At 35.6% G+C, this 72,089-nt stretch overlaps 5 protein-coding genes and 1 pseudogene across 6 annotated transcripts in view; 3 read left to right on the plus strand and 3 right to left on the minus strand.

The window, feature by feature from the left end:
- The first annotated feature begins 6,913 nt into the window (after nt 1-6,913).
- Nucleotides 6,914-12,857, plus strand: LOC131168005 (formate dehydrogenase, mitochondrial). 2 transcript variants are annotated; one of them, XM_058127137.1, is made up of 6 exons: nt 6,914-7,393; nt 8,353-8,524; nt 10,103-10,643; nt 11,845-11,969; nt 12,329-12,441; nt 12,556-12,857. In XM_058127137.1, the coding sequence occupies exons 1-6, from the start codon at nt 7,301-7,303 to the stop codon at nt 12,667-12,669; spliced, it is 1,158 nt and encodes a 385-aa protein (XP_057983120.1). In that variant the 5' UTR covers nt 6,914-7,300; the 3' UTR covers nt 12,670-12,857. The 2 variants fall into 2 exon arrangements, with proteins under 2 accessions (XP_057983120.1, XP_057983119.1); XM_058127136.1 differs by having other exon boundaries at nt 7,147-7,393; nt 12,329-12,857.
- Nucleotides 12,858-26,334: 13,477 nt separating this feature from the next.
- On the plus strand, nt 26,335-34,082 carry LOC131168635 (uncharacterized protein At4g28440-like). Its single transcript, XM_058128229.1, has 3 exons — nt 26,335-26,660; nt 28,909-29,142; nt 33,513-34,082. Exons 2-3 carry the CDS (start codon nt 28,920-28,922, stop codon nt 33,701-33,703), a joined length of 414 nt encoding a protein of 137 aa, XP_057984212.1. The 5' UTR covers nt 26,335-26,660; nt 28,909-28,919; the 3' UTR covers nt 33,704-34,082.
- Nucleotides 34,083-35,691: 1,609 nt separating this feature from the next.
- On the minus strand, nt 35,692-37,538 carry LOC131167560 (desiccation-related protein PCC13-62-like; annotated as a pseudogene).
- A 21,587-nt stretch (nt 37,539-59,125) lies between these two features.
- On the minus strand, nt 59,126-61,088 carry LOC131167561 (desiccation-related protein PCC13-62-like). Its single transcript, XM_058126362.1, has 3 exons — nt 60,769-61,088; nt 59,803-60,028; nt 59,126-59,619 (listed from the first exon to the last, which is right to left on the minus strand). The coding sequence occupies exons 1-3, from the start codon at nt 61,086-61,088 to the stop codon at nt 59,242-59,244; spliced, it is 924 nt and encodes a 307-aa protein (XP_057982345.1). The 3' UTR covers nt 59,126-59,241.
- A 5,327-nt stretch (nt 61,089-66,415) lies between these two features.
- Nucleotides 66,416-67,094, plus strand: LOC131167562 (uncharacterized). The gene is made up of 2 exons (XM_058126364.1): nt 66,416-66,835; nt 66,924-67,094. The coding sequence occupies exons 1-2, from the start codon at nt 66,416-66,418 to the stop codon at nt 67,092-67,094; spliced, it is 591 nt and encodes a 196-aa protein (XP_057982347.1).
- Nucleotides 67,095-71,315: 4,221 nt separating this feature from the next.
- The window catches only part of LOC131167563 (desiccation-related protein PCC13-62-like), a 1,808-nt gene continuing 1,034 nt past the window's right edge, over nt 71,316-72,089 (minus strand). Inside the window, exons 2-3 of the mRNA XM_058126365.1 lie at nt 71,880-72,089; nt 71,316-71,694 (exon numbers count right to left, since the gene is read on the minus strand). The exon at nt 71,880-72,089 is cut by the window's right edge and continues 15 nt beyond it. Of these exons, the coding sequence (XP_057982348.1) occupies nt 71,316-71,694; nt 71,880-72,089 (589 nt within the window). The remainder of the gene's footprint in view (nt 71,695-71,879) is intronic.

The following is a 72,089-nucleotide window of genomic DNA, read 5'->3' on the forward strand; positions in this document are numbered from 1 at the left end:
ATTTGGGGACCACCATTCCCTCTTTCATCAGCACCTTTGACAAATTTTGGCGTTGACATTTCCTATATTTCAAAAAAAATTTAAAAAAAATGTTGCAACTCTGTTGACCTTATAAGTCATACACTATTTTGATTATGACAAATACTCTAGTATTTAATGTCTGTCAAGTTTGTGTGCATGTTCATATTAGTAAGATCATAAGATGGCAAAAAGTAACTTGAAGAATAAAGATCCAGAATAGTCCTTTATTGTATTTTATATTAAGTTTAATTCGGTTCTGTAATAGTAAAGTAGGAATGATTTATAATAGTTAGTGCATATCATGCATGTAGGATTTGTAAGCTCAATAATGTCATAGACAGACTGTAGGTTAATCAAATGACTTTAGAGCTGATTTCGGTCGACCTTCGGTCGATCGACGTCAGGTTTTTAGGCGTACTTAAAAAGGCCTTAGAATGACCCTAAGTCTTTGCACTTACATGTAAGATTGTCCCCAAAATCACATATAATATCAAGGGAATCAATTGAATTAAAACAGGACTTAAAGTGTTAAATGAATAGGGCTTCAGGTGACCAAACCTTGGTGTTCAAAACACCTCAGTCAACCAAACCGTTGAAAGGTAAAATAGTTAACTTGACTTCGGGCGACCGAACCAAAAAGGACTTCACCGTCCTCAGTCAACCGAACTCGCACGCTTACCCTTTCACCGACTCGGTAGCCCGAGCTTTCACTTTCAAAACTGCCTCAGGTGACCGAATGTTCAAGTTCGGTTTACCGAACTTGATATTGAGCGACCGAATCACAAACTTTTGGAAAATCACCTCAGTTCAACAAACCGTCCTTTTCTTAGGGCACTAGAACATGAAGTGTAACGACCCGAATAATAATGAGATTTAAATAATAAAGAGGAAGGGAAATGGAGACAGTAACAGAAGGAGGAAGTCGACTTCGTTGACGACATTGCACTTTAAAAGGAATAACCAAGGGGAATCATCAGGGCATCGTCGACGAATACAGGGGATTCGTTGACGAGGGTATAAGAGAATTCGTCGACGAATACAGGGGATTCGTCAACGAAGAAATACCGAGAGAGATTTGAGCCGACTGAATTTCATCGACGAATTTATTAAAGGATTCATCGACGAATGACGTGGCTCGTCAATGAATTCCCTGCTCTATAAATATCAGAAATTTGAGATTTAAATTCATAATTAAACAAAACCTCTCCACTCTCTCTCCCCTTCGGTTCTCTCTCTCTCTCTCTCTCTCTCTCTCTCTCTCTCTCTCTCTCTCTCTCTCTTTTCATTTTTGGACTAGATTTACGCCGAATTGACAATCCGAAGTCACCACAACGCTCCTGGGAAAGTTCTCTCCAAATCTACCGGAGGGGATCGTTGGTGAAAGCAAGTTGGAAATCATCCCTAAGTTGAAGTAAGACTTTTTAAGCCGAATTTGGTCTTGTGGTAGTTATAGGAAATGATATTCACGTGAAAATACTGAGGTTTAATACGGGAAATTTTCAATTTTAGGGTATTGATCAGGAAGTTCTACGGGGGTTAGACCAGGATATTTTAGGGGCTTTCTCAGTAGTTAGGTAAGGGAATAAACTAAAGCAGTTACTTTTCACGCAAATTATTATTATTTATGAGTAACTTGATTTCCTGAAAGTATTTACGATATTTGAATATTATGGAATAAATGTACGTTTGAGAAAAATACTGCTAATGTGATGAAACGTGTGTGTATATATATATATATATATGTATGAGATTCCAGAAATTATGATTTTTAGAATATAATGTATGGTTTATATAGCAAATATGTGGCATGAATATTATTTTCATGAAATGTATGATGTTACGACAATTTTACAAATAAGCATGTTTTCAGGAATTATGTAATAATGCAGTATATAATGATTTTGAAATATATGATAATTGATTTATTTTCAAAATGATATGTATGATATGTTCGGTACGAGGCCGTAATTATGATATGTTCAGCGCGAGGCCGTAATTATGATATGTTTGGCACGAGGCTGTAATTATGAAATGTTTGGCACGAAGCCGTAATTATGAAACGTTTTGCACGAGGTCGCTATATTATCATGTACTATATGTTATCAGAACCGGAATATTAGTTTAGTTCAGTTCAGGAGCATAGTACCGTAGCTATATAGATCAGATATCTTTGTTCAAATTAGTGCTAACCACCCCACGAGGGGGTGGGAGATGGATAGTCGATGTAGCTTTCAATAGAGTGTGGACATCCACCTGACAGTCTAGAGCAGGGTGTGGCGGACCCATCGTACTTACAGACATATTTGACTCGGTAGTGGTCGGCCAGCCATTGTCGGGTCCCGCCTTCGGGCTGCACAACCCATCATGGGGGATATAATACATGACATCAGTTAGCTATTCATCCTGGGTATGTTTTTAAGTATTATCGGATATAACAGACGATTTATGAATGATATGAGTTACTAGAAAAATATGAAAGTATATGATGATTCTGTATGTTTTAACGTATGTTCATTGATATATGAAATGTATTATATACGTATGACTACATTATATATATTTATGTTGTCACATAACTGTATTTAGTTTATTTCCCCTTACTGAGAAGTGTCTCACCCCCGAACATTAAATGATTTTCAGGAAATCCAGAGATATCGGCGGGTCAGGGCCGCCGTTGAGTGATTGGAGCTTCCTTACTAGAAGAGTAAGCTTGAACTAGAATTAGGAGATTTTTGTTCTATGATCCTAGTGTATTTTGACTTTTTGGAGGTTGTATATAGGAACAATATTTTGATGATATAGTAAACTCTGGTATTATGTTTTATGGTTGGATGTTTGAGATTTTTTTACTTACTGCTGCTTAGGTTTCCAATGTGATTGACAGGTGTCCCCGTCACCCACGGGTTCGAGTTGACTTTTCTATACATTGTGTTACGTTTTATGTTAAGAAATTAAGGTCGTTACATGAAGAACATACTTTTTCTTATGTGTCTGTTCGGGCGACCAAACCACAGGTCAGACACCTGAAACTCTCGGGTTGCACAATTTTTTATCGTGGTTAAAAGGGATTAAATAGGGTTAATTTTCCTAAATATTTTTTAAACAAATTTAATAATATCCTATGTATCCCCAATGATTATAAAATAGGGCAAATCTATATATAGGGGCTCATTTGCTTTGATTAGCACCTAATTAGAAAATTGATTATGCAAAAACTCTTTGAAATTTCTTAAGCCCTATTTCTTCATACAAACGCTATACACTCATATACTGTCATTCCTTTGAAAAATCAAACTTTGTGAGTGTTTTATTCATTGTTGGTTGTTGCTAAAACTCTCACTTGTTTATTGTATATTTGATTTTTGGATTGAGGGTTGAGCTTAGTTTTCCCCCCACATTTAATTTAATAAATCTTTTGCGTGAGAAAACTTAGAGTTTGTAGGTCTTAGCATTCATATTGCAAGACACCTTAGCTCACATTTTTGTGTGTGCAAAAATCCTTTTACAAGCTCATATTTGAATATTTCTTTGTGCTTTGATATTGAGAAAATATTTTTGAGATATTCTTCCTACTCTTGGTACAAATCTTTGAATCCCTAAATTGTAATTGAGATTTTTATTTATACATAATTTCAAAGATTAGCTTGTATATACACTCTTGTGCTTAAATTTGAGATAAACATTTCTTGAGTATTGATTGCACACATACACCATTGAACTTATAGTTTTTACATTATTGGTATGCATTGATTAATACTAGTACAAATCTGTTTGGTTGAGAAACATATATTTTGTACACATCTTGTATTGTGATTTGGTTGTATTCCAGACATAGGCCTGAAGAGGGAGACTTGCAGGAGCGGCCGTGCCTTTAGGCAATTGAGGCAGGCGCCTAGGGGCCCCAAATTTTTGGGGCCCCTCAATTTTTTTAATATAATAATATTATTTTTGAGTTCCAAAATTTTTTTTAATTAAATAATATTAATATTATTTATTATGTTCTATTCCCATAATTGACTTCCCAACTAATTAATAAATAATAAAATTATATTTTAAAATATAAAATAAATACAATTTAATTCTTTTTTTTTTCATGTCTTATATTTCTCAACTAACAATTTTATTGTATTTCAAATTATCTATTACTCCCATCTCTCTCTCTTAGTCTCTTTAAAAATTTTTTTTCATCTCTCACACTCTCATCTCTTGGTTTTTTTTATGATTTTTGTTCCAACTATTGTGTTCATCATTTTCGGGCCTCCGATTCTATGTAATTTTCATCAACTCTAATTTTTATTTTAATGTTTGTATATTATTTTCACTCTGAATTTTTTTTTTTCTTAGATTTTGGAAGCTTTGAGATTATAGCGTTGTATCCGGCAAGAATCCGATATCTCTAAAGTCTTGCTCGCCAATCGATTTGCAATAATAATAATAATCAGGTTATATTGTTTCAATCTACTATTTTTATAGATTTATTAAATTTATTTTTATTTGTTTACATAATTTGTCAATTTATAGTTAGTGTTAATTTTGAAATTTAATTATGTCAACGAGAAAATATGAACAAATAAAGAAAAAAAAGAAGAAAAATTAGTGTCATCTCAAAAGGGAGCTCTTGATAAATTTATTTTTAATTCTAAGCAAAATATAAATGAGTAAGATGAAAATCCTCCAAAAAACGAGCAATCAATTCCAGAGATGGAATTAGAATCTAATATAATAATAATAATAATAATAATAATAATAGTGATAAAGATAACATTGATATACAGGAAATGTTAACTAATGATATTTCTTTTGAAAGACATTTTAACAATATAGAAGAAAAAATAAATAAATAATGATGATAATATTTATGATTCAAAATATTGGGAAAATATAGATACTAAATTACGAAATTTACTAGTTGAAAAAGATCCTATTAGGGATAATGATTTAATTTTTCCAAAAGATGAAAATTCAAGACATTTTTCAAATATATATTATATTCAAAAATTATCAAATAAAGAGAAACATGATAGAAAATGGCTTATATATTCTAAAGATTTAGATAGAGTATTTTGTTTTTATTGTAAGTTATTTGACCAAAAATTAAATAACCAACTACTAGCTAATACTTGAAAATCCTGAATATAAAACTTTAATTAGTGATTTTGCATATCAAAAAGTTAGAAAAATTAATTTTAAATAAAAATAAAAATTAAACAAAATATTAAGGGTCCTTGAATAAATTATTTGCCTAGGGCCCCATATTATCAAGAGCCGGCCCTGGAGACTTGCCCTGTGAAATGTCCAGGATTGGCTTTGACTTGGTTAGGAAAGTTAGGTGCACCATCATGGTAAGGTGTTGTAATCGGTGCAGCTCCACCCGTTAAGTGAGGCATAGTGGAATCCTTATACTTGTGAGCCAAGACAGAGACGTAGATAGTATTGGCCAAACCCTGATAACATATTTTGTGTCAGCTCTCTGTTTAATTTCTGCACTTTCAATTCCCTACATTTATGCTAGTACTTCAATTGTTATGAATGTTTTAATTGCTTTAAATATTTGCATACATATTTGCTTGGGAAAATTGAGTTTATTTTACAAAGACCCTACGTTGTATAATACTGTTGCTAGATTAGTTGAACCTAGTGGAGGAATTTTTAAATCTTTAATTCACCCCCCAGATTGCACCAAAGTTAACAAGCTCCATGTTATATGTGTTTTACCTATTTTACCCCATCTTCTTCAATTCTTTTTATTTGGGGCAGTCTGAATAGAATCTGATGTTAACAATCTTATATTCATAGTGTTTTATTTATTTACTAATTTTTACTTTGTAAGGTCGCATGATATGATCTATCGTGACGTTGCTAAATTGTACTCTACATTTTACTCTTGAATATTTAATTTTTTTTAATTGGAAGCCAAAAGCTTGGGTTGTACATAACACTAATTTGACCACATTTTAAGGATTTATTATCATTTAAAAGCTAAAAAAACAAAATGGTAATTTGAATATATACCAAACATTTGTCCAAATTTAAAACGGTAAATTTATTATATGTGATAACAAATATTGTAATGAAATTCACATTCTAATATATCATTCCTTGTTTCAACCAGAGAATGTAATAACGCAAATTCCACTCTCGGATCGATTCCCCTCTTACATTTATTTGATTTTATTAATCCATAAGCTACTAAAGTATTTTCTAAATAAATCATTTATCATTATTAATTAGATACAATTTGAGTTTGTTGACAATACAATGACAAGTTTAAAAAAAAACTTTTAATAGCTAATGAATTCAAATCTTCGATCCTATTTATGTTTACATGTAATTAACATAGTCAAAATAAGAAAATTTAAAAAAATTTAAAAAAATTAAAATTATTATCTTCCCTTTTTTTAAAAATAATTTTATTTTTCTTATGCTAAGTCTCGTATGAAAAGAAAAAAAAAAGATTGAAACTTTGCCCCTTTAAACAAAATAAATATAGGTATAAAATTTATAACATTTAAATAAAAAATAATAATAACAACAATAATAATTTTCAAAATAATAATAATAGCACGAAAATACTTTTTTTTTAAATAAAAAGAAAACACACAAATTTTTTTAATTAATAAAAATGAAAGGGACCCGCTGCCCCATTATCATCACCCGCTCCCATACATTATCGATCCACTTAAATTTTATTATCATATCTTTGCTGGCTTGCACACGTCAATAATAAATTTAAAAACTCCCAATATCTGCTCGCCACGTAGGCGGCTACCCTCCCCAGGCAGCCACTACGCCGGGTGGGACCTTAGCAATTATTTTTGACACGTCCATGCCACGTCCGACATTCTACTGTATTCAAAGTCACCGTCAAAGCAGCACAGTTCCATTCGTCCATATCCTTCTACAGTTCTGCCAACTGTGCAAGGAACGAATTTACCAAAATACCCTTACCGTCGTCCCGTCAGCTGTCCGAATTCTATTAATAGCCGCCACGTCACGTCACGTGAATTAACGCAATTACAAACCGTTGGATTAGGTTTTTGTGGGGCCGTTTAATAACCAATCGGACGGTGCAGAGTGGAGGGGCGAGTGCACGTGGGGGGAAACGGACTAAGGGAGTGGAGAAAATAAAGAGGGATTTTGCTATTTGCCCATTTATAGCTGACCCCTGCGGGAGAAAGCACTCTGCCCCCCTTTCTTCTCCGATTCATAATCGGCTTGATTTTGCATTTGCTGGTCTCTTTTTTCTTTTTGCTGTTTGGAAGGCGAGAAAATAATCAAGATGGCGATGAAGCGTGCTGCTGCGTCTGCTGTCCGAACTTTTGCTTCCTCAGGCAATGCAGGTTCATCAGTTGTCCTCTCTAGGGACCTTCATGTAAGCACAATTTAATAAATACATCCTAATCCATCCACACACACAGAGCAAGTGATTAGTTGATTCTGCCTCTTTTTCTTGAATCAGTCACATATAATTTATGAAATTTTGTTTAACTAGTCTACGAAGTTCGTTGTCTTTGTTCCCCAATCTTTCTGTTTGTTTTTGTCTGATCTTCTCAAGTTTGAAGTTTTTGGTGTTTGGATGAAGTGCTTTTATGTTTGGACGGGTATGGAAACTGAGGAAAATTGGTGAGACTGAGTCGTGAGCATGCTGGGTGGGGGTGGAGTGGGTGTGTTTGGCAGCGTCGTCTTGTGAAAACTGAAAAGTTGATTTATATGGGGATTCTGTTGATAATATTGTGACACACACAAAGACCATATTTGGTATTTACAAATTGATGATTATTTTTTTTTTTTCCTTGAATTTTAGTGTATTTTGTTTTGGATTTTAAGTCAAATCCATCATGGTAGATGGTGAGTGTTCCCTCTATGAGCCCGTACATGATGAGATTTCTCTGTGATTCAGCAGAGATTGTGAATGGTAATAGAGATGGAGTCGAGTTGACCGAACGTTGAATTGATGTACAGAAGCTGTGTCCGCAGGCCTCGATGAGCAAGACCTGGGGACAGAGCATGCTAATTCGTAGATTTGGTGTTGCACTAGGGACCGATTGGAAGGGCTTTTTGGTGGTTAAAATTCCTATGTAATTAGAAAAAAAAAAAATCAGCAAAATTTCTTCTGAAAATCGATAAGAAGATTAAGCCATAATCAATGTACCAAATGTTCAGTAGAAGCACAACTAATCTAATTCTGCGGTTGATGTTTGAATGATTGCTTCTTTTTTCTTCCATAAAAGATGAACAATCGATCTGTTTCCTTCTGTAAATCCTTGCAGTTATTCTTGCTTGCACAGTTGAAGCGATCACATTTTCTCACTGATCACTGTGATGAAACAGGCGTCTCCAGGAAGCAAAAAGATAGTTGGGGTTTTCTACAAGGCCAATGAGTATGCAGCCATGAATCCCAATTTTGTGGGGTGTGTGGAGGGGGCCTTGGGCATCCGTGAGTGGCTGGAATCACAAGGTCATCAATACATTGTCACCGATGACAAAGAAGGACCAGACTGTGGTTAGTAAAACTAATTATACATATTTTATATTAAACATTTAGAAATAAAAATGTGTACAATTAATAATTAAATATATTTCGTATATTTTTTTATTTTTTATTTTTATTTGTATACTTAACTTCTTTCCTTTTTAAAAATAATCACTCCACCAAGATACGACCACCCCTTGCTTCTAACCAAAATCCCTTTTTCCTTTTAAAAGTCAAAATGAAAGATAAGGCATTAAAAGAAAATCTCATTTCCCTATTTAATTAAAATGTTTAAAAGGGGATAATTTTGTTGAATCATAATTTTTCGAGCATAATCCCCCTCTCCATTTCATTTCAATAGTGTCTCTCTCCCTCCCATTGAGTGCTTTAATGCTTTGTGGGAATTGTCTCTCTCTCTCTCTCTGTGAAAAAAAAAGTCAACCCAGAACCGACCCTGGTTATAGCAGGTTGTCTGGTTTTCAACCGGGTCAGCAGTCACCTGAACTGGACAGGCTGATTTTGGTTGAACCTGATTGGATTGGCCAATCTGGTCCAGGTTTTATTCTTACTCCATTTGGGAGATCGGAGTTGGGGATCTTGGACAAAACTTAGAACAAATTTGCATTTTCATGAATCAAAACAAATACAAATCCAGTGTCAAAAATCTATGCTCCCAAGCACAATCTTAGTTATAGACTAGTTTGTGAAGAATGCTGGAAAAATACAGGGGAATGGAATTTGGAACTAGTACATAATTGGCGCTCAATATTTGTTACAAATGATTAAAACTAATATTTGTTCTTCAGGAATGTTAAAGGGTCTGAATAGATTACAAGGAACCATGATTTAGAGAGCTCCCTGTCAACAACATTATGTCATTAATTTAACATTTCAAATAACTTAAAATACTACATAACTTTCCATAATATTGGTTCTTTGATCTTTATTAATGCCCCAATATTATAGTTCTTGGTTCTGATATTGAGAATAATTATCATATGGCCAGATTCTCCACTTCACATAAGTTGGTAGACTGCTTTATTAGAACTGTAACTCTTGTGATACGGTAATTGTAATTGTTGTTTGGAATGTCCATGCAAGCCTGTACATGATTCCTAAGTTTTCTAAAATCTAAAATGTGATCTTCTTGCACTTGTATGTCCCTGTTGCAGAGCTTGAAAAACATATTCCTTAGGCGCTCAATATTTGTTACAAATGATTAAAACTAATATTTGTTCTTCAGGAATATTAAAGTGTCTGAATAGATTACAAGGAACCATGATTTAGAGAGCTCCCTGTCAACAACATTATGTCATTAATTTAACATTTCAAATAACTTAAAATACTACATAACTTTCCATAATATTGGTTCTTTGATCTTTATTAATGCCCCAATATTATAGTTCTTGGTTCTGATATTGAGAATAATTATCATATGGCCAGATTCTCCACTTCACATAAGTTGGTAGACTGCTTTGTTAAACTGTAACTCTTGTGATACGGTAATTGTAATTGTTGTTTGGAATGTCCATGCAAGCCTGTACATGATTCCTAAGTTTTCTAAAATCTAAAATGTGATCTTCTTACGCTTGTATGTCCCTGTTGCAGAGCTTGAAAAACATATTCCTGATCTGCATGTTCTTATAACTACTCCCTTCCATCCGGCATATGTTACTGCTGAAAGGATTAAGAAGGCCAAAAATTTGCAACTGCTTCTCACGGCTGGAATTGGCTCCGATCATATTGATCTGAATGCTGCAGCTGCTGCTGGGTTAACAGTTGCAGAAGTCACAGGAAGCAATGTTGTCTCAGTTGCTGAAGACGAGCTCATGAGAATCCTTATTCTAGTCCGGAATTTCTTACCTGGATACCATCAGGTTATCAAAGGTGAATGGAATGTTGCAGGTATTGCTCACAAGGCTTATGATCTTGAGGGAAAGACAGTGGGAACTGTAGGTGCTGGTCGTATTGGAAGACTTTTACTCCAGAGATTGAAACCTTTTAACTGTAATCTCCTCTATCATGACCGTATCAAGATGGACCCAGAGCTGGAGAATCAGACTGGCGCAAAGTTTGAGGAGGATCTTGATGCTATGCTTCCGAAATGTGACATAATTGTCATAAACACACCCCTTACAGAGAAAACAAAGTAAGGATTTCGCTCGTGCCTAGTGCCTAGCGTTATTTGTTGATAATTCGCTTTGTTTTTATATATGCACTTACCTGTGGCACACAGACTAATTTTCTGCTTTGTGATAGATATGTTTCCCGTAGTATTTAAGAAATATGAAATTTATCTCATCTCCTGATACCTGCAATTGGCGTTGGCATTAGATAAATTTAGGGGCATCTAGTTGATGGTCATGTTAGGGTGTAGCTCCTAATGGAGTAGGCAATACACCAACCCACCTCCACCCACCGCCCACCCCATTTTACTCTCATCTCCACCTACGGTCCTTCCCACCTACCATTGATGACTATATAAGTGTGTGTATGTGAGTAGTGTATGGTGTGGTAAGACAAACAAGCGTGAAGAGAGTTGTGAAGAGTGCAACAAGTGTGGTTGCAAGTGTGAGGCAAATCTTGTGTTAGAGAGGGTGTTTGGGCTAGGGTTGTGCTAGCCATTGTTGTAATCCAATTTGTATTTGCCATAAGTGGATGAGTGTATGCATTCCGTGGATGTAGGCTATTGATGTGCCGAACCACGTTAAATCTTGTCTCGTTTGTGATTGCTCTTCCTATTTTTGGCGCGTGTGTTGTTTGAATTGGGCCGATCCCCCAACAGGTCATAACTTCTTTATTGGCAACGAATAAAAAACTCATGATGATGCTAACTTGAGTGAGGAGCCATTAATGGTGTGAGCAACCGATAAATCATATAGATTGGTGAGCCCCTCCACCACGTTTTTGTGTTTTATAGGAATTTCTAAATTTAAAGTGCCAAATTTTAGAGCAAAGTTTTTCTCGCTCAATTAGCATCTATTTGATATTGATTAAAGAATTTCAAGAAGTTAGTTCCGTTTTTTAGTTCCATTTTTCCATTTTTTAGTTCCATTTTCCTGTGTTTAATCCAAGTATTATTGCAATATAGAGAGGCAACTGATCCATTCACCTCGGCTTGTTGAAAAAGCAAAAAAATCCATTGGGTTGCAAGATATGGTGTTCTAATACTATGGTTTTGTGACAAAAGCCATTGCTGAAGATTTGCTATATTATGTAATATTTCAACCTTCCCTGTATTCTACCATATTGTGTATATTACACATTACGGAGTAACCTTTTGTCATCATTTTATTGTCATGGACTAGCATGTGAGCTAAATATAACTGAATATCAAACCTTTTGTTCAGAGGGATGTTCAACAAGGAAAAGATTGCAAAACTGAAGAAGGGAGTTTTAATTGTTAACAATGCTCGAGGAGCAATAATGGATACACAAGCAGTTGCTGATGCGTGTGCCAGTGGACACATTGCAGGTAACTTTGTTCTGAAATCCTTGGATTGTTTTGAAGACATTTATTTTTTTAAGGCATATTAAATAAAGTGGACTGCAACAAATATGGTGGTTATACTGATCACGGTTCCAGGTTCCAACCTGACCTTAAAAAATTACATCCATTTTTTAAAAATTTGAAAACCAATCACAGGATTCAACATACCCCAAAAAAACAAAAATTGTTATTTGGGGTCTGAGGGACTTGACTTCCATCAACCACTAAAATATATATAAAGGCATATCTTTATTGGTACCAGAGCCACTAGAAAACTGTCCTCTTCATTCTCCCATCTTGATTAATATGTTCTCTGGTGTTCCCTTGAACTTCACAATTCGCAGGTTACAGTGGAGATGTTTGGTTTCCGCAACCAGCTCCAAAGGACCATCCATGGCGAAGCATGCCAAACCAAGCTATGACCCCACATATTTCTGGTACCACCATTGATGCACAGGTATTCAAGTCATTTAATTTTCTCCTCTCCCTGCATTACTTCTATTTTTGCTCCTTCCATATTTTCTATATTTCATGCTTTAGCTCAAATGGTAAATGGATGTACATGGTGCAGTTGCGATATGCAGCAGGAGTTAAGGACATGCTGGAGAGGTACTTCAAGGGAGAAGACTTTCCTCCACAAAATTACATAGTGAAGGAGGGTAAACTAGCCAGCCAGTACCAATGAGGATCATGCTTTTTCCTGTAGCATTTGGAGAGTTTTGGCGAGATGCTTCTGAAATAATTTTCATGAATAAGTTGACATCCATAGTTATCTTCATCTTGGAACTGGTCACAGAGCTCTATGGAGAGAACTTGTAATGTTGTGAAACCATCTGCAACTTTTTAATATATATGCAAGCATTTTCATCTTCAGAGTGAATATTTTATTTTATTTTATATTGTAGTATTTAGCATGGTGTCAAGGAGAAAATTTTCTCTGCAACTCCCCAGAGTTTTCAGATAGTGGCAGGGAAACATTTGCCTTATAAATGATGGATTAATCACTCTAGCTGTTGTACCCAACCTGTCAAGAGTATAATTAAGCATTCCAAAAAAGGGATGATCTCTTGATTCCCTCTGCTGCTGGTGGCATAGAATGCATGCATTAGGAGACTATAGATTCCGTCTCCAGTCACCAAAAGGCTAATAAAACCATGTCATGTCAACAAGTGGCTTTTGGTAAACAAATCAAATGCCAGGAACTAATGAGCCAATTAAGTTATATGGTGACATTGTGAGTATGAGGTCTCTACAACAACATATAACTAGAACCAGAAGGCCAATGCATTCGCCATTGCGAGTATGAGGTCTCTACAACAACATATAAATTAGACCCAGAAAGCCAACATATGCATTAAGACCAGAAGGCCAATGTATAAAGTAGTATGAATGACAATTGCTGGAAACTAGAACAAAGAATAGATATGGTTTGACTAGCATCTTAGGCACACCTGTGGAAGCAATTGATGCATGATCAAATATTGGGCTTCTTCCTCTTGTGAAATAAAAAAGGCTCGAGTTACTGCTTCCTCTGCTTCACTACCTTTATAAAGAGTTACCCTTACCCTACCAATCTACCACATTCTAGCATAAGGTGATTAGTGCACCATTACTCAATAGACCATGATCATCACAATTCTTAATATTAAACAAATCAACATCCTATTTAAACTACCAATCGTTCCATTTTTCTAGAACCAAAACAATTATAATCAATATAAGCGCTCGAATATTGATTATAAACAAAACTTTTATTAACTCTTATGATTTTGTAAAAGATTCTCAAAATGAAGACTACTTGATGACACGATATAACTTAAAACAACAACATATTTCATGATTTAATTCATTAAGTCCCCTTACAATGAATTAGGGCAATCAGTGGATTACTTGGTCGTTAACAATGCTAGTATGCTTGTCAAATTGACAACCAAAAAAATGTGGCAACTGCAATTCAAGCAATTCATGCAACCAACAAAACATTTATGCCATATCATATTATATCTCACCTTTTGAGATAAACATCTAATATCTTAATCTTTTACAATACTTGTCAAAAAAATTGTTATGTACACAATCATATATATATATATATATGACATTTAAATGCATGAATGTTAGAAATAAACAAATATAATTAAAATGAATTTTATTTAATCAAGCACTTGTATCCAAAACCTATATTGTAACAACGCCAAAAATAATATGTGTAAATGTAATTCTAAAAAAAATAAAATAAAATAAAATAATAATATTATATTTATTTATTTAATTAAATAAACAAATAAAATGAATAGTATTATGATGATAACAAAAACTTATTGGAATAAGATATATATATATATATATATATAAGTAAACTTTTCCAAAGCTTCTGGCTTCAGGAAAGGAAATTTGGTTTCTTGAGAGACCCCCCCACTAGGCGGTGAAGCAATCTCTCTCTCTCTCTCTCTCTCTCTCTCTCTCTCTCTCTCTATATATATATATATATATATATATATATATAAAATTCTCGGCTATTTCCCGGCCAAATCGAAAAACAAACATCATATTCGGGTCCTAACTCTGCTCCTGAACATTTTAACCGGAGTGGATTCATCGTTTGAACGTCGTAAACACCACTCCAGTGCTAAGGAAAGGGGAATAGATTATGTTAGGTTTATTTTAAAAATATTCCCGATTAAATTTGAGTACGTGAATTGAATTACATTTGTGTTATTTAAAATATGCCAAATTTAAATTGAGTATGTGAAATTAATTATATTTACATTCAAATTTTATTTTAAAAATATTTTTGGGATTAAACTACTAGTATTTGATCAGATTGGGTTTTTGGGAATAATTTTGGGATTAAATTAAACTGCAGGGATTTGATAATAGGTGAAATTAATCATATCCTTGTTTTCAACGAAATATATTTCTCCTGGACAATTATTATATTATGATTTATCAGTCAAATCGTGTGGTATGAGAATAAAAATTGTTATTAAACTTGTTGGGATTTTTATGATGTTGTACTGGAAATGTTATGGTTTTATATTGTTTTCTGGAATGGATGAAAAGAAAGTATATACTATGAATAGTTACGGTGGTGTACGAACCGCAAGTATTACGTATATGGTGTTCTGTTGAGCCACAATCTTGGATACGTACATGGTGCTCTATTGAGCTGCGGTCTTGATTACGTATATGATGCTCTGTTGAGCCGCGATCTTGGATACATATATGGTGCTCTATTGAGCCGCGATCTTGATTACGTATATGGTGCTTTGTTGAGCCGCGATCTTGGATACGTACATGGTGCTCTGTTGAGCCGTAATCTTGGATACGTACATAGTGCTCTATTGATTCGCGGTCTTGGTTATGAATATGGTGCTCTATTGAGCCGTGATCCATATGATATGGAGCTTTCAATCAAGAGCTTTCGATATTGGTGTTCTGCTTGGAGTTAACTCTATAGCGAACTCCACCTCACGATTAGGAGGCAATCTCGGCAAGTCCTCTGTGAACACATATGGGAACTCACTTACCATGAGAATCTCCTCCAGCTTAAGTTCTTCTCTCGACGTTTCTTTTTCAAATGCCAGATACCTCCGGCATCCCTCCAGCAGTAACCTTCTAGTCGGAATAGCTGAAAGGATAGGTGGTGCAAAGCGCACACACGACCCTACAAACTTGAATTCCTACTCCTTGGGAGGTCTGAATACTACTTCTCTCCTGTGGCAATCGATGTTGGCATAACTGGCTGCTAGCCAGTCCATCCCTAGAATGATATGGAAGTCATGCATATCAAACACAATCAAACTGACTGGTAGTACTCTCCCCTGAATCTCTACGGGAAAATCCTGAATCACCCTAATACATATGACTATTAACCCTGACGGTGTAGCCACTACTAATTCTACATCTAACAGTTGTGCCTTTAACCCACATAATTTAACAAATTATACCACATCTTTATTTAAAAACATATAAATATTACATGTCACACGTCTCCTGTGTCCTCTGCATCACCAGGAGTTAGGGAATACACCCTTACTTGGGTTGTACCTGTCTGATATCCGCCACGTGGTGCCTAAGCACCTACCTGAGATGGCTATTGTAGGGGTGCATTACTCCCCGACGTGCCGCACTCACACACCATATGCCCTGACTTACCACACCGATAGCAAACACCTGATCCCCACATGCACTTCCCCACATGTTGCTTGCCACATGTAGGACAAGTAAAGGAAGATGTAGTACCCTGAGACGTACCACCCCCAGTCTCTCGCTGCTGGCCTCCGTCACCTCTATATTTCTTCCAAGTGCCCTGCCTCGCACCTGAATAAGAACTGGAAGGCATCGGCCTCTTCTTCGGATTCTGGAGCTCTGAATCCCCCTGTAGGCTCTCCTCTGCCACAGTGGCTTTATCCACCAAAGTAGCAAAAGCCTGTATCTGCAGTATTGCTATCTACTTTCGAATCTCCTTCTTTAGACCCCTCTCAAACTTTCAAGCTTTCCTCGCCTCATCCAATACCATAAACGGAGCAAAGCGCAACAGCTCCATGAATTTGGTTGGATACTGCTGAGCTATCTGCTACCCCTATGTATTGACCCGAATAATAAAAATGGTATTTAAATAGAGAGGAAGGGAAATGGAAACGGAAACAGAAGGAGGCAGTAGACTTCTTCGCGTTCGTCGACAACATTGCATTTTTGGAGTAATAATTGAGGAAATTTATCAAGTCCTCGTCGATGAACACAGGAGATTCGTCGACGAGGATATAAGAGGGCCTCGTCGACGAAGCCAAGTTTTGTCAACGAGAAGATACCGAGAGAGGATTTTTTCAGAAGTCTGAAATTCATCGACGAGGGTTCAGGTTCGTCGATGAACTTTCTACAGGACTCGTTGACGAGGTGACGTGTCTCGTCAACAAATCCAGCCTTATAAATAGCTGAAAATCGAATTTTTAACATAGAAAAATAGAAATCTCTCTCTCTCTCTCTCTCTCTCTCTCTCTCTCTCTCTCTCTCTCTCTCTCCCACTGTTTCTCTCTTTTTTCTCTTCGATTTCGGCTCCGTCATTCATGGATCGACGATTGGAGGCCACCACGACGCTCCTAGGGAAGCTCTCTCCATTTTTACTGGAGCGGATCATTGGTAGGAGCAAGTTGAAATTCATTCCCGAGTCAAGGTAAGGCTTTTTCACGTGAAAATACTGAAATTTAGTACTGAGAGTTTTCATTTTTAGGGTATTGATCAGGAAATCATACAGGTGTGAGGTGTGAGTCCAGGAATTCATAGGGGCTTTTTAGTTGTCAGGTGAGAGAATAAACTAAAGCAGTTATTTTCCACGCAAATTATTATTATTTATCGGTAAATTAATTTTTAGGAAAGCATGCATGATATCTGAATATTATTGAGAAAATGTATGTTATTGGGAAAATACTGCTATTATAAGGAAAATGTGATTTTAGAATGAAATGTACAGAATTATTCAACTTGTGTGGCATGGATGTTATTTTTCATGAAAAGTAATGATATGACAAATTTTACGAATAAAGCATGTTTTCAGGAGTTATGAAAAGATACAGTATATTATGATGATTTTGATAAGTACATGATAATTGATTATTTTCAAAATGATATGTATGAAATGATTTCAGCACGAGGCCGTATTTATGAAATGTTTGGCATGAGGCCGTATTTATGAAATATTCGGCGCGAGGCCGTATTTATGAAATGATGTTTGGTGCAAAGCCGTATTTATGAAATGATTTTCGGCACGAGGCCGTATTATGCAATTATGAAAATGCTATAATATCATGTATTATATGTTATCAGAACCCAGATGTTAGTTTAGTTCAGTTTTTGGAGCTCGGTACCGTAGCTTATAGATCAGATATCTATTATCAGATTGGTGTTAACCACCCCACAAGGGGGCGAGAGATGGATAGTCGATGTGGCTTTCAGTATAGAGTGTAGACGTCCACCTGGCAGTTCGGACCAGGGTGTGGCGGGCCTATCGTACTTACAGACATTTTTGACTTGGCAGTGGTCGGCCAGCCATTGTCGGGTCCTGCCTTCAAGCTGCACAACCCGTCATGGGGGGTAATATATGACACCAGTTAGCTATTCATCCTGGGTATGTTTTCAGTATTATCAGCTATAACAGACGTTTTATGAGTGATATGATTTATTAGCAAATATGAAAGTATATGATTATTCAGTACGATATGATGAATGTTTACAGATATATAAAATGTACTATATATGTATAATTGCATTAAATGTTCATGTTGCCACACAACTATATTTAGTTTATTTTCCCTTACTGAGAAGTGACTCACCCCCGAATTTAATTAATTTTTTAGGAGACCCTAAGAGACTAGCGGGTCGTGGCCACCGTTGAGTTTGTTAAGTTACCCTACTAGGAGGGTAAGATTTTGTACTAGGATCAGGATTATTTTATTGTGAGATCCTAGTTGTATTTGGAATGCTATGGGAGATTGAACATATATGTATGTTATTTTGGTGTAAGTAGACTCTGGTATTATGTTTTATGGTTGGATGGTTATAATTTTATACTTACTGCTGCTTAGGTTTTCACTGTTTATGACTGCTCTATCCCCATTTCCCACGGGTTGGATTGATCATATATTTAAATATGCTTATTATTTGATAGGTTAAGCAGGTCATTACACCCTAAGTCAGGACCATGAACTCCTCCATCTTAGCATTCTTGACAATGGCTGGAAAGTATCGCTCAAAGAACACCTCTCTGAAATGGTCCCATGTCATCGCCACCTATACTGGCCTCTGCTCCTCCAGCATCCTTACCGATTCCCACCATCTCTCCGCCTCGTCTGTCAACTTGAACATCGCATATAGCACCTTCTGCTCATCCGTGCAATGTAGAACAGCCAAGATTTTCTCAATTTCCTGAATCCAGTTCTCTGCTCGGATTGCGTCTATACTCCCCACAAAAGTAGGAGGCTTCAGTCTGGTGAACTAATCAATAGAACCTCCCAGTTCAGTCGTGGGACGATCCTGCCCCCTAGAAGTCCACATGATCTCCACCATAAATTGGTGGGCGAAGTCACGAAGTACCACTGTGGAGTCATTGCCAACCTCATGGCTAGCCCCCTCACTATTACGACCACTAACATTTGCAATATTATCCCTAGACTCCATCCTAAACAGACAATTAAGAAAATTGTTTAGAATCTTAGTACCCTACATACCTGCTACTACTACAATACCATAAGACTCGTCTCCATGACTTAACGTCCCTAATAACGACATACTCTACTAACTTGATGCTTTCATTCTAGCTCAAGTTCCACCCCTCCACTCGAAATGTAATGACCCTCAATTTCTTAATATAAAATGTAATATAATAAATGGAAATGTCTACCCGAACTCGTAGGTAACAAGGACACCTGTCAATCACAGCAGAAACCTAAGCAGCATCAAGCATAAAATCTAAATCATCCATCCATAAAGTATAATACCAGAGTTTACTACAACATCATGTAACTGTATTTATATACATCCTCATAAAACATCAAAATGACTTTAGGATCAAACACAAAATAATTTTGACCCTAGTACAAAATCTTACCCTCCTAACGGGGCAATATCCCTAACTCAACGGCGGTCATGACTCGCCGGTCACTCAGGGTTTCCTGAAAAGTTAATCAATGTTGGGGGTGATACACATCTCAGTAAGAGAAAATAAACTAAATACAGCTGTGTGGCAACATGAACATTTAATGCAATTATACATATACAGTACATGTCATATTTTAGTAAACGTTCATCATATCATATTAAGTAATCACATGCTTTCATATTTTCTAATAAGTCATATCGTACATAAAACATTTGTTATAACTGATAATACTGAAAACATACTTAGGATGAATAGCTAGCTAATGTCATGTATTACCCCCCATGACGGGTTGTGCAGCCCGAAGGCAGGACCCGACAATGGCTGACCGATTATTGCCGAGTCAAATATGTATGTAAGTACGATAGGTCCGCCACACCCTGGTTCGGACTGTCAGGTGGACGTCAACAACTCTACACTGAAAGCCACATCGACTATCCATCTCCCACCCCTCGTGGGGTGGTTAGCACAAGTCTGAACATAGATATCTTATCTATATAGCTACGGTACCGAGCTCCTGAAACTGAACTAAACTAACATTCGGGTTCTGATAACATATAGTACATGATAATATAGCATCTTTCATAATTACGACCTTCTGCTGAACATTTTGTAAATACGACTTTGCACCGAAATCATACATACATACGGCCTTACGACGATACGGCCTTGCACCAAAATCATACATATATACATGCGTCATTCTGAAAATAATCATTTAATCATATATTTGTCAGAATCATAATGTAATGTATACTTTCATAATTTCTCAAGTCATACCGCATTCATATCATCATCATATCATAATATTTTCCCACGTAAAATAATATTCACGCCACACATTTGCTCTATAAAACCATACATTGCATTTTAAAATCATACTTTCTAGCATCTCATACATATATATACACATTTCAACATATAGTAGAATTTTCTCAAACGTACATTTTCCTTCATAATCTGTAGTTATAATACATGCTTTCCCAAAAATAAATTTTCTCATAAGTAATAATAATTTGTATGAAAATGGCTGCTTTAGTTTATTCTCTTACCTGACTACTGAGAAAGCCCCTAAAATATCCTGGTCTAACTCTCGTAGGATTTCCTGATCAATACCCTGAAATTGAAAATTTCCAGTATTAAACTCTAGTATTTCTATGTGTATATCATTTCCTATAACTATCGTAAGACCAAATTTGACTTAAAAAGCCTTACCTCAACCCAGGGATGATTTCCAACTTACTTTCACTAACGATCTGCTCCAGCAGATTTGGAGAGAACTTCCCCAGGAGCGTCGTGGTGACTTCGGATTGTCGATCCGGCGTAAATCTGACCCAAAATTGATGAGAGAGAGAGGGCTGAAGGGGAGAGAGAGAGAGAAGAGAGTTTACTTAGTTATGAAGTTAAAAATCCAGATTTTTCTATTTATAGAACTGGATTCGTCGACGAGCTACGTCATTCATCGATGAATCCTTCATTAATTTCGTCGACGAAATTCAGTCCTTGTCGACGAATTTCAGTTGGCTCAAAACGCCTCTCGGTATTTCTTCGTCGACGAAATTCAGTCTTCGTCGACGAATTCTCTTAAGCCCTCATTGACGAATCCCCTATATTCGTCGACGAAGTTGACTTCCTCCTTCTGTTACTGGTTTCATTTCCCTTCATCTTTATTATCTAAATTCCATTTTTATTCGGGCTGTCACACAGAAACAAAACCGTCAATGGATTGCCATGATTTTCTGAACCCGTCGACCGATCCAGAAAAACATAGAACTCCACCAATGGATTTTTGTCTTTAGGCTTACGAAGTTAAACCTAAAAATTCTATCATATCCATTCCTATCCTTGCCTTACTTTTAACTCCTATACCCTAGTAAGATCTCTTAACCTCTTCTAACCAAGTCTACGAGACCTAACAACCTGGTTAGCTCCGATACCAACTGTAGCGCCCTGACCCTCTTGGTGGGCCTAGAGTGCCACTAAACATACATACATACATACATCTCTAATACCATACATATACATCCTGCCCTAATAAGGGAAAATCGGGTGTTTCATACTGAATTGCATACACATACACAGCGAAAAACATACATTTTCTAATAAAACTTACTAGAGTTTCTAACTATTTCCCACACATATCCATACATATTTGAAAACACATTCTGCTTTATATTACAATCCCCAAAAAGAGACAAACACTGTCTAGAATCTCACCAGCTTTGACAAAGACTGTCTACTATCTAACTCTGCCCGGTAACACGGTAGGCTCGATCCCTCGAAGGACCTGAAACAACATTTGTATGCTAGGGTGAGACACCTCTCAATAAGACAGGTTATATTATTATCAGTGTGTGGCTATCACAAGATTTCGTGTGTACATATACTATTAACATTTAAATACATTTGATTGACATTTTAAAATCTGTACTGCTCTGTAAACCTGAAAATACATATTACTGGCTCAATATAGCCCTTTCTATAGTAAATATGTCCATATATGCCTAGAAGATACAACCTGATCTGTAGGAATAGCGTCGTCATGCCATCATATACACATGCTGTAACAACCCGACCCTTTGTACAGACCAGCGCCGTTAACCCGAATACAAAATACCTGTACCTGTTCAAGATACGTAGACAACCCACCCTAAACAGGGACATATAGGTGTAAACCATCCAAAATTACAATGTAAATGTTGTGGAAAAACATAAACATTCATTGGGATTTCTGCTAGACTTATACCAGAGTTTACTATTACATCCTCAAGTACACAAAGTTAGACATAAAATATAACCAGTTATTACAACCCTCCAAAAAGGAACTTCATCTAAGTTTAATACATGATTTAAACGCTTACGTAAGCTAAACCAAAAAAACAATCTCCCCAGTCCCTCTAACTACTAGGACCGACGTACTGATGGACTTGAAAACAAAGGTTGTATAATAGGGTGAGACACCTCTCAGTAAGGAAGAAAGTGTTACAACAGTGTGTGACTACATATATGCATATTCTCATAAAAACTCATACATTTGGAACATTTGTTTATAACACTATAACATATAACATTTATCTGCACATCAAGTATTTAAATCATGCATATGAATATTATAACACCTCCAACTTGGTATGACAATTGCCTGTTTACCCCTGTGGCACGGGTTGTGCACTGATACCTCTAACAGTGTCCTATTCGTGCAGACAAAGCCGAGCATCTTTTATAGTCCGACCGTCCCTGGTTTATTTTTACCAACAACTTACTAACTCCTCACAGGTCGACCATCTAAAGTACCCATACTGATCTCTCATGTATGGTTGCACTGTACTACCAGCATCAGAACTGTGCTTATAATAGTTTAAAGTATTTTTCAACCCCATCACTAAAGTTTTTTTTCAACTTCTTTTGGTCCCAAGCTATGGTTTCAGTATTATATATACAATTTATAAAAATATAGTAACCTGTGCAATTTCAGTATTTTCACAAATTCAGATAATCACATCGGGTTCAAACCGGCGCCTATCCACTCAGTTTACCCCTTCTTGTTTCACTAATATAACTCGGTGTATAACTGGCCTCTATTTTCCACATTTTCAGTATAACAAGTTGGAACTCCAGTTCTCATATCTCATATACATAGTATAGAAAAATTTATACATTTCCATTTCAACATATATCACATGAGTTTAATTCAAAAGTCTGCTAAATGATAAAAATCCAGTAAACATCATTTAAATGAAAAAGTAAAGGATTCAAGTATCTTCTACTACAATATAAATGCAAATAAGTGTTTATCGTAAAAATTAGAAATCATACGCCAAAATCCTTGTTTTTACTAAAAATCATAAAATCCTAAAACTGGCATTTCTACTCAGTAGAATTTAGCAAATAAGCAGTTAAATCATACATATAAGTATAAACTAGCATTTTAGCGGTTTAGTTTTTCAAAAATGCTGTTGTAATCAAATTCTCCTTACCTTAAACCCGAAACGAAACTACATACGAACACGGTTCAAATCGACAACCCGGAATCCTCAAAACCTAAAAACCATAGAACATACTCTTACTATAATTTCGACTACTATCCAAATATCCAATCAAACTTGAGATCAGATCCTTACCTCGATTTTTGGGAAAACCCAAAAATCTTCATAACAACGATCTGATCTGCTAAAGTTGTAGAACTATCTCCTCTAATCCCCACAAGAACTTTCATTTTTAGAAACGGACGTTGAACGACGAAAAATCTTAGAAAGAGAGAGAGAGAGTTTCCGCTGGTTTAGAGAGAGAGAGAGTTTGGAGAGAAACTTAGCTTCTAAGCAACCAAAATGGATATTTATAGAGCCTTTGACCAAGTCAAACTCATTGACGAGACGGCATCTTCGTCAACTAATCCGCCACACAGCTTGTCGACGAAGCCATCCCTTCGTCGCCGAGCCCAAATTCCGGATATTTCTCTAACTCGCTCGATATTTGCTCGTCGACGAGGCCATGAATTTCGTCAACGAGACTTTGAAGGACTTGTCGACGAACGTGACTCCTTCGTCGATGAACCTAGCCTATTTTGGGTTTGGGTGTCTGCACGTGCAACATGCTTCCCCCCATGACATGTTGTGTGGCTCGAAGGCTGGACTTAGCAAATAGCCGGCCAACTAATGCCAAATCAAATATAAAGTAGTACGATGATGCCTACTCACTTTGTACCTGAAGGCTGAGTCATTCGGAATACTCCGTCGGATGGGGCCCCAAAATCACTCATTCAGGGAGTACTTTACACAGGCCACCAGTAGCCTTTCCCATCCACACACTATCTGAGTCATGTGGTTGCACCCTTACATACATATAGCTACGGTACTGTACTCTAACCATGAGATCATCATAACAGGGTTCTACTATCATATATGACAATTTACATAATATAAAATTGTAATCATCATTTATTTCATAAAATTGTAATATAACATACTCTGTACATAATTTTGTGAAAACATCTACTCGATACTGACTTGGTAAAAACCAGCGTATCATAAACTCGGCATTTAGCCATCACATCTCATCTCATCTCGTCTCTTGGCATACAACCATCGCATCTTATCTCTCAGCTTATAGTCGTTACATTTTAGTATTATAGAAATCCTGCTCATTCAATGTCAATTAAAACTATACTCATGCCACACAATTTTTATCTGGTAACTCTTATATAACTCATCTACTTGAAAACATAAATACTTCTGCTCAAATTGGGGTATGAATATCTCCAGGTCGTTATTTTACTAAATATAGATATATAGCTAAATACGGGAAAAATGGAGATAATCAACCCTACTGTCTTTGGTTGGTTTTTAAACAACTTTATGATTTGAAATAACAACTTTCCAACTATAGAAACGTTCATAAAGATCAATACTATATTTTAAAAATATCATACTTAAATTTAAACGGTTGGTTTCGAAAATAAAGTCGGTTAACCGAACCCTAGGCCTGGAAACCCTAGAAAAGTCGTAACTGTTTATTTAAAAACCATTTTAACATTTCATTCCATCAGAACTCATAAACATAATTGACATAATATAATCCCCTTACCTATTTCTTGAAAAACACTCGAGACACTAGAAAATCGAACCCTAACTTTTTCTCGAAATCAAGAATCCACTCTACTAGACTTGTAGATATTCGCTCCCTAATCCTCATGGTAACTTCCGATCATTGAAACGGGCAACGAACGAAGAAGGATCGAAGAGAGAGAGAGAGTGTGTGGGCATAGGTTCTAAAGAGAGAGAGGGAGATATTTTGATTTCTTAACCATGAAGCAATTGAAAATCTATTTATAGACCCCTTGACCTGGTCAAATTCGTCAACGAAATGATGTCTTCGTCAACGAACCCTAAACCTGATATTTTTCAGACGTTCAGGATCTTTTCGTCGATAAAACTCTGAATTTCGACAACGAACCTTAAAAGGACCTTCGTCGACGAGAACATGGAGTTCATCGACGAAGCCTGCTGAAATCCCCATTTTTATTTTTTTATTTAATTTCCTTATTTTCCTGATTCGGGTCTCTATAACTAATGAGGTTTTATTCTATCCCAACCTCCTTCAGCAAGGTTTTGAGACATTACCGAGCTTGCTTCTACTATACAAGAACTCCAATTTCTTTTCTCTTTCTAGAAAAAAACTGGAGGTGTGGCCTAATTCTACCTTGTTGGGGATCCATCTTTTGTTGTGAGATTTCTTTGAATGTTGGTTTGTGGAGGACACACCAATATGGGGTGTTGGTCCTCTCAAAATAATTGTGATGAGATTTGTTTGTGAAAAGTTGACATAATCAGATAACAGAATTAAAAGAAAATCCTCCACTTCCCTTACCTTGTACGTCAATCTGCCAATATAATACATTGAACTAAAAGTCTCCAAATTTGCAAGCTAAAAGAACAAGAAATTGAGGATCGCGGGTGTAGTTTAAGTAATCTCTCTAATTTTTAAGTCATAGAATAGACCAAAAAAAAAAAGTGAGTTTAGACATTAAAAATGTAGAAAAGTATATCCTACCCTTACCTTGTTCCCACATTACCTTTGGCATAAACACCTTTCTTTAAGCATTAGAGTCATTACCATAATTTATTATAAGGGAAGTACACCCTTCACTTGCACCCCTTTGCCTTTAAAATAACTTAGAGATCATAACTTAAAATCTTTATATTAAATAGTCATGCAAAAGCCCATAGGCGTTAAATAATTTAAATGCGGCATCCAAACACCGCGTAAGCTCTCCCAAGTCTCAACCAACAGATCATCACTATCCGTCCGGTAAATAAAACGTGTAGGGCTTGGATCTGTCCGTAAATTGTGGATGATCGACGGCCGAAAAAGCAGAAACCTTTCATTCAAAAGCCGAATTCGATGGTAGCCAATTTGCGACACCCAAACAAAGCCCTCCTTCTCCTCTTCCCCAATTCTCTAACCCACAGGCTCTCCATCTCTCTCTGCAATTCTGCCTTTGCACAACAGAAGGCATCAAAAAGGTATTTTCCAAACATGCTTTTGTTTTCTACATGTTGCGAAGCAACATTTCTGGATAATTTGCGCCGTGATCTGGAAATTAGGGTTCTGATCTCTTATTATTTGCCGAGGTCATTCATTTGTGAAATTTTGTTTATATTTTGCTGCTTTTCTATTGTTTTGTGGGAATGGCGTAGTATGATTCACTGTTTTGTTAACGAGGGTTTTTTTAGCTTGGTCTTGGGGATATGGGGTTGTTTCGTTTATTATCTGATGGAATAAGTCTTTTGCTATGTGAATTCCAGTTGCATGAGTGTACGACGTCCTTGTGATCATCAAGGATAGGAATGGGAATTAATTGTTTTCAATTATCGGGATGAGGCGATGTTAATCTATTAGTTTTTCGTGTGCATTACTTATTTTTTGCTGTGATCTGTGTTATTTTTGTTGTTCCTTAAATTACAGTTTTTGTGATTCGTCATTTATTTGTTTTTTATATATTACAGCTGTTTTGACCACCCTTTACGTGCTTTTTTTTTTTTTGTTTCGTCACGATTATGTTCAAGGTTGGCAATAATTTTAATACATGAAGTATAAATTTGTAGTTTTTATTGTTTATTTTATTCTTAAAATTAAAATGCTTTCTTGAAAATTTGTGTTGCTTCTTGTCTCAAATGTGTTTGTTGCGTGTAATTCCAGCTGATTGCTAATTCTATTTTCAGATTTTATTTAATTCCAAACCAGCCACAATAAACACCTAAACATAAACCTGTTTATTTTGATGCGTGTATGTGTGCTAAGTCTGATAAAAAAAAATATATGTTCACCAAACAATATTCAGCAAAGCATAAACATGTCAATCACACAGTCACAATCCACAAGAACGCATTTATGTGGTTCGGCCCAAAAATTGGCTTACATCCACGGCTGAAACTCACCTCTAGAGATACTATATTAAATCTGGTGGGAATAATATACATACACAGATTTACCCCTTCTTGGCTTTCCAATTTCCTCTAGAAATCAGCCCAAGAATAATCCAAGAAATCCCCTCTTCGCTCCTGCGAAGAACCCTAGATTTCTCCTTATATTCCTTCCTAAATTTCCCTACAAGAAATTCCTCCCAAGAAACTAGATCTGTGCATTACCTCCTTTACCTGCTCGCAAACCTCCGCTGGAGGTTGGAGATACCCAGCGCCGCACCTCCTCCTGCTGGTTCCTTCTCGCGTGCGGCCTCACTCTTCCGCCCGACAGCTGAAGGCTCTCGGTTCTGCAGGTGCTCTCTCGGCTGGGAAGTCTCCTGCTGCTAGGAAGAACTCGCGGCTGGCTGTGGAAGAAGATGGTGCGGCGTCTCTCTTGGTTCTGGAGCTGCAAACACAAGAAGAAGAAAACCTCTTCTGCGCTCCCGTGTCTCAAGCTGCAAAACAGAAAACCCAAAGTCCCGCCCATCTGCTGCTATGTTTTGTATTTACAAGTAATTGACAGGTAAAATTACAGCTATGCCCCCCATAACAAATGAAACAAAACTAGCCACTGGATCACTGCTTGATATGGACGGCTTGGATTCATTTTCTTAGCTTGACACTCCAACAGTGTGCAATAGTTTTTTAGGATGATTTTATGTAGGAAAGTATGGCTGTGTAATTGTTAATCCATGTGGGAAACTGCTGTGCTCCCATGATGAATCCCCACATTTGGTACAATAATTTGTTTGGAAAATTATGGAATTTTTTAGTGAGAGTGGAACTGTGGAACTAATTTGTGTTGGTATCTTGCGGAAAGTATGTATTGTGTACTTAGTCGATGAGGTGGTGAGTAAAAATGCAGCCATAATTTCAAGTGATTGTAACCAAGTGAAATTTGTCATTTTGGATATATTTAAACGGTCTCATATTGTCAGCTGCACTTATAGTTCCTATTTGTTTTACATATAAGTTATTTGAATCATCAATATGTACAGTCAAACACTAAGGAATGAACAGTGAGCCTGCTTTTATTTGTGTAATGTCCCAACACCTGTTATTAAATTCTTCATTGATAAGCGTCAACTTAGGCCTTTAGGTGGCATCAGTCTTATTCATCTTTCATTCAACTATTCTACAGCAATACAGACAATCATGCGCATGTGTCATAATTTTTCAAAAATTCCAGTTTAGCACTTGAAAAAGAAAATTAATTGCTAGCACATTGAAAATGGCTGATCTAATTTGACAATCTTAATGTCTATTTTTTTGGGAGGAAATTATTAACTTTTCCATTTTTATATTTAAGCTTTGTTACAAATGGCTGAAGCTAAACCAGCAATGAGGAAACCAGTTTTCATTAAGGTTGATCAGCTGCGACCAGGCACTAGTGGACACACTCTCACTGTTAAAGTTGTTAGTTCAAAAATGGTTGTGCAGAAGGGCCGTGCGGATGCTCCTCAAGTACGTCAAATGAGGATTGCTGAATGCTTAGTTGGAGATGAGACAGGAATGATTGTGTTTACGGCCAGGAATGACCAAGGTATTGTGTCTTATTTTATAGGCTCTTGTTGATGGTAAGAATTGTTAATTACATTTATGATTAAGTATGGCTATCTTTTATGGGTACCACATTCCTTGTGAAGGCTTTCAAATATCATGAACAGAGAACTCATTCATTCTGGTCATCACATGCCCCTAATTTCCTTCATCAACAAGCCTTCATTTTTTTGTACCACACTTGTTTTATCTTTAAAGGATCTTCATTGCATCATATTTTATTACGATTATAACTTATAAGAACACATCTGACCTTTATTTTTCCATTTTACCATTGTTAATAATTTGTCTACAGTTTCTGCAGAAATGCTAAATTACTGAAATTTCATGTACCTTGAGTTCTGCAGCTTGGTGTTCCTCTGCACTATTATATCATTGCTTAATGAAGTAGAACATTCTTGGTCCAACAGCTTTGGAAACTCCTTGAAAATTTTAATGTTGAATGCTGAGGAGAACCTTCATCAATTGACCTGCTAGGATGAGTGATTGGGGCAGATATTTTTTAACCCCCCTTCCACCTCCACTCATGCTCATGCATGGGTCAGGGCACTATTTTGATCTTGATTTTTGTTAAAACAAGCTTAGGTTAATGAAACCAGGATATGTTTAAACTTACTATTTATTAAAATGAACCTTGATTGCATCAAATGTGTGATATTACCTCCTTGCTGAGATATAGAAACTGTTGGAAGTAGGGAAACTGCTATTATTAATTGGTATTAAACCTTTAATATTACACCCACCACTGACTTAACTCTAGTTCATTGTGCATACTCTAAATTTTCATGAGTGGATTGCCCCAAGATGATTAGTGCCGGGTTGTTTATGCAACTTATAGTTGTTCCATTTGTTCATTTTACATGTACCACCCAAAAAAACGACCACCCATGTGATTCTCCATCCAAAAAGAAAATTGAGATGGTTTCAATGTCTAACAATACGCTAGAAAACTTGGTCTATAAAATCTGCATCTGCGAACCCTGAAAAATGAAGAATGTAAGACATTATTTTTATAGTTTAGACTTTAGATAATAACTGTATTCTGCCATTCTACATTCATTGGTTTTCTGTGATCAATTTTAAAAGTGTTTGTGTTGGATTGTTACCCAACTACTTATATTTAGCACAAAAAGTCTTAAAACAGTCACTACTTACAAGTTTGTCACCAAATTGGACGTAAATTAGCAGTTCTTACTATAGATGGCGGGAGATGGCGCAGCTGTTCTGGAAATATGGATGTGTTGCAAGGTCTGTGTTTGTTTGAGAAGATGAAATAGCAAGCATGTTAATCATTCAATATATTGGGGACACTTGGTGCTAACCATCAACGTTATGTTCACAAGATGGAAACAGTGACAGTAATAACATTTGAAAATTTAATGTCTTTTTCTCAGATAGGATTGAGAGCTCTCACTTATAATTTTACAAAATAACATGTTACTCGTGACTAGATTTGGTCACATCGGATAGATAAGTGGTTTTTGTTGGGAGGAACAGTTATTTATTTTATTTTCTTCATTGAACTACGAACATGTGTATAGGGAGCGCAGGAAGTATAACTTGTAGTGTGATTGTAATTACATATATATATATATGTAATTCATGTCTTAACTTTATTCTGTTATTAGCCTATTAGATAATTGTTGATTTTATAAGATTATTTGAATGTACTGATGGATAAATAATGATGCTTTAGGAGGAAAATTATTTGAATATTGTAATTAGGCCTTAAGGTTGTATAAACTATGTCTTGTCTCTTGCTTTGGCCAACTGGCTGGCAACCACAGGCCATGTTTCATGACATGGCAGTGGGTGTGTTTTCACTAAAAGGAAACTTTGGGTTGGGAAATTGTATCAAGGCTAATTAAAGTTGGCTTGTGACCTGATATTTTGTACTTATTGTTGGCCCAATCTCCAGGGTTTTAAATAATTATAAAAAAATAGAATAGTAAAGATTATAAATTTGTATGAGATGGAATTAAATCATTTAATAAATCAATTAAGAATACTTCGTATGCAAATATAACTAGTTTAGACATAAAAAAAAAGCAAATAATTTTTGTAGTTTATCTATAATGTCTATATTACATTAATTTTGGAATGCTTAATGCTATCATTTCACCTTGTAATACTATTTATGTTTTTTCATAAAAAGGAGATTTATCAATAAAAGTAAGTTGGTAATAAAAATTCACTTTTCAAATGCTAAAATGCTAATTTATAACACAATCCACGTAGTACTTCAATAAACATTTTAATATTTTTTTATATGTTTTTTTACTAGTATGATGCAATATTATTAATGATATCAAATGTGTATATATATTTTTTGTGCAACTGCAAGTAGAGATCAAAAGTATTAAATTATTTAATAAATAATAAGTTTAGTTACTTGTATTACACATTTTTGTATTAATATGAATATAATATGATATGAATAGTCAAAATAGAAATTATCGGTTGGAGAAGATATGTATGCTCAAGTTATTAAATAAAAGGTGAACTTCTTAAGTCAATATCAATAAGTTGTTAAATGAGAAAATTTCAAAGAGAAACTTAGGGGCCTGTTTCTTATCATTGTCAAAAATTATGAAAATGAAAAATAAAAAACGAAAACTGAATTTCAGAAATAGAAACTAAAAGCCAAAATCAGCAACTTGTTTCGCTAATAATATTTCTAAAACTAAAAAAATTTAAAATTTTGATAAAACAAATACTATTTTTTTGCCTTGAATCAACTAGTTTTTTTTTTTTAATTAAAATATGATTGAAATAATAAAAGTACAAATAATACATATAATGAAAATAAAAATTTTTATAATTATTTTGCTTAATAATATTTCAAAATTCCCTTTACTAGAACAATCTTATTGTGCATGAAAATTAAAAATAGTAAAAATATTTTTATAAATATATTTTATTATTTTTAGATTTTTTAAAAAAGTATGGACATGTTTATTTTTATTATATTTTAAATTGATCATTTAATTTAAATTTTAATTTAAAATTATGTATAAAATTAATGATGTAATCCAAAAAAAAGAAAAAGTTAATTCTAGACATTAAATACTCTAGCAAGAGGTTGCAAAAAAAATTAAAAACCATAAAATCTAGTTTTCAAATGTTTTGGCAAATAACTGAAAACTGACAACAGAAATAGAAGATTGGCAACGTGAACAAACTTGTTTTCATAATCTTTTCTTTTTCAATGTACAAAAGAAAAAACAAAAAACAAAAACTGAACAGAAATAATAGCAAATAGACCCTTGAAAAAGAAAGCCGTCCTTCTGTTCAGGATGTCTTGCAACACAGTTGAGGATTTATTGAATTCCTAATGCTCGTCCAAAGTTCAAACACTTAAAATTCCATTTAAATCAAGAGATTTGTTCAATGAAATCCTTTGAATTTGTTGAAATTTTGTATGAGAATTATCCCGCCTAAGCTTTAACTGTTCTACGGAAATGGTGTCTTATTGAATTTTTAGGAGGTTTTTGAAATTCTAGTTTTAGTTTCCTGGACATTTGTTATGTAACCAAAACTTTGGACAAATTTAGTCTACATTTTTAGATTTCAAGAAATTTTGGATGATTTGTGGAAATTTCAAGAAGAAATTCTGTCAGATGGAAATGAACCTCTTTTTTTATTTTAAAAATTGTGGAAAACAGAAATTTTGATGGCAGTTTTGACCATTTCTTCAAAATTTAAATCCATGCCAACCCTTCCTCTATTCTTCGGGCATGATTAAACATTCTTGCTCATCTGTAGTCATTGTCAGTAGTCCGACTACAATCTAATCAAACTGATTCTAAAATCAATTTATTAATTTATATTGAACTCTTATATGTTAAAAAGTGTGTAGGGTTGCTTTAAATTGTGTAGTATTATTATAATAACCATTATGAAAAGTAGAAAAAAAAAAGGTGTAAACTTTTTGCATGATACTATTGTATTAAAAAGATTGTTTTCTGGTGTTCGTTTTTCCTTTTTAATGATTATCAGTTTCTAGTGTTATTTCAGTACAACTGAAACTCAATTTCCTGTAGCTTTGTGCTTCCTATGGTTGTAGACTGCTCCCTTCAAATGGTGCAATTCCTGTGCTTCATCACCCATTGTCTTTATCATCGACATTATCTTTACTTCCTTGAAATTACCTCTGCTTTTGACTATTTGTGTCAAAGAATGCAATATTATACAAAGAGAATCCCTCAGAAACATGACAATTTGAATATTTTTATAAAGCCAAAACAGGCATATGGATTATGTAATAATTGTTGAGCATTTGAGGTGGGCCAAAATTGCCTCATCTTCTTCTGCTTTTGTTCTTATACTTGTCTTGATCTCTCTTTTTTACAGTGGATTTGATGAAGCCTGACACCACCATAATCCTGCGTAATGCAAAAATTGACATGTTTAAGGGTTCAATGAGGCTTGCTGTTGACAAGTGGGGTCGTGTTGAAGTAACTGAACCTGCCCCCTTTACGGTTAAAGAAGATAACAACCTGTCACTTGTAGAATATGAGTTGGTTAATGTTGTTGAAGAATGAGTAGTGAAAATGTGGTCACTCTCCCAGCATTGCGGGGACGAATTTGAATGAGGCAAGATGTGGATTTTATGGTTTTGAGATTGACAAAGTGGTATTTATGTTGTTCTTCTGGTCATCTTGTGTGCATGATGCCCATAAAAGTTCTTATTTAGGAAGAAAACTGAGGACTGCTACAAAAGAAAGTCTCAATTGTACTGTGGATGCAGATGGACCGGTTGTTGGAATCGTATCGGACTATAACACAGCTGGTGATTACAGTCGGATATAGATAAAAGAACTTGCTTTGGTCACATATTTGTGCTGGGACATAAAATTACTCCTGTTATGAGATACATTGATACTGTGCAATTTCAATTTCTCCAGAGCTGCTTTTGTTTCATTTGTGCTTCCTCGTGCACTTCTTTATTTTTCCCCCGACCCTTCTTCAAGGGTTTGGTTTTGTTTCATTTGGGTTTGCGGGGGATTGGTGAATTGTGGATGTCCTATATTTGATCAGATTTGCTGCCTAGTATACGGCTTGGAGTTGGTAACATTGAGTGTATAAATATGTTCTCACCAGGATAAAATCTCTGGGTAATTGGATTAATATGAATGCAGAAGGTTCGAGGTAAGGGCATGTCACCTTGGTGCAATAAGAATTGCAGGCTTGTGGGTTAAGCTCCAAAGCAAAAGCTTTCAAATTGGTTTGCTTTATCTAATTCCTCCTGCCACAAATTCAGCAGTCTCAACTTTAAATTTTTGTTTGGGGAGCATTTGGCTTATATCTTAGGTTCAGTTTGATTCACAGAATGTATGTTGATCATCCAACGGTAATAATATAAGAGTTTGATTTTTATCATTGATTACAAATCATCAATATACTGATGAAAATATCTTACAGACAATCATTTAATTACACCATTACAAATCATCAATATAAAAGCAACTTAACAAAATAGTTTTATGAAGTACATATCTAAACCCTCTATTATCTCCTTAACTTCCGTTCTTCCCTAAAAGAACAAAAAAATTTAGGACAAACACAGTGCGCATACTAATTAGAATCTAGAGGGGTTGTTTTGATGAATTGAACAACTCCCGCCTTGTTCCAAAAATAAGCAAAATTGGAGCTTTTGAACATCATTGCCCTTTTCTGCTTTGTACAACCATATACAGTACACAGGAACAAAGCTCCATTCACAAAAATTTAAAGATTATTAATTGTACAATATTAATTATTTTAATATTTAATTTTATTAAAATATTGTGAGAGTCATAAAGTTGAAATATGCTGAATCCATACCCTTCATTTATACAGGTTTAAGTACTACGTTACTAGTATAACATCATATAATTGATGAGTAAATATTTTCTTAACAAACTATATCCACGTCATTTAAAGATTTAACCCTAACTCGATCTTCCTACAAAACCACAAAATGGACCACGTCTACAAGGATTTGTATTTATAAAATTACTTAATTTATTTATCCAACAAGTATGTTGTTACCATTTTTGAACATGTAATAAAAAAAAGTCAGCAATTATTATTTATATGACCAAATGGCCGTGACCTTCAAATGATTCTAAGCAGATAGCAGCTGGAGAAGTTTCAATAATAATCAAGTTTTTTATGGTGATTTTTTCTTTTTGATGTATATCTGACTTATTTCCTTACTAAGAATAACAAAAAGGATTCTACCACTTAAAGGCCTTTAAAAAAAAAGTTTCGGGCCCAATGCAAGTGTGTTGATAATATGTTAATGAATATTGTGAACTGTCTTCCCATATAATTTCATAAAATAAGAAGCTAGCATAATATTTTCCCCCTAAAACAGTACTTAATTAAATAAAAGATCTATATGATAAATACGCAATATGAAATAAAAGACTTAAAACTAATTTTCAATTAATTTATTTTTATAATATTATTGCATAAGGTCCAATCCCAACACTATAAAAATAGATCTTGAGACTCCAGAACTTCGCAATATAATGTGGTTTCTCCCTTAAGATTTATGCAAGCTAGATTTGGCAATGTTGCCGTTTCCTCCCTTAGGGTAGAACCCCTCAGGGACATGTTCATCCCCGCTGCCATAGACAATTCTCAATATCGCTTCTGGAGTCCTCGCATATGCAACTGAGTACTCGTCTCCTGCTAAGACATTGCCTGAAATTTGTCCTTTCGCGCCTTCTGCTTTAGAGACTATAAGCCCTTCATCTTTCAAGCCCTCGTGCCCTAATTTGCCCCTTAGCTTAGAAATCCGATCGGTGAATTCTGCCACTGAGATTCCATAAGGATTGACCTTCTCTAGTGCATGTTGGTAAAGGAGTGTTCGAATGACAGCATCTTGACCCGACTCGACGCCAAAAAGGCCAACAACAAGCTGAAATATTCACATATACATGCATGAATTAAAATACAAATAAGAAGGTTTACATACATAACATAATGGGGGGGGGGGATTAGGGTTGGTTATTTTTGTGATTTTGGACTAGATTTTAAATTTTGAGTTTTAAACAAGAATTTCCATACATAATGTAATAGGGGGATTAGGGTTTGCATACTTACCCTTTTGGAAGTAGCACCTTTGAGTTTAGGATTTGCTCCAACATAGCCTGTGAGTCCAACATAAGGAATTGCATAAGATGCAATGAGATAGTTAATGGAGTTGGCATAAGGGTCAAAGGGTGGTTCCAATTATCGTCCAAAGGCACTATTTATCACTGTTGCAAACGAGTTCACACTCAAATCTAATAATCGTCTTGGAAATCCCTTTACTGTACTTTGAATTGCCCTGCGCATATATACATGCAGCAAATTAAAAATGCAACTTTAGAGATTGAACTATCTTATTTTTAATTTTCTTTCTCGAGCATTTGTGAAAAAAAAAAATAAAATTATTTTAAAATTAATTGAACGAAAGTAGATTATGTTTTAAAACATTGAAACGGTAGATGAAAGAATTTAAAATCCCCTGCTCATTGCCAATTCATACTACTTCATAAGCAATGAAGGACATTATTTTTCATAACGCATGTTAATTATTTATCAGTTCATAGATATTAAATGACATTATTTTTCATGAAATTTAAGATAATGCATGAAAAGGGACCATAAAACTTTAGAGTGAAGGTTACAATTATGATCCCTTATATATATATATATATGTGTGTGTGTGTGTGTGTGTGTAAACTTAAAAATAAAAAATGTTACATGACGGATTAGAAATTGATAATTAATAAGTTAATACTAAAGTAACTTAAGTAATAATTGAGACTTTGACTTTTCACAAGATCTAGGGTTTGAGTCTACTATAGGTGCACAAATTCTCCTAAGTTAAGGGGTAAACGGTCTAAAGGGTTCAGACACCCCAATTTTTCCTAAAGTCATTGAAAAAAAAAAAAAAACATGCATGTATGCTGGAAATATTAAATTCATGTATAAAACTCTTTCACAAAACCATATATATATATATATATATATATATATATATATATACATATATCAATATCATATATTTATGTAAGTATACCGTAAGTGCCCGATTTCTTGGTAGGCAAATTGGGCAATGATGTCTTGAATCAAAGGGTCGAGTTTGGCGACCCTAGCGCCGGTGGGGGAGGGACCTCCCTTTGTCAAATTAGGGGCAAGTTGGTCCAACCCACGTCCCAAAGCCCCCCATGAGAAGAACTCTACCTCAAAGTACTCTAGGTTTAGAGGGAACTCCAAAAGATCCATGTCCTCTTGTGGGACGTCATGGCCATAAATGCCCTCACTCAGTTTGGCACCGTAGGATAGTCCTAGGCACAAGAAGAAGATGAGGCTTAATAGCCCCACAACACTATTGGCCATAACCCTTATAGCTACAAGAACTAACTCTCTCTCTCTCTCTCTCTCTCTCTCTCTGGGTTTTTGGTTTATGGTCCGTGTATTTGTTCATTTATATATAGGGCTAGGAGGGAATGGCTTATAATTTTTTATTTAATGCAGAGTCAAATGCAGTTTTTAACCAGAAAAATTTAAAATTTAACGTGTATTTATGAATGGTATGTATATGTATGTTCTTCTGGTCCAAATACATATGGGTGTTTTTTTTTCTTTTTGGTTCATTTAAGATATTTTTTGAAACTGAAAAAATATTAAGGAAAGGTAAGGAAAATATCAAGGAATCTAGATTTTCATGTTTGATTATCAAGTAAAGTGAAAAAGAAAATAAAATTATGCCGAATTTATGAATAAAATTTTGATTTTACACATAAATAATATTTAGTTTTTCCTTATTTTTAATTGTATTAAAATAAATTCTCATTTTTTATAGCACTTGAAGGAGAAATAAAATATAAAGAAAATTAAATTTTCTACTTAATTTTCTTTCCTTTTATTTTCTCATACAAAACCCTTGATTAAAACATGTTCTAAATATATTCCAAATGGACCCTTGGTTTATTTTTCCTAAGATTTAAATTTGTGAGTTCTTAGGTGGATCCGACGTCTAGATTATGTTCAATTTTTATGTATATATTCATTCTTTTCAACCGTTTTAATGCTTCCATTATAAATATGAACATTTTTTTGGGTCTGAAACTTTACCCAATATGCATAACAAGAAATGACTCATCTATTGATAAATATATTACACTGACCATAACTCTCTCTCTCTCTCTCTCTCTCTCTCTCTCTCTCTCTCTCTCTCTCACACACACACACACACACACACACACACACACACATTAATGCTTATTATCTTTTTCAAAATCACTTTTAACCCAAAAATAAATTATTGTCCTATAGAAAAAAACGGTAGTCAATAAAATTAATATATAATTTATTTTTCTTGATTTATGATTTGGTCAAATGTATACTAATCTGTCATAAATAACATTGGCAGTGGTATGAGGAGGTCGTTATATCGTACCTGGTGTAACCGTCATATATCCTTGGCAGTGGAGTGAGGAGGTCGTTATATGGACGTTTATACTGGGAGGTAAACATTGGCAGTGGTATGATGAGATTGTTTACCTATTTATCATGAACGGGGTGTTTGTTTTGTAATCTGTGTAGTTGACCAGTCCTGTGTGGACATTGATGCTGTATGATTTGATTAGTCCTGTGTGGACCAGTCCTGTGTGGACATTGATGCTGTGTGATTTGATTAGTCATGTGTGGACCAGTCCTGTGCGGACATTGATGCTATGTGATCTGATTAGTCCTGTGTGGACATTGATGCTGTATGATTTGATTAGTCCTGTGTGGACATTGATGCTGTGTGATTTGATTAGTCATGTGTGGACCAGTCCTGTGTGGACATTGATGCTATGTGATCTGATTAGTCCTGTGTGGACATTGATGTTGTGTGATCTGATTAGTCCTGTGTGGACAGCTCTGTGTGGACATTGATGCTGTGTGATTTGATCCTGTGTGGATTGATTATGATAGGGGTGCATGCGTGAAATTCTATGAAGCGATTGTGTTGGTTGTGTACAACTATTTGATTAATTAAGTATTTAGGGTAAAGTAGATTACTCCACTCGAGGGTTGCTGAGAAAGGCGAGTACGCTGGTAATTAATTATGGGTATCGGAGTAGAGGAAAGTCACTTGTATGGGCGGGTGATCTTCCCTATTCTCGGTGACTTTACCTGAATACATAACCCGAGGGCTTATTGAGAAAGGTGAGTGCCCTGGTCTTAACACTAGAGCAAAGGGAACCTACTTGTATGGGTGGGTAGATTTTCTTATTCTCAGAAACTAACATTAAAATACTGATGATTAGGGGTATGCGATTGGATGATAAAGACGTTGATTTTGTGTGATTATGGGTATGTTATCTGGACTTCTGGTGAACTATGGGAGCACTTTAGATGGATATATTAATGATATTATAAACACTTCAGCCACACACTATTATAAACTATTTCTTCCTTACTGAGAGGTGTCTCACCCCGTCATATGCTAAATCTTTTCAGGTTATCTAGGTGATCGAGCTTAGATAGCTCCAGGGTGGGGTAGTTTTTGTGAGTTAAATAGAGCCGATCGGATATGTATTTGGTTTACGTTTTATATATATTGATTTTGGTTCTATAATATGAAGGATCAGATTGTAATTATTATGGATCAATGCATGTAAATATAGCATTATGGTATTTTCTGTTGAAGATATTTATTATTTCCGTTGTGTGAATGGTATCAGAGATGCGTTTCGGTCTCTTAACGCACCGGGCCCCGCGTGGCGGGTCTAGGGTGTTACAATTGGTATCAGAGCCATAACGGTCTTACGAACTTAGGAGGACTAATACCAGAGTATAGGTTGAGTTGAATGGGGGTAGGAATGGATAGATTAGGGTGTTGATAGGAGTTTGAGTTGTTTCCTAGCTTGAAGGCAGAAACCCCTTGACGAACTTCTGTGATTTTCTGAATCAGTTGATGGTTTCAGAAAACCACAGTAAATCCATTGACGGTGATGTTTTTGAGTTGTGGAACCAAGATTTGGAATCTAAATATTGGAAGTTCAGATGATTATAAATAAATGGATGTTGGATATTTAATTGGGGATATGGATATTAATTTGGTTTTCCATTGTGATATGTATGTTAAATATATAAAGATGTGGAGATTCTAAATTACTTTTGTTGTACATTTATATTTAGGGATGGATCCTAGAGGCAAGGACGTGGATGAAGGCGGAGGAAGCGAAATGGGAGTGTCCAGTGGAGACGAGATTGACACATCTCGGCTATTACGAGGAATAGCTCGCCAGGTCAGAGAAGAAATGAGGTGGGATTTTGGAGGAGCAGGCAATCCACCGGTGCATTAGGGTTGCACTATTGACCAGTTCACTCGTTTGAAACCCTCGTCTTTCGAGGGTGGCACTGATCCAATTAAGGCTGAGATGTGGATGTAGGAAATGGAAAAAATCCTAGTTGTGTTGAATTGTACTAAGGAGCAGAAGGTCTTTTTCACCACTTTCAAACTGGCCGGAGAAGCTGAATGGTGGTGGCATGCGATGAAATTGTTAGAGGAACAATGAGTGGTACCAATAGCGATGACCTGGGGTCGTTTTAAGAAGGTCTTCTATGACCAATAATTTTTTGCCACCACTAGAAATGCAAACGCAGAAGAATTTTTTAGCTTGACTCAGGGATGCCTCACTATTCAGCAGTATGCTGCTAGATTCCTACAGTTGTCTCGTTTTGCACCTTCTGTAGTTCTATATGAATATCAGAAGGCAAAGTGGTTTGAGAGGGGCCCGAATTAGAGGATCCATGAGCATATGGCGTGTCTGCAGATTTAGGAATTCACGAAATTGGTGGAGAAAGCTACGGTTGTAGAGTCGAGTTTGCAGAGGGGTGCAGAGGCTTTTGAGTGAAGGAAAAGGCCTGCATCTCCACGATCCCAATAAAATGTTAGGAAAGGGTCATGGAAGGGAGATAGAGATGTTTTGGGCCAAGGGTAAGAGAGAAAGGATCAGAGACGACAAGGTGATACGTCACGTCCCCACTGCCCTAAGTGTAATCAGCCTCATTGGGGGGAATGCCGAGGTAGGAGTGTTATATGCTATAGGTGTGGCAAATAGGGTCACATTGCTCAGGAATGTCAGGAATTTTCGAGTAATGCACCAACCCCGAATCAGAATCAAAACCAAAGAAACAACCTAGTGCCTCGTGGCGGAGAAGGCCCGGCGCGCGTCTATATGTTGGGTGCGCCTGAGGAAGGCAACACTAAAGGCTTAGGTAATGTGTTTATGTGTAATATGTCCACTATTGTTGTTTGACTTTGCATGATTTGATGTTGCATATGTTTGAATTTTTTGAAACCCGTAGATATGTGGTTAGTTAACTTTTTGATATGTAAATGGGTGACTAACAAATTTCGGGGACGAAACTTTTTTTTTAGAGGGGGAGAATGTAACAATCCGGAAAATTTTAAATAATTTAAAATTATAAGAAGATAAAAGGGGAGGAGAAATAAGTTGGAAAAGGGTGTGGCAGCAAGCATTCATTGACGAATGGATTGGTCTCGTCGACGAATGTTCTACTTAGTTCGTCAACGAGGTTACGTGTCTCATCGATGAGGAATTACCGAGAGGGAGTTTTTATAGACTAAAATTCATCGACGAGTTGGCTGTCTCGTCAAAGAACTGTGTACAGGACTCCTCGACGAATTGACGTGTCTCATCGACGAATTCTTGGGTATAAAAAGAACTTTTCTTTCATTTTAGCGTAGAATTCTTGCATGCTCACCTTATCTCTCTAGAAATTTGGCCATCCTCCATTCTCTCTTCGATTTTGGGCCAGATTTCCGCCGATTCGATAATTTGATGCCACTACCACACTCCTGGAAGAGTCATCTACAAATATGCTGGAGTGGATCGTCGGTGGGACTAGTTAGGAATTCATCCCAGATTTAAGGTAAGGCTTTTTATGTAAAATTTGGCTTTACCCTAGTTGTAGGAAATATTGCATGTGAAGAAATACCGAAGTTTAGTTCTGAGAGATGTGGTTTTCAGGGCGTTGAACGGGAAACCCTGCGAGTGCAGGACTGGTTATTTTAGGAGGCTTTTCAGGAATTAGGTAAGGGGAAATACTTTATAATAGTTTTTTTTTAGTAATTATTAAAATAACTAATTTTGAGTAAAAATCCTACATATATAGGTATAATTTTCTGAACCAAACTGATATTGAAAATACTGTTTTAATTATATAAGTATTAAATTGGGAAAAATGGTGTGGTTGAAACCATTTTGATCATTAAATGATTGTTGAGCTTAGTGGAATGAGGAAATTGTTGAGATTGTGAATGTCATTTGACTGAAATTCTTGTCTAGTGGAATACACTGATGGGATTGCGAACATTGTTTGGTTGAAAATATTGGATGATTGAATATACTATGGTATTTGTGTGGATATGGTTGATAGGCCAAGTTTGTGATTGATTTGTGGTGTGGTTCATGTGAATGACGATATAACGTTGGGAGTGGTATGAGGATGTCGTTATATTATACCTGGTATAACCATCATATAACGTTGGCAGTGGTACGGGGAGGTCGTTATATGGACGTTTATACTGGGAGGTAAACATTTGCAGTGGTATAAGGAGGTTGTTTACCTATTTATCATGAACGGGGTGCTTGTTTTGTAATCTGTGTAGATGACTAATCCTGTGTGGACATTGATGCTATATGATTTGATTAGTCCTGTGTGGACTAGTCCCGTGTGGACATTGATTCTGTGTGATTTGATTAGTCCTGTGTGGACCAGTCCTGTGTGGACATTGATGTTGTGTGATCTGTTTAGTCTTGTGTGGACCAGTCATGTGTGGACATTGATGCTGTGTGATCTGATTAGTCCTGTGTGGACCAGTCTTGTATGGACATTGATGCTGTGTGATTTGATCCTACGTAAATTGATTACAATAGGGGTGCATGCGTGAAATTCTATGAAGCGATTGTGTTGGTTGTGTACGACTATTTAATTAATTAAGTATTTAGGGTAAAGTAGATTACTCCACCCGAGGGCTTGCTGAGAAAGGCGAGTACGCTAGTAATTAATTATGGGTACCAGTGTAAAGGGAAGCCACTTATATGGGCGGGTGATCTTCCCTATTCTTGATGACTTTACCTGAATACATAACTCGAGGGCTTACTGAGAAAAGTAAGTGCCCTGGTGTTAGCACGAGAGCAGAGGGAACCTACTTGTATGGGCGGGTAGAATTCCTTATTCTCGGAAACTAACATTAAAATACTGATGATTAGGGGCATGTGATTATGATAAAGACGTTGATTTTGTGTGATTATGGGTATGTTATCTGGACGTCTAGTGAACTATGGGAACACTTTAGATGGACATATTAATGATATTATAAACACTTCAACCAAGCACTATTATAAACTATTTCTTCCTTACTGAGAGATGTCTCACCCCGTCATATGCTAAATCTTTTCAGGTTATTCAGGTGATTGAGCTTAGATAGCTCCAGGGCGGGGTAGTTTTTGTGAGTTAAATATAGCCGATCGGATATGTAATTAGTTTATGTTTTATATATATTCATTTTGGTTCTATAATATGAAGGATGAGATTGTAATTATTATGGATCAATGCATGTAAATATAGCATTCTGGTATTTTTTTTTTTTGAAGATATTCATTATTTCCGCTGTGTGAATGGTATCAGAGACGCGTGTTGGTCTCTTAACGCATCGGGCCCCGGGTGGCGGGTCTGGGGTGTTACAGGTATGTTGTTACAAAGTCTATAAAACACATGCTCAGTTGATCAGCGACTGCTAGTCCAATTAAGAATCTGAAAGTGGTTCCATACATTACGGTAGAATATGTCTGCTCATAATTAATTCTGGGTTTCTGCGAGAAACCTTGTGCCACAAGCCTTGCTTTATATTGATTAATTTCATTATTTCCATTTTTCTTGTGCATAAATACCCATTTGTGTCTAACGGGTTGGATATCTTCTCGTGCTTAGACTATAAGTCAAAAAAATTATTTTTTCAATAAAGAGTTTAATTTTGATGTGATAGTCTCTTTCCATTTTGGTCAATCACTTCTATATCGACATTCATTAATAGATTTAGGTCCAAGACCCTCTTTACTTCAGGTCATGTTAATTTGTAGCTACTGCATATGCAAATATGTTGTTGACAAAGACTTTACTTCTATCCCACATTTCTCCTGTGTAATGAATTGAGATCTCATTATTATTTCTAGGTACCTGTCCCTTTTCAAGGGATGTCTCTTTAGGAGTTTTCTCCTCAGGAGATTCCTCTTCAGGAGGTTCCATAATAGGGATTTCATTTTTCAGGTGAAACGGGTTTGAAAATATCGAATGAATTATCTGCTTCTGTAACTTTTTCTGGAGTGTTTATAGATTTCAATTTTCTCCTTCTCAGAGTTTTATGTTTTGCACCAACAAGCCTTCCACACTTAACTCTTGGTTTAGGTTAATTAGCTAGCTGTTGTCCTTCAATGGTTTCATACAGAATGAAAATTCATTTAGACATTGCTCCAAACCGTCGATGGTTATAGGGTTATTGTCAACGGTTTTCCCTGCTACACTTTGATTTCCTTTATGCTTTCCCTTTGTGCATGCTTTGTGACAACCCGAAAATTTCACTAGTCTGATACCACCTATAATAATTTTTTCATATAGAAATACAAATTACTAGAGTACTAATTATCCCAATATAATAATATCATTTCCAATAGCACAATTCATATCCCTAAAATTCTAGACTCGGAAAAACAAAATTTATTTAATATCTATTCTAAATAGAACCTTCTATCCCACCCACGCTTCTGCTGCACTACACTAATCACTATTATACTCCACATGGCATCTGAAAAATATTGGATAATCACGGCATGAGTGTAGTGATTCCAAAAAAAAAAAATTAAAATTAATATTAGTTAATTAATTAATAATATTTTATTATGAACTAAATAATACAATATAATATAATAATATATTATTATAATATATATATATATATATATTCATTAGGAAGCATCAGGATGCTTCCTAATGAATTAAATTCAAATTGAGTTAGGATTCAACCCCCCTCTGCTCTTGCCACACTCTCTCTCTCTCTCTCTCTCCCTCCTTAATTTTCTCGGCGAAACCTGTGCCGATTGAAGAATGGAAAATATCCCTAGTTCCAATTTCGGCCACCCACATTTTAATCGAGAAGATTTTGTTGTTTGAGCATCGTAGACACCACTCTTGGGATAAGGTAAGGATAATAGATTATGTCAGATTTTTCTAAAACTTCACCGGATTAAAATGAAGAATATAGTCATTGTGTATTATTTATGTGTTTTCTGAGTATTTAGGCTTGTGGAAATGGGAGTTTTGAATTATTATTATTATATGTATATTTTTTGGAAACAGGTATTTTGAGGTTGAGTAAAACCCTGGAGATGATTACACCTTTACTTTTCAGCAGAAAATATAGTTATCACAAGCATAATTTTATATTATGAGTTATTAACTCAAATTGTGTGGCATGAGATTAATACAGAATAATGATATGACAGTGTTTTTATACAGAATTATAGTATGATAGAATTTAACAAAGTTATAGAATGATCGTGTTTAATACAAAGTAATAGTATGACAATGTTTTTTATAGAGTTATCATATGACAAAGTTTTTATATAGAGTTACAGAATGACGGTGTTCTATATAAAACAGCAGTGTGAAAGCATTTTATACAGAGTTACAGAATGATAGTATTCTATACAAAACTACAGTGTAATAGTGTTTTATACTAAATTTCAGTATTATAGTATTTTATATACAAAATTAGAGTATGAACGTTTTATACCGAATTTTGAAAAAGAAATAATGTTATTATATTGCTTTATAAATTGCATTATATTGTTTAAGAACCCTGATGGACCTAAAAGTCAAGGAGTTGTCCCAAGAGGGGGGTGAATTGGATTATTAAAATTTATTTTACTTCTTTTTATGAATTCTTTGACCTCTTGTTAAATTATCAAATACACAAAAAAGAACTTAGTTTCTTAATCAATCCGCAATCCAACACTTCAAAACAACACAACAAAACTTAAACAAACATCCAACCAATCGATCAACTTTAAAGTAATCAACCACTCAATATAATCAGCAGGACTTTAGCAATTTTTTGCTCAAGGTATTTGATTGTAGCACTATGAATATATGTTTGATTTAATCCCTGTATTGTTGAATTTGATTTCTTAATATGAAATCCAACACTCCTTCCAAAAACTTAAACTTTAAATAAACTTTAAGTTAATAAGTCTTGGGTGTTAACCAATCAACATACTCCCTTACAGTTTCCGCAATTTATATTGATCAACCAACATACTTCCTTTTGGTTCCTGCAAATCCAAAAATCAAATTAATCTTTAGTTTATTTAATATACAATCCACGTAGTGTATATGATCAAAAATTAAAACACAACCGTGTAGTTAATATATGCTGGAATTTAAAGAGGGTAAAGAAAGAGAGTGACACCACGTTTTTTACGAGGTTCGGCTTATCCCCAGCCTACGTCCTCACCTTTATCCAGTACCACAAAAGGATTCCACTACACCATTCCTTTCTAGGCAGAGCAAACCTTTTACAAGCGATACCCCACACTTAAACACTCCTTAAGTAGCCTAGAGCAGTGCCTCTCCAAGTGACGCCCCACACTTGGTCACTCCTTCAATAGGCTAGAGCAATGCCTCTCCAAGTGATACCCCACACTCGGTCAATGATCCATCAACCTAGAATCGTCAAGAAACAAGAAACAATATCTGCATGCAATAATACTCCCCCAAAGAGCATATTAGTGCAAATTCAAGCACTAGATACTTCAATATTCAAATATCAAATTGAATTACTATCGAAGCTCAAATAAGAATTCACCAAGTTCTTTCTAAATGAGAATTAGCAAGTCAGAACTCAGTAGTAGAATGTTCAGCACTTCAGAAATTCAGCAATTCAGTTGTGCAAAGATTTGGGCAAGAGAGAGCAGCATGATAACAAGATGTTCTTTCAGCTATGCAACAGATTTTTCAAGTCTTTGTTCTTCTTCATATGATTTGATTAGAAAAACCATGTATTTAGGCTTCCAAAAGTGATTTCGTATTGCCCAAGATTACTTGGAGTATCTTTCGAGTTTTTAGAAAATTTGGGGCACAAGAAACAATTATTTGAATTTTAAAACATTTAAAATTTCTAACCGTTAATACTGTTCAAACGACTAAACTATCGGGTTCAGTCTTCTCATGTTCCTTAACACACTAAAAAATTTGAACTAGACACAGGGTCATACAACTGAACTGTAGGTTTAGACTTTTGAAGTCCCAACTCAGACGACTGAACTGAGGGTTCAGTCTTCTAAGGGCGTACTGCCTCATCACGATTTCTCCAGAAAATTGTTCAGTAGACCGAACTTATGCTTCAGTCTTCTGAAGTATTCCTTCAGTCTTCTGAGGGTACTCCTCAGTCATCTGGGCAGACCAAATTCAAAATTTTCATTTTTGTTTTCAAAAATCATTTTTGCTCTCTTACTTTGATTTCCTATAAAGCATTTTCCGGGGTTTTAAATATGGTCTCCAAGTCAATGAATACCCCTAAAGAGCTTTCAACATATTTCCATAAGATATTTAAACATGAAGTACTTAGATAAAGACTTCATAGGACTTTTGACATTCTAAGCACTTAAGTCTTCATGTTTTTTCTTTATTTGGGCTCTCTTGCTTTGTCTTTCTTTTGCTCCATCTTGTCCTCAAGCTTTAATATACTTTAAGGGTTTATCTACCTAGTATACGGCTTGGAGATGGTAACATTGATTGTATAAATATGTTCTCACCAGGATAAAATCTCTAGGTAATTGGATCAATATGAATGCAAAAGGTTCGAGGTAAGGGCATGTCACCTTGGTGCAATAAGAATTGCAGGCTTGCGGGTTAAGCTCCAAAGTAAAAGCTTTCAAATTGGTTTTCTTTATCTAATTCCTCCTGCCACAAATTCAGCAGTCCCAACTTTAAATTTTTGTTTGGGGAGCATTTGGTATATGTCTTAAGTTCAGTTTGATTCACAGAATGTATTTTGATCATCCAGCGGTAATAATATAAGAGTTTGATTTTTATCATTGATTACAAATCATCAATATACTGATGAAAATATCTTACAAGCAATCATTTAATTACACCATTACAAATCATCAATATAAAAGCAACTTAACAAAATAGTTTTAGGAAGTACATATCTAAACCCTCTATTATCTCGTTAACTTCCGTTCTTCCCTAGAGAACAAAAAATTTAGGACTAGTGGTACAAACATAGTGCGCATCCCCAGACAACTAATTAGAATCTAGAGGGGTTGTTTTGATGAATTGAACAACTCCTGCCTTGTTCCAAAAATAAGCAAAATAGGAGCTTTTGAACATCATTGCCCTTTTTTGCTTTGTACAACCATATACAGAACATAGGAACAAAGCTCCATTGACATTACTCATCAATCTAGACCGAATAGTGTTTTGCAAGTTACAAACTCACAATATGACAGTAGTGGTTAACTCTCAATATTTTGTCTGAGAAATTGGAGATCTTTAAGTTGCAACGGTACAGCTACTTTTGATAAAGATTCCGGGCCCAGAAAATTGTTCTCATCACCCCCGTCAGCCGCTTTTGTCACCTTTTCTTTGACAATCCTCTCTAACCACCTTGCCTTCTTATATTCATCTGGAACTACAAAAGGTGCAAAACGTGACAACTCTAGGAATCTAGCAGCATACTGCTGAACAGTGAGGCGTCCCTGAGTCAAGCTGAAAAATTCTTCTGCCTTTGCATTTCTAGTTGTGGCAAGAAAATATTGGTCGTAGAAGACATTCTTGAAATGACCATCGCTATTGGTACCACTCATTGTTCCTCTAACAATTTCATCGCATGCCACCACCGTTCAGCTTCTCCGGCTAGTTTGAAAGTGGTGAAAAGGACCTTCTGCTCCTCAACACAATTCAACACAGCCAGGATTTTTTCCATTTCCTGCATCCACATCTCAGCCTTAATTGGATCGGTGCCACCCTCGTCACAACTATATAATCAAATTTTGTATCCAAAGATCGCAAATTTTTTTCACATTGCAATCCTTCTTTCGATCGGCTCGCAAGATCATTCTTTGAGCGTCAAACATAATTGCTTTGGTTTCTTTTGATGGGCTTTCTCTGTACCCATCTTCAGCGATGTCCATGACATCCTGAGCACCTAGAAGGGCTCTCATTTGAATAGACTAGTTGTCATAATTCTCCCATGTCAACTTTGGAATGACTGCTTGGGTAGTACCATTCGCCATCGGGTTTAATATATCAAAAATAGAGTGATAGAGATTGATTTTGACAAATTTTTAGTCCATGTGGCGGTTTTTGGGCGTGCCACATGTTGGCGATTGCATGCGGGTCTGTCAGTCGGGTCGGGTCATCCAAGCGGGTCCAATTCCGTGTTGCTGGTTGCTAGGCCAAATCGCGGATAGGGTCTTTGGGTCAGATCTCACCATTCGGGAAAAGAAGACGTGTGTGGCCGCTTGTGGAGCGTGATGTCGGCGGTTAGTGTCCTAGCCGGCACGTGCTGCGCGTGTGGAGGACAATGTTTCGTCTATCGGTGCATGAGAGCACGTGTGGGGTCTTTCGGACTCCGTTTGAACTGGTATGCCTACTCCATGGGTGGATGTGATAAAAAACTTTGCTATCTCGGGGGGAATTACAAGATAATTTTGAACTGGTATTGTACAAAATATCTCTCATTCTTTCAATCTCTCCTTTTCTCTCATCCTTTCTATTCATATGCCTACTCCAAGCCTTATGTATGCATATAAAAATGAGAGGGGGAGAGAGCCCTTTTTAGAGGGCAATAAGGATAGTACATTATTTATGGTGGTGGAAGATGAAGGGGTGGAAGATGAAAGAGTGGAAGATGAAGCAGTTGAAGATAAAGGGGTGACAGTCATTTATATTTTTCACAACACTCCCCCTTGGATGCCACCTATATATAAATTCCTTCTACTAAGATCTTTAAGATGTCTCATTTTGATGAGATGAACCAATTTCTTGAACGTTGTAGTGGACAAAGTTTTGGTGAACAAATATGCTAGATTATCACTTGATCAGATCTGCTGAACATCTATATCACCATTCTTCCAAAGTTCATGTGTATAGATGAATTTGGGAGAGATATGCTTTGTTTTATCACCGTTTACGTATCCTCCTCTTAGTTGAGCTATGCATGCAACATTGTCTTCATATAAAACTGTTGGAATACCCTTGATTTATTGAAGACCACAATTTGCTTGGATATGTGAAATCATTGATTTGAGCCATATGCATTCTCTACTAGTTTCATGGATAGCTAGCATTTTAGAATGATTGGAGGATATTGCTGTAACTGTTTGTTTTATTGATTTCCAAGATATAATAGTTTTTCTGTAAAGAAGTACATATCCAGTTTGAGATCTAGTGTTAATAGGATCAGATAGATATACAACATCTGCATATCCTACTAGTTGAGATTTCGAATCAAGTGAGTAGAATATACCCAAATAAATTTACCTCTCAAATAGCATAGAATGTGCTTAATTCCATTCCAGTGTCGCCAAGTAGGAGTACAGTTATATCTTGCTAGTAGATTTACAACAAATGTAATGTTCGGTCTTGTACAATTGACCAGATATATCAAAGAGCCGATAACGCTTAAATATGGTACTTCAGAATTGAGTAATTTCCCCCCCTTATCTTGAGGTCGAAATGGATCATTCTGAATATCAAGTGATCGCACCATCATTGGAGATCCCAAAGGATGAACTTTATCCGTATATAATTGCCTTAATATATTTTGGTATATTTAGATTGATGAAAAATAATTACGCTATTTACATGTTCAATCTGTAGGCCAAGACAATATTTTGTCTTTCCAAAATCTTTCTTCTCAAATTTTACTATTAATAATTAGTAGTTTTAGTGAGCATTTCAGGAATCCCAACTAAATTCAAATCATCAACATAAACAACAATTATAGCAAATCTGAATTCTAATCTTTTAATAAAAACGCATGGACAAATTGAATCATTTATGAATCCTTCTTTCACAAGGTACATACTAACTTAATCGATTATACCACATGCGTCTAGACTACTTTAATCCATATAAAGAACGTTGGAGTTTAACTGAATAAAACTTTATGGATTTTGCTTAAGGCAATTTAAATTTTTTCAGGGATTTTCATATAAATTTCACTATGCATTGATTCATATAGGTATTGTAACAACCCGGAAAATTTTAAATAATCTAAAATTATAAGAAGATAAAAGGGGAGGAGAAATAAGTTGGAAAAGGGTGTGGCAGCAAGCATTCGTCGACGAATGGATTGGTATCGTCGACGAATATTCTACTTAGCTTGTCGACGAGGTTACGTGTCTTGTCGATGAGGAATTACTGAGAGGGGGTTTTTATAGACTAAAATTCATCGACGAGTTGGCTGTCTCGTCGAAGAACTGTGTACAGAACTCGTCGACGAATCAACGTGTCTCGTCGACGAATTCTTGGGTATAAAAAGAACTTTTCTTTCATTTTAGCGCAGAATTCTTGCATGCTCACCTTTTCTCTCTAGAAATTTGGCCATCCTCCCTTCTCTCTTCGATTTTGGGCTGGATTTCCGACGATTCAATAATCTGAGGTGAGTGGCACACTCCTGGAAGAGTTCTTTACAAATCTGGTGGGGTGGATCGTTGGTGGGACTAGTTAAGAATTCATCCCAGATTTAAGGTAAGGCTTTTTATGTAAAATTTGGCTTTACCCTAATTGTAGGAAATATTACATGCGAAGAAATACTGAAGTTTAGTTCTGGGAGATGTGGTTTTGAGGGCGTTGAACGGGGAACCCTGCGGGTGCAGGACTGGTTAATTTAGGAGGCTTTTCAAGAATTAGGTAAGGGGAAATACTTTATAATAGTTTTTTTTTAGTAATTATTAAAATGACTAATTTTGGGTAAAAATCCTACATATACAGGTATAATTTTCTGAACCAAATTTATATTGAAAATACTATTTTAATTATATAAGTATTAAATTGGGAAAAATGGTGTGGGTGAAACCATTTTGATCATTAAATGATTGTTGAGCTTAGTGGAATGAGGAAATTGTTGAGATTGTGAATGTCAATTGACTGAAATTCTTGTCTGGTGGAATACACTGATGGGATTGTGATCATTGTTTGGTTGAAACTATTAGATGATTGAATACACTGTGGTATTTCCGTGGACATGGTTGATCTGCCAGGTTTGTGATTGATCTGTGGTGTGGTTCATGTGAATGACGATATAACGTTAGCATTGGTATGAGGAGGTCATCATATCGTATCTGGTATAACAGTCATATATCGTTGGCAGTGGTGTGAGGAGGTCGGTATATGGACATTTATACTGGGAGATAAACATTGGCAGTGGTATGAGGAGGTTGTTTACCTATTTATCACGAATGGGGTGTTTTTTTTGTAATCTGTGTAGTTGACAAGTACTGTGTGGACATTGATGTTATATGATTTGATTAGTCCTGTGTGGACCAGTCCTGTGTAGACATTGATGCTGTGTGATTTGATTAGTCTTGTGTGGACAAGTCCTATGTGGACATTAATGTTATGTGATCTGATTAGTCTTGTGTGGACCAGTCCTTTGTGGACATTGATGTTGTGTGATCTGATTAGTCCTGTGTGGACCAGTTCTGTATGGACATTGATGTTGTGTGATTTGATCCTGTGTGGATTGATTATGATAGGGGTGCATGCGTGAAATTTTGTGAAGCGATTGTGTTGGTTGTGTACGACTATTTAATTAATTAAGTATTTAGGGTAAAGTAGATTACTCCACTCGAGGGCTTGCTGAGAAAGGCAAGTACGCTGGTAATTTATTATGGGTACCAAAGTAGAGGGAAGCTACTTGTATGGGCAGGTGATTTTCCTTATTCTCGGTGACTTTACCTGAATACATAACCCGAGGGCTTACTGAGAAAGGTGAGTGCCCTGGTGTTTGCACTAAAGCAGAGAGAACCTACTTGTACGGGCGAGTAGATTTCCCTATTCTCGGAAACTAACATTAAAATACTGATGATTAGGGGTATGTGATTGGATGATAATGACGTTGATTTTGTGTGATTATGGGTATGTTGTCTAGAATTCTTGTGAACTATGGGAACACTTTAGATTGATATATTAATGATATTATAAACACATCAACCACACACTATTATAAACTATTTCTTCCTTACTGAGAGGTGTCTCACCCTGTCATATGCTAAATCTTTTCAGGTTATCCAGGTGATTGAGCTTAGATAGCTCCATGACGGGGTAGTTTTTGTGAGTTAAATATAGCCGATCAAATATGTATTTAGTTTATGTTTTATATATATTGATTTTGGTTCTACAATATAAAGGATGAGATTGTAATTATTATGGATCCATGCATGTAAATATAGCATTCTGGTATTTTCTACTGAAGATATTTATTATTTCCACTGCGTGAATGGTATCAGAGACGCGGGTCGGTCTCTTAACGCATTGGGCCCCGCGTGGCAGGTCTGGGGTGTGTCGGGTATGTTGTTACAATGTCCATAAAACACATGCTCAGTTGATCAGCGACTGCTAGTCCAATTAAGAATCTGATAGTGGCTCCATCCATTACGGTAGAATATGTCTGCTCATAATTAATTCTGGGTTTCTGTGAGAAACCTTGTTCTACAAGCCTTGTTTTATATCAATTAATTTCATTATTTCCATTTTTCTTGTGAATAAATACCCATTTGTGTCTAACGGGTTGGATATCTTCTGGTGCTTAGACTATAAGTCGAAAAAATTATTTTTTCAATAGAGAGTTTAATTTTGATATGATAGTCTCCTTCCATTTTGGTCAATCACTTCTATATCGACATTCATTAATAGATTTAGGTCCAAGACCCTCTTTACTTCAGGTAATGTTAATTAGTAGCTACTGCATATGCAAGTATGTTGTTGACAAAGACTATACTTCTATCCCACATTTCTCCTTTGTAATGAATTAAGATCTCATTATTATTTCCAGGTACCTGTCCCTTTTCAAGGGATGTCTCTTTAGGAGTTTTCTTTTCAGGAGATTCCTCTTCAGGAGGTTCCATAATAGGGATTTCATTTTTTAGGTGAAACGGGTTTGAAAATATCGAATGAATTATATGCCTCTGTAACTTTTTCTAAAGTGTTTATAGATTTCAATTTTCTCCTTCTCGAAGTTTTATGTTTTGCACCAACAGGCCTTCCACGCTTAACTTGTGGTTTAGCTTAATTAGCCGGCTGTTGTCCTTCAATGGTTTCATACAGAATGAAAATTCATTTAGACATTGCTCCAAACCGTCGATGGTTATAGGGTTATTGTCAACGGTTTGCCCTGCTGCACTTTGATTGCCTTTATGCTTTGCCTTTGTGCATGCTTTGTGACAACCCGAAAATTTCACTACTTTGATACCACCTAAAATAATATTTTCATACAGTGAAAGACCTCAAATACAAATTACTAGAGTACTAATTATCCCAATATAATAATATCATTTCCAATAGCACAATTCATATCCCTAAAATTCTAGACTCGGAAAAAAAAAATTTATTTAATATCTATTCTAAATAGAACCTTCTATCCCACCCACGCTTCTGCTGCACTACTCTAATCATTGTTATACTCCACATGACATCTGAAAAATATTGGATAATCACGAGGTGAGTGTAGTGATTCCAAAATAAAAATAAAAATAAAAAATAATATTGGTTAATTAATTAATAATATTTATTATTAATTGAATAATATAATATATTATAATATAATAATATATTATTATAATATATATATATATACATCAGGATGCTTCCTGATGAATTAAATTCAAATTGAGTTAGGATTCAACCCCCCTCTGCTCTCGCCACTCTCTCTCTCTCCTTAATTTTCTCGGCGAAACTTGTGCCAGTTGAAGAATGAAAAATATCTCCGGTTCCAATTTTGGCCACCCACGTTTTAATTGGGGAGATTTCGTGGTTTGGGCATCGTAGGCACCACTCCTAGGATAAGGTAAGGAAAATAGATTATGTCAGATATTTTCTACAAATTCATGGGATTAAAATGAAGAGTATAGTCATAGTGTATTATATATGTGTTTTCTGAGTATTTAGGCTTGTGGAAACGGGAATTTTGAATTATTATTATTATTATATGTATATTTTTGGGAAACAGGTATTTTGAGGTTGAGTAAAACCCTAAAGATGATTACACCATTACTTTTCAGCAGAAAATATAGTTATCTCAGGCATAATTTTATATTATGAGTTATTAAGTCAAATTGTGTGGCATGAGATTAATACAGAATGATGATATGACAGTGTTTTCATACAAAATTATAGTATGATAGAATTTAATAGAGTTATAGAATGAACGTGTTTAATACAAAGTAATAGTATGACAACATTTTATATAGAGTTATGATATGAGAAAGTTTTTATACAGATTTACAGAATGACAGTGTTCTATATAAAACTACAGTATGAAAGCGTTTTATACAGAGTTACAGAATGATAGTATTCTATACAAAACTACAGTGTAATAGTGTTTTATACTAAGTTTTAGTGCTATAGTATTTTAAATACAAAATTATAGTACGACAGTTTTATATCGAATTTTGAAAAAGAAATCATGTTATTGTATTGCTTTATAAATCGCATTATATTGTTTAAGAACCCTGATGGACCTGAAAGTCAAGGAGTTGTCCCAAGAGGGGGGTGAATTGTATTATTAAAATTTATTTTAATTCTTTTTATGAATTCTTTGACCTCTTGTTAAATTATCAAATACACAGCAAAGAACTTAGTTTCTTAATCAATCCACATTCCAACACTTCAACACAACACAACAAAACTTAAACAAACATCCAACCAATCAATCAACTTTAAAGTAATCAACCACTCAATATAATCTGCAGGACTTTAGCAATTTTCGGCTCAAGGTATTTGATTGTAGCCCTATGAATATATGTTTGATTTAATCCCTATATTGATAAATTTGATTTCTTAATGTGAAACACAATATGAAATCCAACACTCTTTCCAAAAACTTAGACTTTAAATAAACTTTAAGTTAATAAGTCTTGGGTGTTAACCAATCAACGTACTCCTTACGGTTTTGGCAATTTATATTGATCGACCAACATACTTCCTTTTGGGTCCCGCAAATCCAAAAATCAAATTAATCTTTAGTTTATTTAATATACAATCCACGTAGTGTATATCATCAAAAATTAAAACACAACCACGCAGTTAATATATGATGGAATTTAAAGAGGGTAAGGAAAGAGAGTGACACCACGTTTTTTACGAGGTTCGGCTTATCCCCAGCCTACGTCCTCACCTTTATCCATTACCACAAAAGGATTCCACTACATCGTTCCTTTCCAAGCAAAGGAAACCTTTTACAAGCGATACCCCACACTTAAACACTCCTTAAGTAGGCTAGAGCAATGCCTCTCCAAGTGATACCCCACACTTGGTCACTCCTTCAATAGGCTAGTGCAATGCCTCTCCAAGTGATACCCCACACTCGGTCAATGATCCAAAAACCTAGAATCGTCAAGAAACAAGAAAATATATCTGCGTGCAATAATACTCTCACAAAGAGCAGATTAGTACAAATTCAAGCACTAGATACTTCAATATTCAAATATCAAATTGAATTACTATTGAAGCTCAAATAAGGATTCACCAAGTTCATTCTAGATGAGAATTAGCAACTCAGAACTCAATAGTAGGATGTTCAGCACTTCAAAAATTCAGCAATTCAATTGTGCAAAGATTTAGGCAAGAGAAAGCGGCATGATAGCAAGATGTTCTTTCAGCTATGCAACAGATTTTTCAATTCTTTGCTCTTCTTCATATGATTTGATTAGCAAAACCATGTATTTAGGCTTCCAAAACTAATTTCGTATTGCCCAAGATTACTTGGAGTATCTTCCAAGTTTTTAGAAAATTTGGGGCACAAGAAACCATTATTTGAATTTTAAAACATTTAAAAGTTCTAACTGTTAATAATGTTCAGACGACTAAACTATCGGGTTCGGTCTTCTAATGTTCCTTAACACACTAAAAAATTTGAACTAGACATAGGGTCATACAACTGAACTGTAGGTTTAGACTTCTGAAGTCCCAACTCAGACGACTGAACTGAGGGTTCAGTCTTCTAAGGGCGTACTGCCTCATCACGATTTCTCCAGATTATTGTTCAATAGACCGAACTTATTCTTCAGTCTTCTGAAGTATTCCCTCAGTCTTCTGAGGGTACTCCTCAGTCGTTTGGGCAGACCAAATTCAAATTTTTCATTTTTGCTTTCAAAAATCATTTTTGCTCTCTTACTTTGATTTCCTATAAAGCATTTTTTGGGGTTTTAAATATGATCTCTAAGTCAATGAATACCCCTAAAGCGCTTTCAACATATTTCCATAAGATATTTAAACATGAAGTACTTACGCAACGACTTCATAGGACTTTTGACATTCTAAGCACTTAAGTCTTCATGCTTGTTCTTTCTTTCGGCTCTCTTACTTTGTCTTTCTTTTGCTCCATCTTGTCCTCAAGCTTTAATATACTTTAAGGGTTTTATCCACCTAGTATATGACTTGGAGATGGTAACATTGATTGTATAAATATGTTCTCACCAGGATAAAATCTCTGGGTAATTGGATTAATATGAATGCAAAAGGTTCGAGGTAAAGGCATGTCACCTTGGTGCAATAAGAATTGTAGGCTTGTGGGTTAAGCTCCAAAGCAAAAGCTTTCAAATTGGTTTGCTTTATCTAATTCCTCCTGCCACAAATTCATCAGTCTCTCAACTTTAAATTTTTGTTTGGGGAGTACAAAAAAGTTTTAAGAAGTACATATCTAAACCCTCTATTATCTCCTTAACTTCCATTCTTCCCTAAAGAACAAAAAATTTAGGACCAGAGGTACAAACATAGTGCGCATCCCCAGACAACTAATTAGAATCTAGAGGGGTTGTTTTGATGAATTGAACAACTCCTGCCTTGTTCCAAAAATAAGCAAAATAGGAGCTTTCGAACATCATTGCCCTTTTCTGCTTTGTGCAACCATATACAGAACACAGGAACAAAGCTCCATTCACAAAAGTTGTTGTACATAAAATTTAAAGATTATTAATTGTACAATATTAATGATTTTAATATTTAATTTTATTAAAATATTGTGTGTCATAAAGTTGAAATATGCTTAATCCATACCCTTCATTTATACAGGTTTAAGTACTACATTACTAGTATGACATCATATAATTAATGAGTTTCAAACTTCCATGTATAGAGATCATTTATTCTAAATATTTTCTTAACGAACTATATCCACGTCATTTAAAGATTTAACCCTAACTCGATCTTCCTACAAAACCACAAAATGGACCACGTCTACAAGGATTTGTATTTATAAAATTACTTAATTTATTTATCCAACAAGTATGTTGTTACCATTTTTGAACATGTAATAAAAAAAGTCAGCAATTATTATTTATATGACCAAATGGCTGTGACCTTCAAATGATTCTAAGCAGATAGCAACTGGAGAAGTTTCAATAATAATCAAATTTTTTATGGTGATTTTTTCTTTGTGGTGTATATGACTTATTTCCTTACTAAGAATTACAAAAAGGATTCTACCATTTAAAGGCCTTTAAAAAAAAAGTTTCGGGCCAAATGCAAGTGTGTTGATAATATGTTAATGAATATTGTGAACTGTCTTCCCACATAATTTCATAAAAAAAGAAGCTAGCATAATAGTTTCCCCCTAAAACAGTACTTAATTAAATAAAAGATCTATACGATAAATACGCAATATGAAATAAAAGACTTAAAACTAATTTTCAATTATTTTATTTTTATAATATTATTGCATAGGGTCCAATCCCAACACTATAAAAATATATCTTGAGGCTCCAGAACTTCGCAATATAATGTGGTTTCTCCCTTAAGATTTACGCAAGCTAGATTTGGCAATGTTGCCGTTTCCTCCCTTAGGGTAGAACCCCCCAGGGACATGTTCATCCCCGCTGCCATAGACAATTCTCAATATCTCTTCTGGAGTCCTCGCATATGCCACTGAGTACTCGTCTCCTGCTAAGACATTGCCTGAAATTTGTCCTTCCGCTCCTTCTGCTTTAGAGACTATGAGCCCTTCATCTTTCAAGCCCTCGTGCCCTAGTTTGTCCCTTAGCTTAGAAATTCGATCCGTGAATTCTGCCACTGAGATTTCATAAGGATTGACCTTCTCTAGTGCATGCTGGTAAAGGAGTGTCCGAATGACGGCATCTTGACCCGACTCGACGCCCAAAAGGCCAGCAACAAGCTGAAATAATCACATATACATGCATGAATGAATACATATAAGAAGGTTTACATACATAACATAATGGAGGGGGGGGATTAGGGTTGGTTATTTTTGCGATTTCGGACTAGATTTTAAAATTTGAGTTTTAAACAAGAATTTCCATACATAATTTAATAGGGGGATTAGGGTTTGCATACTTACCCTCTTGGAAGTAGCACCTTTGAGTCTAGGATTTGCTCCGACATAGCCCGTGAGTCCAACATAAGGAATTGCATAAGATGCAATGAGATAGTTAATGGAGTTGGCATAAGGGTCAAAGGGTGGTTCCAATTTTCGTCCAAAGGCACTATTTATCACGGTTGCAAATGAGTTCACACTCAAATCTAATAATGGTCTTGGAAATCCCTTTACTGTACTTTGAATTGCCCTGCGTATATATACATGTAGTAAATTAAAAATGCAACTTTAAGGATTGAACTATCTTATTTTTAATTTTATTTCTTGAGCATTTGTGGAAAAAATGAAATTATTTTAAAATTAATTGAACAAAAGTAGATTATGTTTTAAAACATTGAAACAGTAGATTAAAGAATTTAAAATCCCCTGCTCATTGCCAATTTATACTACTTCATAAGCAATGAAGGACATTATTTTTCATAACGCATGTTAATTATTTATCCCTACATAGATCTTAAATGACATTATTTTTCATGAAATTTAAAATAATGCATGAAAAGGGACCATAAAACTTTAGAGTGAAGGTTACAATTATGATCCCTTATATATATATATATATATGTGTGTGTGTGTGTGTGTGTGTGTATGTGTATGTGTGTGTGTGTGTGTGTGTGTGTGTGTAAACTTAAAAATAAAAAATGCTACATGAGTGATTAGAAATTGATAATTATTAAGTTAATACTAAAGTAACTTAAGTAATAATTGATACTTTGACCTTTCACAAGATCTAGGGTTCGAGTCTACTATAGGTGCACAAATTCTCCTAAGTTACGGGGTAAACGGTCTAAACGGTTCAGACACCCCAAATTTTCCTGAAGTCATTGAAAAAAAAAAAAACATGCATGTATGCTGGAAATATTAAATTCATGTATAAAACTCTTTGACAAAACCATATATATATATATATATCATATATTTTTGTAAGTATACCGTAAGTGCCCGATTTCTTGGTAGGCAAATTGGGCAATGATGTCTTGAATCAAAGGGTCGAGTTTGGCGACCCTAGCGCCGGTGGGGGAGGGACCTCCCTTTGTCAAATTAGGGGCAAGTTGGTCCAACCCATGTCCCAAAGCCCCCCATGAGAAGAACTCTGCCTCAAAGTACTCTAGGTTTAGAGGGAACTCCAAAAGATCCACGTCCTCTTGTGGGACGTCATTGCCATAAATGCCCTCACTCAGTTCAGCACCGTAAGACAGTCCTAGGCACAAGAAGAAGACGAGGCTTAATAGCCCCACAACACTATTGGCCATAACCCTTATAGCTACAAGAACTAAGTCTCTCTCTCTCTCTCTCTCTCTATGTTTTTTGTTCATGGTCTGTGTGTTTGTTCATTTATATATAGGGCTAGGAGGGAATGGCTTTTATTTTTAATTTAATGTAGAGTCAAATGCAGTTTTTAACCAGAAAAATTTAAAATTTAACGTGTATTTATGAATGGTATGTATATGTATGTTCTTCTGGTCCAAATACATATGGGTGTTTTTTTTTTTTTTTGGTTCATTGAAGATATTTTTTGAAACTCAAAAAATATTAAGGAAAGGTAAGGAAAATATCAAGGAATCTAGATTTTCATGTTTGATTATCAAGTAAGGTGAAACAGAAAATAAAAATTATACCGAATTTATGAATAAAATTTTGATTTTACACATCAATAATATTTAGTTTTTATAATTTTTAATTATATTAAAATAAATTCTCATTTTTATAGCATTTGAAGGAGAAAGAAAATATAAAGAAAATTAAATTTTTTACTTAATTTTCTTTCCTTTTATTTTCTCATACAAAACCCTTGATTAAAACATGTTCTAAATATATTCCAAATGGAGCCTTGGTTTATTTTTTCTAAGATTTAAATTTGTGAGTTCTTAGGTGGATCTTGCATCTATGTTCAATTTTTATGTATATATTCATTCTTTTCAACCGTTTTAATGCTTCCATATATGAACATTTTTTTGGGTCTGAAACTTTGACCCAATATGCATAACAAGAAATGACTCATCTATTGATAAATATATTACATTGACCATAACTCTCTCTCTCTCTCTCTCTCTCTCTCTCTCTCTCTCTCTCTCTCTCTCTCTCTCTCTCTCACACACACACACACACATTAATGCTTATTATCTTTTTCAAAATCACTGTTGACCCAAAAATAAATTAGTGTCCTATAGAAAAAAACGGTAGTCAATAAAATTAATATATAATTTATTTTGCTTGATTTATGATTTGGTCAGATGTATACTAATCTATCATAAGAAATGTAGAAAATAAATAGAGACAAAAAGAAAAAAATAACTAGGGACGAGACTGACATTTTACACGGTTCGGCTATGCCTACTCCATGGGCGGATGTGATAAAAAACTTCACTATCTCAAGGGGAATTACAAGATGATTTGGAACCGGTATTGTACAAAATATCTCTCATTCTTTCTATCTCTTCTTTTCTCTCATCCTTTCTATTCGTATGCCTACTCCAAGCCTTATGTATGCATATAAAAATTAGAGGGGGAGAGGACCCTTTTTAGAGGGCAATAAGGATAGTACATTATTTATGGTGGTGGAAGATGAAAGAGTGGAAGATGAAGCAGTTGAAGATAAAGGGGTGACAGTCATTTATATTTTTCACAACACTCACCCTTGGATGTCACCTATATATAAATTCCTTCTACTAGGATCTTTAAGATGTCTCATTTTGATGAGATGAACCAATTTCTTGAATGTTGTAGTGGACAAAGTTTTGGTGAACAAATATGCTAGATTATCACTTGATCGGATCTACTGAACATTTATATCACCATTCTTCCAAAGTTCAGGTGTATAGAAGAATTTGGGAGAGATATGCTTTGTTCTATCACCCTTTATGTATCCTCCTCTTAGTTGAGCTATGCATACAACGTTGTCTTCAAATAAAACTGTTGGAATACTCTTGATTTATTGAAGACCACAATTTGCTTGGATATGTGAAGTCATTGATTTGAGCCATATGCATTCTCTACTAGTTTCATTGATAGCTAGCATTTTAGAATGATTGGAAGATATTGCGGTAACTTTTTGTTTTATTGATTTCCAAGATATAATAGTTTTTCCATAAAGAAGTACATATCCAGTTTGAGATTTAGTGTTAATAGGATTAGAAAGATATACAACATCTGCGTATCCAACTAGTTGAGATTTCGAATCAAGAGAGTAGAATACACCCAAATCAAATGTACCTCTCAAATAGCGTAGAATGTGCTTAATTTCATTTTAGTGTCGCCGAGTAGGAGCACAATTATATCTTGCTAGTAGATTTACAACAAATGTAATGTTCGGTCTTGTACAATTGGCCAAATATATCAAAGAGCCGATAACGCTTAAATATGGTACTTCAAGATTGAGTAATTTCCCTCCCTTATCATGAGGTCGAAATGGATCATTCTGAACATCAAGTGATCGCACCATCATTGGAGATCCCAAAGGATGAACTTTATCCGTATATAATTGCCTTAATATATTTTGGTATATTTAGATTTGATAAAAAATAATTATGCTATTTACATGTTCAATCTGTAGGCCAAGACAATATTTTGTCTTTCCAAAATCTTTCTTCTAAAATTTTACTATTAATAATTAGTAGTTTTAGTGAGCTCTTCAGGAATCCCAACTAAATTCAAATCATCAACATAAACAACAATTATAGCAAATCTGAATTATAATCTTTTAATAAAAATGCATGGAAAAATTGAATCATTTATGAATCCTTCTTTCATAAGGTACTTACTAACTTAATCGATTGTACCACATGCGTCCAGATTACTTTAATCCATATAAAGAACGTTGGAGTTTCATTGAATAAAAGTTTATGGGTTTTGCTTAAGGCAATTTAAATTTTTTTAGGGATTTTCATATAAATTTCACTATGCATCGACCCATATAGGTATTGTTATACCCCAAAAATTTTAAATAATTTAAAATTATAAGAAGATAAAAGGGGAGGAGAAATAAGTTGGAAAAGGGTGTGGCAGCAAGCATTCATCGATGAATGGATTGGTCTTATCGACGAATGTTCTACTTAGCTCGCCGACGAGGTTACGTGTCTCGTCAACGAGGAATTACGGAGAGGGGGTTTTTATAGACTGAAATTTATCAATGAGTTGGTTGTCTCGTCGATGAACTGTGTATAGGACTCATCGACGAATCGACGTGTGTCGTTGACGAATTCCTAGGTATAAAGAGAACTTTTCTTTCATTTTAGCGCAGAATTCTTGCATGCTCACCTTCTCTCTCTAGAAATTCGGCCATCCTCCCTTCTCTCTTCGATTTTGGGTTGGATTTCCATCGATTCGATAATCTGAGGCCACTACCACCCCCCTGGAAGAGTTCTCTACATCTCTTGGACTGGATAGTCGGTGGGACTAGTTAGGAATTCATCCCAGATTCAAGGTAAGGCTTTTTACATAAAATTTGGCCTTACCCTAGTTGTGGGAAATATTACATGCGAAGAAATACTGAATTTAGTTCTGGGAGATATGGTTTTCAGGGCGTTGAACGGGGAACCCTGTGAGTACAGGACTGGTTATTTTAGGAGGCTTTTCAGGAATTAGGTAAGGGGAAATACTTTATAATAGTTTTTTTAGTAATTATTAAAATGACTAATTTTGGGTAAAATTCCTACATATACAGGTATAATTTTCTGAACCAAACTGATATTGAAAATACTGTTTTAATTATATAAGTATTAAATTGGGAAAAATGGTGTGGTTGAAACCATTTTGATCATTAAATGATTGTTGAGCGTAGTGGAATGAGGAAATTGTTGAGATTGTGAATGTCATTTGACCGAAATTCTTGTCTGGTGGAATACATTGATGGGATTGCAAACATTGTTTGGTTGAAAATATCGGATGATTGAATATATTGTGGTATTTGCGTGGACATGGTTGATTGGTCAGGTTTGTGATTGATCTGTGGTGTGGTTCATGTGAATGACGAAATAACGTTGGCAGTGGTATGAGGAGGTCGTTATATCATACCTGGAATAACCGTCATATATCGTTGGCAGTGGTGTGAGGAGGTCGTTATATGGACGTTTATACTGGGAGGTAAACATTGACAGTGGTATGAGGAGGTTGTTTACCTATTTATCATGAACGGGGTGTTTGTTTTGTAATCTGTGTAGTTGACCAGTCTTGTGCGGACATTGATGTTGTATGATCTGATTAGTCCTGTGTGGACATTGATGTTGTGTGATTTGATTAGTCATGTGTGCACCAGTCCTGTGTGGACATTGATGCTGTGTGATTTGATTAGTCCTGTGTGGACCAGTCCTGTGTGGACATTGATGCTGTGTGATCTAATTAGTCTAGGGTGGACTAGTTCTATGTGGACATTGATGCAGTGTGATTTGATCCTGTGTGGATTGATTATGATAGGGGTGCATGCGTGAAATTCTGTGAAGCGATTGTGTTGGTTGTGTACGACTCTTTAATTAATTATGTATTTAGGGTAAAGTATATTACTCCACCTAATGGCTTACTGAGAAAGGCGAGTACGCTGGTAATTAATTATAGGTGCCAGAGTAGAGGGAAGCCACTTGTATAGGCGGGTGATCTTCCCGATTCTCGGTAACTTTACCTGAATACATAACCCGAGGGCTAACGGAGAAAGGTGAGTGCCCTGGTGTTAGCACTAGAGCAAAGGGAACCTACTTGTATGGGCGGGTAGATTTCCTTATTCTCAGAAACTAACACTAAAATACTGATGATTAGGGGTATGTTATCTAGACTTCTAGTGAACTATGGGAACACTGTAGATGGATATATTAACGATATTATAAACACTTCAGCCACATTCTATTATAAACTATTTCTTCCTTACTAAGAGGTGTCTCACCCCGTCATATGCTAAATCTTTTCAGGTTATCCTGGTGATCGAGCTTAGATAGCTCTAGGGCGGGGTAGTTTTTGTGAGTTAAATATAGCCGATCAGATATGTATTTAGTTTATGTTTTATATATATTGATTTTGGTTCTATAATATGAAGGATGAGATTGTAATTATTATGGATCAATGCATGTAAATATAGCACTCTGGTATTTTCTGTTGAAGATATTTATTATTTTCGCTATGTAAATGGTATCAGAGACACGCTTCGATCTCTTAACGCACCGGGCCCGGCATGGCGGGTCTAGGGTGTTACAGTTGGTATCAAAGCCAGGACGGTCTTGCAGACTTAGGAGGACTAATACCAGAGTATAGGTTGAGTTGAATGGGGGTAGGAATGGATATATTAGGGTGTTGATAGGAGTTTGCGTTGTTTCCTAGCTTGAAGGCAAAAATCCCTTGACGGACTTCTGTGATTTTATGAATCAGTTGACGGTTTCAGAAAACCACGGTAAATCCATTGATGGTGATATTTTTGAGTTGTGAAACCAAGATTTGGAATCTAAATATTGGAAGTTCAGATGATTATGGATAAATGGATGTTGGATATTTAATTGGGGATATGGATATTAATTTGGTTTTCCATTGTGATGTGTATGTTAAATATATAAAGATGTGGAGATTCTAAATTGCTTTTGTTGTACATTTATATTTAGGGATGGATCTTAGAGGCAAGGGCGTGGATGAAGGCGGAGGAAGCGAAATGGGAACTTCCGGTGCAGACGAGGTTGACACATCTAAGCTATTACGAGGAATAGCTCGCCAGGTCAGAGAAGAAATGAGGCAGGATTTTGGAGGAGCAGGTTATCCACTGGTGCACCATGGTTGCACTATTGACCAGTTCTCTCATCTGAAACCCTCGTCTTTCGAGGGTGGCACCGATCCAATTAAGGCTGAGATGTGGATGCAGGAAATGCAAAAAAAAATCCTGGCAGTGATGTATTGTACTGAGGAGCAGAGGGTCCTTTTCGCCTCTTTCAAACTGGCCGGAGAAGCTGAACAGTGGTGGCATGCGATTAAATTGTTAGAGGAACGACGAGTGGTACCAATAGCGATGACCTGTGGTCATTTCAAGAAGGTCTTCTACGACCAACATTGCCACCACTAGAAATGCAAAGGCAGAAGAAGTTTTCAGCTTGACTCAAGGATGCCTCACTGTTCGGCAGTATGCCGCTAAATTCCTACAGTCGTCTCGTTTTGCACCTTCTGTAGTTCCAGATGAATATCAGAATGATAGGGACCCGAATCAGAGGATCCATGAGCATATGGAGTGTCTGCAGATTCATGAATTCACGGAATTGGTGGAGAAAGTTACGGTGGCAGAGTCGAGTTTGTAGAGGGGTGCAGAGGCTTTTGAGCGAAGGAAAAGGCCTACGTCTCCACGATCCCAATCAAATGTCAGGCAAGGGTCATGGAAGGGAGATAGAGATGTTTTGGGCTAGCGGTCAGAGAGGAAGGATTAGAGACGACAAGGTGATACGTCACGTCCCCACCGCCCTAGGTGTAATCAACCTCACTAGGGGGAATGCCGAGGTAGGAGTGTTATATGCTACAGGTGCGGCAAACAGGGTCACATTGCTCGGGAATGTCGAGAACCGCCGAGTAATGCACCAACCTCGAATCAGAATCAAAACCAAAGAAACAATCCAGTGCCTCGCGGCGGCAAAGGCCTGGTGTGCGTCTATACGTTGGGTACGCCTAAGGAAGGCAACACTAAAGGCTTAGGTAATGTGTTTATGTGTAATATGTCCATTAACGTTGTTTGAATTTGCATGATTTGATGTTACATATGTTTGAATTGTTTGTAACCCATAGATATGTGGTTAGTTAACTTTTTGATATGTAAGTGGGTGACTAACAAATTTCAGGGATGAAATTTTTTTCTTTAGAGGGGGAGAATGTAACAACCCAGAAAATTTTAAATAATTTAAAATTATGAGAAGATAAAAGGGGAGGAGAAATAAATTGGAAAAGTGTGTGGCAGCAAGCATTCGTCGACGAATGGATTGGTCTCATCGACGAATGTTCTACTTAGCTCGTCGACGAGGTTACGTGTTTCGTCAAAGAGGAATTACCAATAGGGGTTTTTATAGACTAAAATTCGTCGACAAGTTGGCCGTCTCATCGAGGAACTATGTACAGGACTCGTCGATGAATCGACGTGTCTCGTTGACGAATTCTTGGGTATAAAAAAGAACTTTTCTTTCATTTTAGCGTGCAGAATTCTTGCATGCTCACCTTCTCTCTCTAGAAATTTGGCCATCCTCCCTTCTCTCTTCGATTTTGGGCCGCATTTCCATTGGTTCGATAATCTGAGGCCTCTACCACACTCCTGGAAGAGTTCTCTATAAATCTGCTAGAGTGAATCGTTGGTGGGACTAGTTAGGAATTCATCCCAGATTTAAGGTAAGGTCTTTTATGTAAAATTTGGATTTACCCTAATTGTAGGAAATATTACATGCGAAGAAATACTGAAATTTAGTTCTGGGAGATGTGGTTTTCAGGGCATTGAACGGGGAACCCTACGGGTGCAGGACTGGTTATTTTAAGAGGCTTTTCAAGAATTAGGTAAGGAGAAATACTTTATAATAGTTTTTTTTAGTAATTATTAAAATGACTAATTTTTTGTAAAAATCCTACACATACAGGTATAATGTTTTGAGCCAAACTGATATTGAAAATACTGTTTTAATTATATAAGTATTAAATTGGGATAAATGGTGTGGTTGAAACCATTTTGATCACTAAAAGATTGTTGAGTTTGGTGGAATGAGGAAATTGTTGAGATTGTGAATTTTATTTGACTGAAATTCTTGTCTGGTGGAATACACTGATGGGATTGCGAACATTGTTTGGTTGAAAATATTGGATGATTGAATATACTGTGGTATTTGCGTGGACATGGTTGATTGATCAGGTTTGTGATTGATCTGTGGTGTGGTTCATGTGAATGACGATATAACGTTGGCAGTGGTATGAGGAGGTCCTTATATGGACGTTTATACTGGGAGGTAAACATTGGCATTGGTATGAGGAGGTTGTTTACCTATTTATCATAAACGGGGTGTTTGTTTTGTAATCTGTGTAGTTGACCAGTCCTGTGTGGACATTGATGTTGTATGATTTGATTAGTCCTATGTGGACCAGTCCTGTGCGGACATTGATGTTGTGTGATTTGATTAGTCATGTGTGCACCAGTCCTGTGTGGACATTGATGTTATGTGATCTGATTAGTCCTATGTGGACCAGTCCTGTGTGGACATTGATGTTGTGTGATCTAATTAGTCCAGTGTGGACTAGTGTTGTGCGGACATTGATGCAGTGTGATTTGATCCTGTGTGGATTGATTATGATAAGGGTGCATGCGTGAAATTCTGTGAAGCGATTGTGTTGGTTGTGTACTACTATTTAATTAATTAAGTATTTAGGGTAAAGTAGATTACTCCACCCGAGGGCTTATTGAGAAAGGCGAGTACACTGGTAATTAATTATAGGTACCAGAGTAGAGGGAAACCACTTGTATGGGCGGGTGATCTTCCCTATTCTCGGTGACTTTACCTGAATACATAACCCGAGGGCTAACAGAGAAAGGTGATTGCCCTGGTGTTAACACTAGAGCAAAGGGAACCTACTTGTATGGGCAGGTAGATTTCCTTATTCTCGGAAACTAGCATTAAAATACTGATGATTAAGGGTATGTTATCTGGACTTCTAGTGAACTATGGGAACACTTTAGATGGATATATTAAGGATATTATAAACACTTCAGCCGCACTCTATTGTAAACTATTTCTTCCTTACTGAGAGGTGTCTCACCCCGTCGTATGCTAAATCTTTTCAGGTTACCCTGGTGATCGAGCTTAGATAGCTCTAGTGTGGGGTAGTTTTTGTGAGTTAAATATAGCCGATTGGATATGTATTTAGTTTATGTTTTATATATATTGATTTTGGTTCTATAATATGAAGGATGAGATTGTAATTATTATGGATCAATGCATGTAAATATAGTACTCTGGTATTTTCTGTTGAAGATATTTATTATTTCCGCTATGTGAATGGTATCAGAGATTGTAATTATTTTGATCATTGGTGCCTCGTGTTTTTTGGGAATATATTCACAAAAAAGTACTTATCTAAAGCAGTCTTCGACTTGCATATTTTGGTAAAAAAAAAAATCCCAAGAAATCATTCTCCACTAGCATTGTTATCAATTTCCATAAAAGAGATGGATTAAAACAAGGGTAGTTTTTAGAGAGTAATGCTGCTCATCACAAGCCCCTCAGGTTTCTTTCCATTCATAAAATACCCTCCACCTTTTCCCTTAGGAAGAATTAAGAGCTATATATTATCAAGTAGGAGAAAGGCTAACAAGCCAAGTCTAAAACTGATATTCTTGGGCTCAATTTGCTGCTGAAGATTCAATACCCTTGAGACTTGAACACTGTATCTTTCTAACTTCCTGAAAAATTCTCATACTGATGAATTACACCATCACAAATCATCAATATAAAAGCAACTTAACAAAATAGTTTTAAGAAGTACATATCTAAACCCTCTATTATCTCCTTAACTTCCATTCTTCCCTAAAGAACAAAAAATTTAGGACTAGAGGTGCAAACATAGTGCGCATCCCCAGACAACTAATTGCCCTTTTCTGCTTTGTACAACCATATAGAGAGCACAGGAACAAAGCTCCATTCACAAAAGTTGTTGTACATAAAATTTAAAGATTATTAATTGTACAATATTAATTATTTTAATATTTAATTTTATTAAAATATTGTGAGAGTCATAAAGTTGAAATATGCTTAATCCATACCCTTCATTTATACAGGTTTAAGTACTACGTTACTAGTATGACATCATATAATTAATGAGTTTCAAACCTCCATGTATAGAGATCATTTATTCTAAATATTTTCTTAACGAACTATATCCACATCGTTTAAAGATTTAACCCTAACTCGATCTTCCTACAAAACCACAAAATGGACCACGTCTACAAGGATTTGTATTTATAAAATTACTTAATTTGTTTATCCAAGAAGTATGCTGTTACCATTTTTGAACATGTAATAAAAAAAAGTCAGCAATTATTATTTATATGACCAAATGACTGTGACCTTCAAATGATTCTAAGCAGCTAGCAACTGGAGAAGTTTCAATAATAATCAAATTTTTTATGGTGATTTTTTCTTTTTGGTGTAAATCCGACTTATTTCCTTACTAAGAATAACAAAAAGGATTCTACCACTTAAAGGCCTTTAAAAAAAGAGTTTTGGGCCAAATGCAAGTGTGTTGATAATATGTTAATGAATATTGTGAACTGTCTTCCCATATAATTTCATAAAATAAGAAGCTAGCATAATAGTTTCCCCCTAAAACAGTACTTAATTAAATAAAAGTTCTATACGATAAATACGCAATATGAAATAAAAGACTTAAAACTAATTTTCAATTAATTTATTTTTATAATATTATTGCATAGGGTCCAATCCCAACACTATAAAAATAGATCTTGAGGTTCCAGAACTTCGCAATATAATGTGGTTTCTCCCTTAAGATTTACGCAAGCTAGATTTGGCAATGTTGCCGTTTCCTCCCTTAGGGTAGAACCCCCCAGGGACATGTTCATCCCCGCTGCCATAGACAATTCTCAATATCTCTTCTGGAGTCCTTGCATATGCAACTGAGTACTCGTCTCCTGCTAAGACATTGCCTGAAATTTGTCCTTCCGCTCCTTCTGCTTTAGAGACTATGAGCCCTTCATCTTTCAATCCCTCGTGCCCTAGTTTGTCCCTTAGCTTAGAAATTCGATCGGTGAATTCTGCCACTGAGATTCCATAAGGATTGACCTTCTCTAGTGCATGCTGGTAAAGGAGTGTCCGAATGACAGCATCTTGACCCGACTCGACGCCCAAAAGGCCAGCAACAAGCTGAAATATTCACATATACATGCATGAATGAATACATATAAGAAGGTTCACATACATAACATAATGGAGGGGGGGGGGATTAGGGTTGGTTATTCTTGCGATTTCGGACTAGATTTTAAATTTTGAGTTTTAAACAAGAATTTCCATACATAATGTAATAGGGGGATTAGGGTTTGCATACTTAACCTTTTGGAAGTAGCACCTTTGAGTCTAGGATTTGCTCCGACATAGCCCGTGAGTCCAACATAAGGAATTGCATAAGATGCAATGAGATAGTTAATGGAGTTGGCATAAGGGTCGAAGGGTGGTTCCAATTTTCGTCCAAAGGCACTATTTATCACTGTTGCAAACGAGTTCACACTCAAATCTAATAATGGTCTTGGAAATCCCTTTACT

This window comes from Malania oleifera, chromosome 11 (assembly GCF_029873635.1).
Source record: "Malania oleifera isolate guangnan ecotype guangnan chromosome 11, ASM2987363v1, whole genome shotgun sequence".
Taxonomy (NCBI): Eukaryota; Viridiplantae; Streptophyta; class Magnoliopsida; order Santalales; family Ximeniaceae; genus Malania; species Malania oleifera.

What these genes read in the sequence shown, in the direction of transcription:
- LOC131168005 (XM_058127136.1), top strand. Translation starts at nt 7,301, where the DNA reads ATGGCGATGAAGCGTGCTGCTGCGTCTGCTGTCCGAACTTTTGCTTCC. An exon ending in TCCTCTCTAGGGACCTTCAT is followed by an intron (nt 7,394 to 8,352) that starts GTAAGCACAATT and finishes GTGATGAAACAG; the next exon opens with GCGTCTCCAGGAAGCAAAAA. An exon ending in CAAAGAAGGACCAGACTGTG is followed by an intron (nt 8,525 to 10,102) that starts GTTAGTAAAACT and finishes TCCCTGTTGCAG; the next exon opens with AGCTTGAAAAACATATTCCT.
- LOC131168635 (XM_058128229.1), top strand. Translation starts at nt 28,920, where the DNA reads ATGGCTGAAGCTAAACCAGCAATGAGGAAACCAGTTTTCATTAAGGTT. An exon ending in TACGGCCAGGAATGACCAAG is followed by an intron (nt 29,143 to 33,512) that starts GTATTGTGTCTT and finishes TCTTTTTTACAG; the next exon opens with TGGATTTGATGAAGCCTGAC.
- LOC131167561 (XM_058126362.1), bottom strand. Translation starts at nt 61,088, where the DNA reads ATGGCCAATAGTGTTGTGGGGCTATTAAGCCTCGTCTTCTTCTTGTGC. An exon ending in CAAGAAATCGGGCACTTACG is followed by an intron (nt 60,029 to 60,768) that starts GTATACTTACAA and finishes ATATATACGCAG; the next exon opens with GGCAATTCAAAGTACAGTAA. An exon ending in AAGGTGCTACTTCCAAGAGG is followed by an intron (nt 59,620 to 59,802) that starts GTAAGTATGCAA and finishes TGATTATTTCAG; the next exon opens with CTTGTTGCTGGCCTTTTGGG.
- LOC131167562 (XM_058126364.1), top strand. Translation starts at nt 66,416, where the DNA reads ATGGATCTTAGAGGCAAGGGCGTGGATGAAGGCGGAGGAAGCGAAATG. An exon ending in CCTGTGGTCATTTCAAGAAG is followed by an intron (nt 66,836 to 66,923) that starts GTCTTCTACGAC and finishes ACTGTTCGGCAG; the next exon opens with TATGCCGCTAAATTCCTACA.